Raw genomic sequence first — 72,089 nt, 5'->3', positions numbered from 1 at the left:
CCATAAAGTGCTTTGTCCAATATATAAACATAGTCTGGATGCTTTGGATCCACAAAGCCTGGAGGTTGTTCAACATATACCTCTTCATCCAGTTTCCCATTAAGAAAAGCACTTTTGACATCCATCTGAAATACCTTGAATTTCTTGTGTGCAGCATAGGCCAGAAAGATTCTAATTGCCTCCAATCTTGCAACTGGAGCAAATGTCTCATCATAATCAATACCTTCTTGCTGTGAGTATCCTTTTGCCACAAGCCTTGCTTTATTCCTTGTAATAACACCTTCACTGTCAGTTTTGTTTCTGAAAACCCATTTTGTACCAACTATAGATCTATCATGTGGTCTTGGTACTAGGGTCCAGACTTTATTTCTCTCAAACTCATTTAGCTCTTCTTGCATTGCTTGAATCCAGTCAGCATCTTGAAGAGCTTCCTCCACCTTTTTAGGTTCTGTTTGTGATAGAAAGCAATGATGTAAACACTCATTTGTTGTAGCTGTCCTTGTTTGCACACCTGCTTCTGGATTTCCAATTATCAAATCAGGTGTATGAGATTTTGTCCACTTCCTAGCATGTGGAAGTTGGCCATTTTCATCATTGGATCCTCCCCCTTGATCCATGCTCTCTTGATTCTGTTGATCATTCTCTGTAGCTCCCCCTAAATTTGTGCTATCAGAGTTTGAATCATTATTCTCTGATGAGTTTGAGTCAGCATTCTCTGATGAGTTTGAGTCTTGGGTAGAGTCTGAAACATTCTGATGCTCCCCCTCAACATTTGCTTCATCATCATGAACTTGTAAATTTTCACCAGAGTTTGCTGTATTTTGCTCACAGTCAGAGTTTGACTGTTCATCAGAGTTTGTCGAATCAGAGAATATTTCTTCATTTTCAAAATGCAGTTCTTCATGATCATCCATATCTGCTAAACCCATAATTCTCTTGTCATCAAATGACACATGTATGGATTCCATGATCACCTTGGTTCTTAGATTGTAGACTCTGAAGGCCTTTGTTGTCAGAGGATAACCTACAAAAATGCCTTCATCAGCTTTTAGATCAAACTTGGTATGCTGTTCAGGATGAGTCTTCAATACAAAGCATTTGCACCCAAATATGTGAAAGTACTTTAGATTTGGCTTCTTTTTCTTCACCATCTCATATGGGGTCTTGCCATGCTTATTAATCAGTGTTGCATTTTGAGTGAAACAAGCTGTTTGAACAGCTTCTGCCCAGAAATAAGTAGGTAATTTAGCCTCATCAAGCATAGTTCTGGCAGCTTCTATTAGAGTCCTGTTTTTCCTTTCAACTACACCATTTTGCTGTGGTGTACCAGGTGCAGAAAATTGTTGCACTACACCTCTTTCTTTGCAGAACTCTTCCATTGTTAAATTTCTGAACTCAGTTCCATTTTCACTTCTAATGATCTTTACTTTGTCTTCAGATCCATGGTCCAGTTGCTTCACATGATCCATCAGATGCAAAGCTGTTTCATCTTTGGAGTGAAGAAAATATACCCAAGTGTATCTAGTATACTCATCAATAATGACAAGAGCATATTTCTTCCTTGCAATGGATGGTACATTAACTGGTCTAAATAGGTCAACATGTAGAAGATGATATGGTTTCTTTATTGAGAATTCAGTCTTACTCTTGATGGATGTCTTTCTCTGCTTGGCCTTTTGACATGAATCACATAGACCATCTGAAGTGAGTAGAGATTCAGGGAGTCCTCTCACAAGCTTTTTCTTTATAAGCTCATTTATGGAGTTGAAATTGAGATGTGAGAGCTTCTTATGCCACTTCCAACTTTCTTCTGCAGAGATTCTTGTAGACAAGCAAATTGCTTTTCCTTCATAGTTTGTAGGCAAGTGGATTTCATAAATATTTCCATGTCTGTGAGCAATCACTGCCACCTTGCCTGTTGACTTGCTTACTATCTCACTGTGTTCTTCATAGAAATCAACATGATATCCTTTGTCACAGATCTGACTGACAGAGAGTAAATTGTGTTTTAGCCCTTGAACAAGAGCTACATTTGATATGATGACATTTCCAAGATTGATGTTGCCATATCCCAGAGTCCTTCCTATGTTGCCATCTCCATAAGAAACACTTGGGCCAGCTTTCTCCACAAACTCTGACAGCAGGGCCTTATTTCCAGTCATGTGTCCTGAACATCCACTGTCCAAGACTAGGATATTCTTCCTGTTGCCCTGCAATCACAAAGACCACTAATTGTTAGTTTTAAGGACCCAGACTTGCTTGGATCCTTTGGCCTTATTAAGTTTGTTAGCTTTTGCAGCGGAATTATTATTATTATCAGAGTTTGAGCTAACAGACTTTGGATCAGAGTTTGTACTTGAAACAGATTTTGTACTTGCAGAGTTTTTATTAACCTTTTTCAAAGAAGGCTTCAATTGATAATAATCATAATACAAACTATGATATTCTTTGCAAGTATAAATAGAATGCCATAAACTACCACAATGAAAACATGGATCTTGTGGTTTATATCTAATACTACTTTTTCTAACTCCAGAGTTTGTAGGTAAGGAGTTAATGTCCTTGTTCTTCCTGCAAAAATTAGCAAGATGATTAGTATTACCACAGTTATGGCATGTCTTCCTAGGTGCATTTGGAATAGGCATGTAGTTATTACTCTTGTCTATTCCAACCTTGCCATTTCTATTTTTCCTAGGCTCCTTGTTTTTGTCATCAGACTTTACCTCTTTAAGCTTATGTTTAAGTTGTTTCTGAGTCATCAGTCCTATGTTAACCTGTTTGGGCTTATCAGATTTTAAGTTGTTGTTAATCTCTGATTTTGGTCTAATCTGTTTAGACTTAGAGGATTCAGCAACAAATTCAACAGGTTTAACCCTAGGTTTTTGAGTTTTAACAAACTCTGCTTTTGATGACTCAGCTTCTGAGTTATCAGTGTAACCTAGTCCCTTCTTCCAGTTTCCACTACCTAAGATATCCTGAGTAGTTTTGCCTGAATTAGTCCATGTCTTTATGATATCCCTTTCCTTAGCAAGTTCTGATTGAAGAGATGCATACCTCTTTAATAGTTCATCTTTGACAATGACAGCATCATCTCTCTCTTTCTGAACTTCTAGCATCTGAACTAATTCTTATTCTAGATAATCATTCCTTTTCTTTACACTTAGAGTTTCAGATTTTAATCTTTCATTCTCTAAAGTCTGATCTCTAAAGCTGATATGCAAAGTTTTAAGAAACAATCTTAACTCAGTTATATCTTCAGTATCAAAGGCAAGAGTAGAATGAGGTACCTTAGCAGTAGATTCAGAATTGTTGTCAGTGTTTGCCATCAGAGCATAATTGACTTCTTCTTCTGAATCAGATGTATCTGTCCAGTTTCCTTTCTTGGTGATAAAGGCTTTTTCTTTTTCTTTCTTGGCTTTCTTGCATTCAGATGCAAAGTGACCCTTTTCACCACAGTTGAAACAGGTATACTTGTCAGCTTTTCCAGCTTTCCCTTCCTTGCTCTCATTCTTTCTAAAGTTCTTCTTATCATAAACTCTGTCAGAGTTTCTGTCTTTCCTTGAAAAACCTTTGCCTTTGTTGAACTTTTTGTAGGCCAACTTCTTGAAGCTTTTCACCATCAATGCTGCTAACTGCATCATCTCATCATCACTTTCTTCAGAGTCTGAGGGAACATCAGAGTTTAAGTCATCAGAGTTTGATGACTCAATGTCAGACTTTGTGACATGAGCTTTTCCCTTGCTTTTAGCAGCTTCCTCCTGAACTTTTAGAGCAACAGACTTTGATTTTCCTCCATGACGTTTGCTCCTCTGCTCCATCTCAAGTTCATTAGTCTTCAGTCTTCCATAAACATCATCAAGAGACATTTCTCCAAGATCAAGGTTGTCTCTTATTGTAGTGACTTTCAAATCCCATTTATCAGGAAGAGCCAGAAGGAATTTGAGGTTTGAGTCTTCAAGATCATATTCCTTGTTCACCAGAGATAAGTCATTCAACAGTTTGACAAATCTGTCATACAGATCTGTCAAGGACTCACCAGATTTTGAGTCAAAGTGCTCATACTCCTGTGTAAGGATTGTTTTTCTGTTTTTTTTTATGGCCTGAGTTCCCTGACATCTGGTTTCCAGAGCATCCCAGATTTGTTTAGCAGTTTTGCACCCAATCACCCTATTAGACATTGCATTATCAAGGGCACTGTGCAGAAGGCGTTTCACCTTAGAGTCTTTACCAATTGATAAGATGTCCTCAGGGGTATAATCTTTCTTTTCCTTTGGAATCATCTTCTGAGGTTCATCTGCAATCCCAACAGAGAGCTTGGTGGGCATGTGTGGTCCATCATAGATCCTGTCAAGGTATTCTGGATCAACAGAGTCTAGAAATATGATCATTCTCTCTTTCCAGACTGGATATTCAGATGCCTTAAGGATTGGAACTCTAAAAGATGAAGCTTGTGATTTTTCAGACATGATTGTGATTAAGATCTCACTGTAGTTATCTTAACAGAGCTGGCTCTGATACCACTTGTTAGGTCCTATAAACTCACTATATAATTTGATATAGTGAACACAATCAATAACACAGTATGACAATATAAGAGATTGAAAACAGTAAACTCTTATTCACAAGCTTGAATGGTTACAAAAACTCTCTCAGTGATTTATATATTATCACTAAGAGCTGCTAGGGTTCTTAACAATGTACTCGATAACTCAACTCATATAGAGTAACCCTAATCTGTGTTTATATAGACACAGTTACAAAATCAATCTCTGATTTGATATCCTATAAATCAGCTATGTATTCTATCAATCAAAGATTGCTACTGTTTTATGTTTAGTTTCCATAGTCAGCAAATCACTCCTCCGCTTCTATCCTTCCTTGAAGTATATCCGCTTCTGAGCTTTTTCCACGTGTAAACTCTGACGAGTCTTGACTATGTAAACTCTGATCAGACTTTATCAAACTCTGGTCAGACTTTATTAAACTCTGATCAGCTTCCAGCTTAAACTCTGATCACTCCTGTTCTAAAACAAACTTTAAGAACATTAGTAATCATCAATTATATCTAACAATATACATAAAAACAGAGTTCTCAAAACATAAATATTTATATACACAACACAAAATAACATATCATATATATCTCAACACAAACAACATATATATGCACAACACAAACGCCATTAACATATGAACAGAAGTAATTTTTAAATAATAACAGTCACAAATGAAGCCCTAATCAACAAATTAACAAGCCCTGATTGAAGCCCTAATCAACAAACAAGCCCTAATCAACAAACATGCACTAATTGAAACACCCATTTCGATTTACTAACAAATAAACATCGATTGAAGGTGTATGATTGATTTGGGGAAGAAAATCGACTTATACAGTTCAGTTATTTACCTGGTAGCTACGAGCTTCTGTTGTCCGAGCTTGAATATTCGAGCTTGATACTTTTTCTAGCTTGAATCTTCGAGCTTGAATCTCCCAGATAACCTAGCTGCTTGAATCTCCTCTTTCTCTCTCGCCTTCTCGATCGTCTCTCTCTCCCTGATGAGCTGCTTGTAATAATGTATCTATGTAATATTATTACAAGTCAAAGTGTTAGTACAATGTATGTGTGTTGACTAGGGTGGAAAATAGCCCGGCAAAAGAAAAAAAAGGAAACCCCGCTTATTTTTTGAACCCGGAAAATTTTGGGCCCAAAATTTGAACTCTATTGCAACAACTTTAAAAACCCGTTGCAACTGTTATAGATTTTTCGAAAAATTACACTCATTTGTAACATTTTTTTAAAAATATTGCAACAGCTATAGGTCTGTCAAAATTTGATAAGAAATAGCAACGATTTATGAGCAAAATTCAGACTTGGCGTTGCTATAGCCCTTTTATGGTGTAGTGATTTCAAGTCTAAGCACCATTACATCATTATGACTGTGAGATTATTTATGACACAAAAAACATGAATAGTTTCACATTGGGTCACTAACCAATTATGACTAGGATGAGAAAAATATGTAATACGTCCACTTTAGTTTTCTTTTGTTACGGATTGGGTTTATTTGTAGGATTGAGTTTAGGTACAAGAATCCGACCTCTATAAATATACTAAAAACGACTATAGTTTTTCATTCTTTTGCACTTTTATTCTCGTATCCATCACTTTGTCTCATCTACATTGTTATTTTACACCAACTATAAGAAAGATTGTAGAAGGGGGGGGGTGTGAATATAATCTTTTACAAAATAAAAAATTCAAGAACACAAACACTTTAAAACAGCAAAACAGAAAAACACAAAGTATTAAAAATACGGGTGGATTGAATGATCCACCCGTGAGATTTTATATTGAAGAATCTGTGGATTGATTACAATTCGCACAGCTGCAGGTTCATCACTTGAACAGTTTCTAACTCTCAGATTTTCTCTCAAGTTTTTCGAACACTTTGAACTGATGCTACTAACTTGGTTATATACTCCAAGTTTTACAAAGCTTTTAACTAGAATACAAATTGCACTCTAATCTAAAGCACATCTTTGTCTTATGCATGCTTTCTGAGATGTCTTCATCTTTGACCATTATCTTGATTTGATCCAGATTGCATTGCATGAGATAAGAATGTTTCTGCTTCGTCTTTATTTTCCTAATCAGGCTTCCATGTCTATTTTAGTGTAATTCGATCCATGTGATTTGTCAGGCTTAAGCTTTAGTCACTTTCAACTGCTCTTTGCTTCAGCAGTTGAAAGCACTGGTCACTTTCAACTGCTCTTTACTTCATCAGTTGAAAGCTCCTTCATCAGTTGAACGAATTATAGACTTCATCAGTTGAATGCTATTCCAGTCTTCATCAGTTGAATTCCTTAGCATCATCAGTTGAACACTTTGTCTTCAGTTGAATGCTTGGTCATCATCAGTTGAAACATGATCCAGTCTTCATCAGTTGAATAGTTACATCTCATCAGTTGAATATCTTTCACTTAGATAAAATTACATGGCATTGGATATTTACAATTGACCATTCTATTCTACCCATCCGTTGATAATTCTCAAAGACAAGAAGTATAACAATTACAACTGAAATTTTGATAATCTAAATAAAACATGTTACAAAGTGTTTATGTTATCATCAAAAATTATTGATTCCTAACAATCTCCCCCAATTTATGACTGGAGAAGATGCAGACATAAATTCTACACTTGATGATAACAAAACACAAATAAAATAAAATGCAGAATTTAAATACAAGAGTTAGAAAATTTACAGATGATTATGGTCCTCTAGACTGAGCAGATTACTTATTCCTAGAAGATCTTCTTCTTCTGGACTTAAGTTTTTCTTCAAGTATATCAATCTGTTTCTAAAAAATCCTGTGGAACCATTCTTCATCACTATCCTGTCTGTTGAGCTTGGATTGAAGAGTCTTCAGAGTATTGAGGCTAGCAACCTTGAGTCGATCTTTAGGTCTGAAAAATCTCCTAACACCTTCGCTATCCCTGAACTCCATAATTGGGGTTGGCTCATGATGAATTTTCTTTCCAATGTAGGGGATTTTCAGCCTTCTTTGCAGGCTAGCATCTGAATTCCACTCCTTCCTAATTTCAAGAATTCTCTTTAACACCAATTGTTTGGCAGGTGGTGTAAATCCTAATGTTCTCTTCATGGAAGCATAAATCTTTGTAAGAGAGCTGAATCCTTCAGAACTCAGAACCCTGTGAAGAGGCCAGGTGACATCACCTTTGCTTTTGTATGAGAATATCAATCTTTCAGGAAGCTTTGAAGTTGCCTCTATTCCTCTTACTTCTTGAAGATCATCCAAATCTAGCTCCAACTCAGAAATTTCTTTTATATTAGCTATGACAAGATAGTCATCTGGATTTTCAGGTTCCTTAGGGGGCTTTGGAGGATTTGCCAGTTTCTTTGCCACTGTCTTCACTTTCTTCTTAGGCTTTGGAGGTTCTTGAAAAAGAAAGGCAGGTACAGGAATGTTATCAAGGTCAATTGGATCCTCCTTAGGCATAATTGGCTCATAATGGAAGTTGACATCTGGATGCATCACTGTGATGTCTTTGATTGGAGAAGAAGGCTTTGAGATTGGTACAGACTTTTCTGGCTCTTCTTCTCTTTTCTTGGCAGCCTCAGGCATCTTAGATCTAGATTTGACTCTCTTCTTCTTTGGAGGATTCTCAGGAGCAGTCCTATTTTCATTTTAAAGTTCAGCTGCCAACTCCTCTTCCAGCTCAATTGCATATCTTTCATCAACCTCTATTTCTTGATTTTCAGAGAGTTGAGACTCATATTCTTTTCTTTCACATTCTTTGGCCACCTCTTCAGCTTTTGCAAATGAATAATGAGGATGGCCAGTTCCAATGAATAGCTTTTGGCCTTCTCTGTAGATGATGGCAAAATGAGCTTTTAAGGCCACATCTGTAGAATCTTTGTAGCTCTTGATTTCTTGGCCCAAAAGCTTGTATTCATTCTTGTCAGGCCTGGCTGGTGGAAAGTAAATTGAACTTGAGTCTTTGCCAGGCCTAGAGTAACCACAATTGTTTGGAAATAAGGTGGCCTTGAATTCATTCAGAGCTGATGGCTCACCCTTTTCTTTCTTTGAAGGCATAACAATTTCAGGTGTAATTACCCTGAGAATTGTAGTTGTGGTGGGAAAAGAAGTTGAAACTGTTGTGGCTGCATATGAAGATTGTGAAGTTGCAGAGGTTTTCTTATCCAACAGAGCCAATCTCTTCTCAATTGAGTCCAGAGCTGCAAGTATTTCAAGCCTCTTCTTTTCTTTCTCAGTATGGAAAGGAGGAGGAATTCTGCTTACCAACTCTGTAGGAGTAGGCAAGGGTTCTTTCTCCCCCTTTTTGTTAGCAGCAAGTGTCGTGGAAGGACTAGGAAGAGAAATGCCAGATGCCAGAAGAAGATGTTGGAGAAGTCCAGGTTGCACTCTTTGATGTTGGAGCATCTCATCCATCCTTGAATTTAAAATTTGAACATTGTCCTCTAGAGCCTCCACTTACTTTTCTAACTGAGCTTGCTTTTTCTCAGTGACAGTCATTGCAGATTTGACTTGAGCAGGAGTCTTCTCATCAATCTGTTTGGATAGATCAATTTTAACAGAAGTGATGAGAGAGTTGAGATGTTCAACCTCGTTCTGGAAGTGAAGAGACTGATACTTATGCAGTCTGAGATTGTCCATAGCCTGACTGGCAAGAGTAGCAGAGATGGATGGAGAAAAAGAAGAGCTCCCAGCTTGTGATTGAAGAATGAATGAGGCTTGCCTTTGCAACTCTAGACTGACCACTGTTGCATTGGCAGACTGAATGGAGAGCCAAGAAGGAAGAGAAACTGCAGGCTCTTCACCAAGAGAATTCCCAAGAGCTTCATTGAGGTCTTCATCACTCTCATCATCATAATGAAAATCATCACCAGCATTGGCAGGCAGAGCAGCAAGTACCTCCTTTGCTCTGAGCATAGATGATGTAGTGTGAATCAGATTGAGACTCCTCTCAGCTGCTTGATTGTCCAATCTTGCAAAGGCTTGGACAGAGGACATACCATGAGTAAAAGTCTCAGGGTCTAGTGACACACTATCCAATATGGATCTGTATTCAGCTTGATATTCTTGTTCACTAAACCCTTCATTGACACCTGTTTTTCTCTCAATTTCTCTCTGTTCTTGCATCAAGGGCTCCCCTTGGCTCACCACACTCCTCACCTCTCCCTCACTAGTTCCTACTAAGGAACCACTCAACTCCTCTCCTTTTTCTTGGCTGGAAGAAATAGCCAGACTCTCCTCATCCTCTCCTTTTGCCAACTCCCAAGGCTGCCTCTCCACTCCAGAACTCACTTCACTCAGTCCTAGTAGTGTTTGTGCTATCATGTGATCAACTACTGTAGAAGATGGCAAATCAGTTGAAGTATCAGTAGTTGTCAACTGATGAGGAACATCAGTTGAAACATGTATAGTTGAGGCTTTCAACTGATGAAGGCTGTTAAGCACATCAGTTGAAGGACAAACATTATTCAACTGATGAAGGAGATCAGTTGAAGATAAAGAAGAAAAAAGCAAGGAAGCTGTGACAGTTGAGTCTGTGGTGATTGATTTTGAATGTAAATCCACAGAGCATATTGTCACAGAAGAAGAAATTTGATGAGAAAGATCCAACAAATCATCAAGATGATGATGATCAATCTCAGAGAGGGGCTTCTCCATGAAATCTAAAGATGGAGAATTTACAAGTGTGGTGTGAATTAATTCCACATCCACTGAAGAGGTGGGGGATTGTGTTTGAACTGTAGAAATGGTGAGATCATGGATGTGTAAGATAGGTAGAGAAGAAGAAGGGGGCTGTGACTCCACATTTATTGGAGTCACATCAAACTGACTTTGAGAAATTGCAGGCAGAAAATCAAGAATTGTTGCCTGAGTGTGTGCAGAGTGCTTGGACTTGTCACCCTTGAGCTTCTTTCTCCCATAGGCCTTAATTGGTGACTGTGTGTCCCTCCCCCTCTTTTGTTGTGTCCCTGGTTGGGGACTATTTTCAATAGCAACATCCTTTTGGGAGGATGCTGCTAGGGATGAGTTAATTTCCATATTAATCTCTACAGTCTTTTGGGAGACTGTAGAGTGGCTAGGCTGGTCAGCACTTAACTCTCCAACCTTATTCTTAGGGCTTCTTTGATTTTCACCCTTTCCCTCCCCCTCACTTCCTCTAATCACACTCCCCTCAGGTTTGTGTTTCTTGGTTTTTACAACAGGTGCCTTTTGGGAGACACCTGAGGTTGGCTTTGAAGATTTGGACTTGGAAGGTTGTGCCACTTGGGTGGACTGTTGATGGGCCTCCTCAACAGCCCTGATGGCAGAAAGTAAAGAAGAAGAAGGTTGAGAAGGAGTAGAAGGAAACCCATGTACCTTCTTTTCTTTTCCAGCCTCCATGATTGGCAGGTAGACCACCTCTAAAGAGGGGTATAAGTTCATCCTTAAGAGGTCTTTAAATACCTCTTAAGCCAAGCTTCCTGGTTAGAAATGACTAGCTTGTCATCAACATGATTGGCTAGCATCATTAAGCCAAGCTTCCTGGTTAGAAATGACTAGCTTGTCATCAACATGATTGGCTAGCATCTTTAAAAATCTAACATAATAAATGTTCTTAGGCCTATCAGTCCTATCACCTAACTTCTCCCCAATCTCATAGATCATCAAAGTACCAAAGTTATAGTACTCATTGGTTAAAAACATGTAAAGCATCTGCAGAATTTGAGAGGTAATATCATTGAAATCACTATTTTGCCAGAAAAGGATTTAACAGAGGCATCACACAAGTAACTCCACTCTCTCCTAAGACCTCTCCTCTCTATTTTTACCTAATGCATCAGTAGGCAAAACATAATTCATGGCATATAGCATATTAACTAGTTGAATGTCAGAAGGCAGAGAAGTAACAGTATTATCAGGAATTTTAAAACATGCATTCATGACATCACAATTAATAACATGAATATTGTTTTTAAGAGAGAAGGAGCTATCATCCTCACTGTTAAACTCAGCCGTAGTCCATATCTCTTCCACAACTTCATGGTAGCAGTGGGAGTTGAAAGCATGGCGTGGGAGAGTTGGCTGGTTTTGATGAACTCCATCATCCTGTGAAACTCCTTGTCTTCCACAGCTTTGGTGTCCACAAAAGAAGCAAAATTATTCTTCTCATAGATGAACTTAGTAGGAGATGTGTATTTCTTCATTGGCGCCATTGCAGTTTACAGAAAAAGCTTGAAGAAAATGAAACTTGTCTTTGCACAGAGAGAGAGAAGGGGGTTTGTGAATACGAAAGAGTGTGATGAAAAGAAATGAAAATAAACTAAAACACTTATATACTTTCTCAGTAAATTGCAGTGATTGGCTGAGAAATTACCGTTGAGAAGAAATAACTTTTATTTAACTCTACAAATATTACACACACGATCGTGTGTATAAAGTGGAGGAGAGATAAAAGATATTTCAACAGCTCAGATCTGATAATAGTTTCAACGGATGAAATAGGCACCTCTTTAAACTTCTTATTCAACTGATGATGATCAGTTGAAAGTGTTTTCAACTGATGTCATCAGTTGAAAGAAAAACAAGGCAGAAGAGTATTGTTTCAAACATCAGTTGAAACAATTTCACTATTTCATCAGTTGAAATATTACATATCTTTTCCAGAGTTATAATTAATTTAATTCTGAGAAATTAAAATTAGTCAAACTCTGGCTGCCAAATTACAGACAAATTCTCTATAAATTAGGAGAAATTTAACATACCTAATTTACTTACCAATCTTGTGAATGTGGATTCATCAAGAGGCTTTGTGAAAATATCTGCAATCTGTTCTTCACTTGGAACAAAATGCATTTCAACTGTACCAGCCATCACATGTTCTCTTATGAAGTGATATTTGATGTCAATATGCTTGGTTCTTGAATGCTGCACTGGATTTTCAGTTATAGCAATAGCACTGGTGTTGTCACAGAATATTGGGAGTTTTGAGAGATTGAAACCATAATCAAGTAATTGATTTCTCATCCACAATATTTGTGCACAACAACTTCCAGCTGCAATGTATTCAGCCTCAGCTGTAGAGGTTGAAACAGAGTGTTGCTTTTTTCTAAACCAAGAAATCAGCCTCTCTCCAAGAAATTGACATGTGCCTGTTGTACTTTTTCTATCAATTTTGCATCCTGCAAAATCAGCATCTGAATATCCAATTAGATCAAAACAGAGTCTTTAGGGTACCAAATACCAAGATTTGGTGTTCCCTTAAGATATCTGAATATTCTTTTGATAGCAATAAGGTGTGATTCTTTAGGATCAGCTTGAAATCTAGCACAGAGGCATGTAGAAAACATAATATCTAGTCTACTAGCTGTCAAGTATATAAGAGAACCAACCATGCCTCTATAATTAGAGATTGAAAGGCATATGTTTAGCCTATTTGTGATTAAAGAGGTACCAGTTCAACTCTGATAAGAAAGCAAGGTAAATAGCAAGTACTGTTGAAGGAATCCGTACGAAGAACGTCAAGTGATTTATTGAAATTATATGTCTGAAGAATTTAAGGATGCTGCTGCACACCACTGGAAGAAGTTCATTAATATGTTCAAGCCTCAGTGTACAAATAATCTTTTGTAGCATGTCCAGAAGTCCAGAAGGTATAAAGTTTTAATACTTTATTTATTCAGAAGATTCCATACTACTGTTACTTATGAAGAAGAACTACGAAGACATATACTCGACGAACAAGCCTCGTTTCAAATGTTTATTTGATAAAGAATATTTAATTCAGCTAGATACAGATGAACCAAACAGTACATTTGTGTGTCAGCTACTCAGATTAAGTGTTCTGCATCAACTACAAGTGGTCGTTCGATCAAGACAAAGATCTACAAAGTTTAATCAAGCCTGAAGTCTCTGCTGATGAAGATATACAATTTTATAAGTATTTATTTAATTATCTCACTAATCAAAATAATTAAATTGGTTGTATAATTTATTTATTAAATTGATTCACCTTCGAATTAATTTAATTTATGAATTTATATAATTAATATAATTAAGTGGGTAATTATCTAATATTTATACAATTAATAAAACTGATTTTATGCATCAATTAACATTATTATATAATGTCATACCGTGCCCTGCTAAATGACATTCCCAGGAATGACTTGAAAAAGTCAATCTGATGCTGTTTGTATGTTTATTTCATTCGGTATGACTTTCTGATTAAAAGTCATACCGTTTGCTTGCATTAGACTTACACTGGTATGACATAAAATGTCATACCGTGTCTCTGATTCAGACTTTCTTGATTGTGTGTATGACTTGCTTATATATGACTTAAAATGTCATATAAGGCTCAACCGAATGGCTTTCTTTGGTTAAGTCATGCCAAATGAAGAGTAGTGACCAAGAAATTAAGTCATACCGCCCCTGGCAGTATGACATTCTATTTAAATGTCATTCCTTCTTTGTTTTATGGCATGGCTTTGTGTAATAATGTCATATCTTCCATTGTAATGTCATTCCTAAGCTAGAAAGTCATTCCTTTCTTTGTCATACCTAGATCCAAGTGATTTGCCTATAAATATGGCTTCACTTCTTCATTTGTATGTTGTTCAAGCATTGTAAAAGCTTTCAAGTTGTTTGTAACTTGCAATTGTTATATCCACAGTTTTCTGTGCTTTGATCACTCGGTTGTTTTAATCACTAAACTAGAATACATCCTGTCGAATTTATTCTACGAACTTTAGTGGACATTAAAACGAACCTTATTAATTATATAACGACTTAAAACACTGTTATATTAATTAATTAAAATCTGATTAACAAGTTTAATTCAAATCAGATTATTCCGCCACGATTTTTTAGTGACGACTGTATTAAACCCCCCCCCCCCCTTTCTACAATCGTTTCGAGACCTAACAATTGGCATCAGAGCGGTTGATACCATTTTTCCGTATCAGATCCTATACACACTCTATAACATCCAAATATTTTTTTATTCGAATTAATTTTATTCCAAAAATTAATTGTGATTTAAAATATTTTTCTTTCAAAAATCCAAATCTCATCCAAACACTATTCACTTCAAATCCTTAAACATGAGTACACAAAAGATCAGTAGAATCAAAATCCCACCGTTCAGCAAGGAACACTTTAGCCTATGGAAGAGGCACATGTTATTATTCCTCCGCACAGCCAACAGAAAATATATTGGAATATTAAACAAAGGTGTTTCTATTCCGATGAAAGTCATATTAGCACACGAAGAAGAAGGTGTGTTAATACCTCATCAGACCATTCCGAAAGAACTTCATGAGTACACAGATGAAGAGGGTGAACAGATGAACTTAGATGACGCTCTTCAACTGATTTTGGTAGAATATCTAGATCCAGTAATGTACAATGCTGTTGTTAATTGTACGAACGCCAAGCAAATCTGGGATACGTTAGAGATTATCAATGAAGGCTCAGATGAAGTCAGAGAAAACAAGAAAGGGATACTGATGGCTCAGTATGAACAGTTTGGTTCCAATCCCGGAAAAGGGATTTCAGAAGTGTTCATCAGACTTAATAATCTGATTAATAATCTAAATTTAAATGGGAAATACTACTACGACAAGAAAGAGGTCAACATGAAATTTCTCTTAACACTTCCTGAACATCTGGAACACAGAATCACTGCCATCAGGGAAAGCAGAGATCTGAATGAGATATCTGTGGAGAGACTCTACGGAGTATTGAAAACTTATGAACTCGAACAAGTTCAAAGTAAACAGAGATATGGCTGGGGTAAAACACTGAACCATTCGAGAGCTCTAGTTGTTGAGTCACCTGTACCGGAAGAGAAGAAGGATGTTGTTGTTCCTTCTAAAACCACTCAGGAATTTGTTGTACCAGAGATGGGTCAGACTGCTTCTTCCAGTGGTGACGAAGAGTTCTATACAATGGAAGAGCTAGAACAATTAGAAGATCAATCTCTATCTCTGTTTGCCAAGAAGTTTGGAAACATGAGATTCAGAAAGAACCCCTCCTACAAGTACAAACCTACTGTCAACAGGTTTCAAAAGGGAGGTTATTCATCTTCTACGAGCAAAGGAGGATACAAGACTGGGATGGTGGATAGAAGCAAGTTCAAATGCTTTAACTGTGGTGAACCAGGACACTTTACAACTGAATGCAAACAGCCCAAGGTTCAAGGATAGAGAAAAGATTCCTACGACGAGCTGAAGCAGAAGTATGATGCACTAGTGAGAAAGCATCAGGGTACTTCTGGAAATCAAAGTTTTAAAAGCAAGTCTTATCTGGAAGAAGGGAAAAGCTGGGATGATACAGATAGTGATGAAGAGGAGCAGCTAGGGAATGTTGCTCTTATGGCTAATGCTGGATCATTTTCACCTCCTCGTGCTGGAAGCTTTCAGGTAGATCCTACATGCCCTAAACTTTTTATGCAATTAGGACTTGAAAGAGATGATGCTATTAAAAAGTTAAAAGCTGCCAATCTTAAAATTGATAAGTTAGTCTTAGATATTCATGCTTATAAGATGAATGAGATGAACGTATTAAAACCTAAAATTGAACAACTGACAATGGATTTAGGATTACAAGTTGCTAAAGTCAGAGTTCTAGAGAAAGGTGAGATTGCTTTAAGACTTCAGCTAGACGAAGAGAAAGTTAAGTGTAAAGCCTTTAAGGATGCATCCACTATAGTCAAAGAACTTAATGATAAACAAGAGATCAAGAGAACTGTTGGAATAGGTTTTGAATATAACAAATCTATAGGTAAGGCTAGTAACATTACTCCCTTTAAAAAGAGTGCTGAGGAGAGAGGAATTCCTTTTGTTTTGAAAGATTCCCCACAACCCCTGTTCAAATCCTTAGAAGCTGAACCACTGTTAGAAACTCCTGTTGTCATTAAATATGAACTTAAGCAGGAAGACCTTAAAATGAAAGAGAGTGATGAAAAGAGAGATGAGATCCTGACATCACTGAAACCAATCAAAGTGAAAGGCAATGTTAGGTTGCCTAAAGCTGGTTTAGGTGTCAACTCTGAGAGAACTAAATTCAACAAGCCTAATAATTTTGTGAATAGTAAGAACAAGAACAATAGATGTCATTCTACTGAGAACTTTAAATCTGATAACAAGGTTAGAGTAGAATTTATTGATGTTCCTACTACTGTGACTGATATTCCTGTTGTTCCTGTTTTTGATGCATGTCATAAATGTTGTGGTGTTGATAATTGCATGACTTGTGCTTTCAATATGATGTCTGCTTATTTTAGAAATTTGCATGCTAAAAATGAAAACACATCACCAAGGCAACACACAAACAATAAGCATGCTAGATCAAAGATTGCTAGTCCTCCTCGTGTTAGGAAGGAGACTTATGTTCTAAAGCCTAAAACCAAGGTTTATAAGGCTGTTGTTAAGGAAGTAAGTTCAGTCAAATCAGAACCAAGTATCAGTCCAAGAGGCTCTGTTGTATTACCTGATAGAAATCAATTCTTTAAGTTTGCTGGACCCAATCAAGAGTGGGTCCCAAAGAAGGTTTAATCAAGTTGTCTTTTGCAGGGTGCCAGTGGAATTGTACGAGTTACTTGGGTGCTTGACAGTGGAGCGTCAATGCACATGACTGGCAATAGATCCCTGCTGGAAGACATAAGAGAAGGAGCTGGCCCAACAGTCAGTTTTGCTGATAATAGCAAAGGTCGTACTGTGGGATATGGTAAGTACAAAATTGGAAGGATCATCATAGAAGATATTGCAATAGTTGAAGGACTTCAACATAATCTCCTGAGCGTCAGTCAATTTTGTGACAAGGGATATTATGTTCATTTTGAAAAGGAGATATGTATCATTAAACATATCAAGGATAAGCGTCCTTCACTATGTGGCATAAGGAAAGGCAATATATTCGTAGCTGATTTGTCTTCAGGACCAGGAAACGAAGTTCACTGTTTCTACGCCAAAGCGTCTGCTGAAGATAGTTGGTTATGGCATAAGAAGCTCTCACACCTCAACTTCAAAACCATGAACTCTCTAGTCAAGAGAGACCTAGTGAGAGGTTTGCCTTCCCTGGAATTCTCAACTGATGATCTCTGTGAAGCTTGTCAGAAAGGAAAAATGAAGAGAGCATCTCACAAAGGCAAGACCATCAATACCATTACAAGTCCACTTCGCTTACTGCATATGGATTTGTTTGGTCCCGTGAATGTTGCATCAATTGATGGAGGAAGATATGCCTTGGTTATTGTGGATGACTTCTCGAAATTTACTTGGGTTTACTTCTAGCTTCTAAGGATGAAACCCCGATGACAGTGATTGATCATATTAAGTCTGTTGAATTGGATAAGGGTGTGCCAGTGAAAGCAGTAAGGTCAGAAAATGGCACAGAATTCAAGAATCAAACTCTAATCAACTTTTACTCTGAAAAGGGAATTAGAAGGCAGTATTCAGCACCAAGGACTCCACAGCAGAATGGAGTCGTCGAAAGAAAGAATCGTACACTGATTGAAGCTGCAAGGACTATGATTGCTGAATCAAAGCTTCCACTGTACTTTTGGGCTGAAGCTGTGTCTACTGCCTGCTATACCCAGAATAGAACTTTGATCAACAAGGATCATATGAAAACTCCATTTCATCTGTATAAAAACAAGAAACCTTATGTCAAACATCTTCATGTCTTTGGAGCCAAGTGTTATGTTCTCAAGGATGGTGAAGAGAACTTGAACAAGTTTGAGTCAAAGGCATCTGAAGCAATTTTTGTTGGTTATACAAATAATGCTTATAGAGTTTTTGTAATTGATACTCTGTCAGTGAAAGTTAGTGTCAATGTAACATTTGATGACAATAAACTACCAAGTTTACAATCTGCTGATCCATGTGAATCTCTGAAGTTTGACAACTATCCAGATTCTGATTCAGATGATGATGTGCCACCTGAGGTTGCAACAGGTGATGACAACAATGATAATGATCCAGGCAATGGTGGAGGAAATGGCAATAATGCTGGAGATTCCACTGATGCTAGTGGTGGATCATCAAGTCATCCTGGCAACAGCTCAGGGGGAGCTGGTGGATCAACTAGTCATACACATCAGCCTAATGATAATACTGCTGAATCATCAAGGACACAATTTCCAAGGGAAAGGATTTGGAGCAGAGATCATCCCTTTGATCTGATTATTGGTGATCCTGATGTTGGTGTAAGGACTAGAAGTGCTACATCTAACGAATGTTTATTTTCTGGATTTTTATCTCAACTAGAACCAAAGAAAATAGATGAAGCACTTGCTGATCCTGATTGGGTTCTTGCCATGCAAGAAGAACTCAATCAATTTGAGAGACAAGAAGTCTGGGCCCTGGTTCCAAGACCAAAAGGAAAATCTACAATTGGAGCTAGATGGGTCTTCCGTAACAAGTTAGATGGTGATGGCATTCTTGTGAGAAACAAAGCTAGACTGGTTGCAAAAGGTTATACTCAGGAAGAAGGAATTGATTATGATGAAACCTATGCTCCAGTTGCTCGTCTTGAAGCCATCAGAATATTCCTTGCATTTGCTGCACACTCCAACTTCAAAGTTTATCAGATGGATGTGAAAAGTGCATTTCTGAATGGAAAGCTGGAAGAAGAAGTATATCTGGAACAGCCCCCTGGCTTTGAAAATCCAGAATTTGCTGATTTTGTGTACTTCCTATTCAAAGTTGTCTATGGGCTCAAGCAGTCACCAAGGACATGGTATGACACCCTCTCTGAATTTTTAATTGAAAATAAATTTACTAGAGGTGTCATAGACAAAACTCTCTTTTACAAATTGCATGATAATGATATGATATTTGTTCAAATATATGTTGATGATATTATATTTGGTTCTACTAACGATAACTTGTGCAAGAGATTTGCTAAGTTAATGCAGAGTAATTATGAAGTGAGTATGATGGGTGAGCTATCCTACTTTCTTGGTCTTCAAGTAAGCCAAAAGGAAGATGGAATCTTTATTTGCCAATCAAAGTATGTCAGAGATCTTCTAAGAAAGTACAATCTAGAAGACTGTTCACCGGCAAAGACACCCATGGCCACTGCCACTAAGCTTGACCAGGATAGATCTGGTAAGAAAGTTGATATCTCAAGCTATCGAGGTATGATTGGCTCATTACTCTATCTCACTGCTAGTAGACCAGATATTATGTTTGCAACATGTTTGGTTTCCTGGTACAGCAAGAAGCAACACTCAGTGTCCACTTCTACTGCTGAAGCTGAGTACATAGCTGCTGGCAGTTGCTGTGCTCAGATTCTCTGGATCAGAAACCAATTGAATGATTATGGTATCTCTATCGACAAAATTCCAATATTTTGTGATAACACCAGTGCCATAGCCATTTCAAACAATCCAGTGCAACACTCCAGGACCAAGCACATAGATATCAGGTATCATTTTATTCGAGAACATGTCATGAATGGTACTGTGGTGTTACATTTCGTACCCACAGCTGATCAAATTGCTGACATCTTCATTAAACCACTTGATGAATCCACTTTCTCTAAGTTGGTTTGTAAGCTAGGGATGTTAAATATGCCATGATTCTCTTTGTACATATTTTATATGTATTATATATATATATATATATATATATATATATATATATATATATATATATATTTTTGAATTTTCTGTGTAATTATATCTATTTTATTAGATTTTATATAATTGTTTGTAAATTATCTGATGATTTTCTGTATAATTATGCATGTTCATATATTTCTCTATAATCTTCTAAGTGCTGCTTACTCCCCTGTAATATTCTCTGTGCATTTAGATAATTATATGTATTTATTTTGTATTTTTCAAAATTAATTAAGCATAAATATTTGTTTTTAAGTTAATTCATTTTAATGAATTAAAGTTAAATTCATAAGTATTTATATTTAATTAAAGTTGAATTTTACAAAATATATGTGTTAATATATTATATATTATGTGTATTAGATTTTTGATTAAATGTGCAAAAGGTTTTATTATTTTTAATTAATCAAAAATCATAATATGTATTTGTTTTTGATATAAAATCTGTTTTTATGTCTCGGTATGACATTATTATAGAATGTCATACCATTCTGGCTTGCTTTACACACTTCTTTGTATCGGTATGAGTTTCTTTGACAATGTCATACCGCTCCAAGCTTCCTCTATACACTTCCTATGCGGCATGACTTTCTTTGTGAAAGTCATACCGATTTATTCAATTCCTCCATTTAGTTTCTCGGTATGACTTTCTAAGAATGTCATACCGCTTGCTCGAGAATGACTTTCTCAAGAGCTCGGTATGACATTCCATAGGAAAGTCATACCGACCAACCCATATCCATATGATTTTTCTAATCTAAGTCATACCTATTCATCATCTCCTTCACAATACACACACTCGCACTCACATATACAGCCATCGTTCTTGCTCTCGTTTTTCAAGTTTTTGCAACAAAACTTGCTGGTTTCGTTTATCAAGTGTTAAACACTTGCTGGTTACTTATTTTCATCCCAAAATAAGTCGAATTGCTGCAGGTTTTTCACTGAGTTTTCGAACCCGTTTTCACCAAGTTGTTCTAAGTCGAACGAGTTGCGCATATCTTGAACGATTTTGAACGATTAGTGACCGAGTTTGTGACTACTTGACCCTGGACAATCAGTACAGATCGAGTTGTGGTGTTTTTAGTTCGATTGATTTCAAACCCTAGTTCTTGAATTCGGCAGTTAGGGTTTTTCAAGCTACATTGGGGATTTTTGGACTTTTTGGAGCTTAAGGCATTGTTTGGGACTTAATTTAAGCCATTTTGATATTAATTAAGTTTTAATTCGAATTTACCCAATTAATTTGAATTATTAATTAATTAATTAATTGATATTTAATTATTAATTGAAATTTGTGAGAAATTTGAGAATTAATATTTTATTTGAAAAATTCTCACTTAATTCAATTTTTAATTTTAAAAATGGCCGGTCGCTTTGTAATTGAGGAGACTAATTTGAATGGATTCTTCGACCCGGAAGCAAGTCTGGCTCGATTTAGACCGTGGGTCCGTTTTCTGAATAGCCAGTCACTCGTCAGCACTGCTATTACAGCTCATGCAGAACTCCAGATACAGCCAATTCAGGACTCCTACTCGACAGCCCTGAACACTACTTTATTGGATAATTATCGAGTTTCTGGAGATATACATGGAGGACGTACCATTCATATCAACTCTGACGATGTGAATAGGATACTGGGATTCCCGAGGGAGAATTTTGCTGAACTTCCTACTGAAGATGAGATTACCCAATTCTTTCAGACGATATTATATCAGGGGGAAATAAACTTGCCTAGGATGTTGAAAAGCAATCTGAAGCCCGAGTGGGACCTTTTCTTCGACACTTTGGCTAGAGTGTTTGCTCCTACCACTCGCAAGAACTTCAATGTTATCACTTCCTTGCTTCACAAGATTGGATTCTGCATCGCTTTTAATCGTCCGATCAACTTTGGTAAGCTCATACTTCAATCCATTCTTACCAAGTTGGGACCACTAAGGAACAGATCTGTTGAGCAGAATGCCAAAGTCTCATGCTTTTATCCTCGTTTTATCATGTTATTTCTCAATGATAAGATGACTGACGCTGAGAAGGAACATTACTCCAACTCTCCTGTGGCACCAGTTCCTCGTGCCTGTTCAAAGTTGATGACTCAGTTGGACAATAAGAACAAATTTGCAACTGTTCCACTAATCACCACTCCTCACATGCTACAGATGTTCAACACTCCACTGTAGCCGTATCAACTTCCTGTGGCTCCTCCACCTCAACAACAACAGCAACAGCAACCACAAGAACCTCAACCCCTGCAGATTCAACAACCTGCACAACAACATCAACAACAACATCTACACCATTATCAACAGCAGCATTCACCTCAACAATCTCAAGAAGCACAGTCTTCACACCATTCATCCAACCAATCATCATATCACTCCCCTACCCATCAACAACAACAACCTATCCATTCATTTGAAGATCAAACATTGGACTATGATCTCTTAGAGAATCAACCTTCTTCATCTGAACCACTACCACAACAAACACAATCCCAAATCATACCACAAACACAATCTACCTCACAACCCCTTCACTCTGACTCTCCTATCAACCAGGAGCTGTAGTCCTTCCGTCAGGACCTACAGGTAGCTCAGGTAGTTTCTAACTTATCATCTAATTATAATGTTGATACGTCAAATTATGTTTGTGATCTTGTTTGTGACCTTGATTTTGTTTTCCAGCCTACCAGCAATGAACCTGAAAACACACAGGTTCATAACCTAGCTGATGATTCACTTCAACCAACTCTCGTTTCTCCAAACACATCAACCAACACTTCAATGCAACCTGTTCGTAAAGTTGCAAGGAAACGGAGTACGAGTAGTTTAATGAGTCAACCCACAGCTCTGTCTCCCTCCAAGAAGCAAAGGGTGGAAGCCTTGGAGACACCTGTAGCCTCATCTTTGCCTTCCCAACAAGGCTCAGATTTTGAAATGGCAGATAAACAGTCTCTGGACCCATTCTCTCTACAGGATGAGGCCATTGAAATTGACCGTCCGGCCGCGGTAACTTGTACAGAGTCAAGCATTGCGCTAGCACTCACGCTAGTGCAAGCCCAAACAGATACACAGGTTACTATGTTTACTGAGTGCACAGATTTTCAAAATCAATGTATAATATATGAAAACTTTGCTGATCACACTTTCTTTTCTGATCAGGCGGAACTTGGCAGCGTGCAAGTTAATCTGCCCTCACAGGCGTCCAGAGGACAATTTGTTCCTCCACTACCTTTGAACCCATCTCAGGGGACATTGGTAGTATATACAGGTACAGCAGGCAGAGTGAATGAACAGAGTGATGTAAGGCAAACACCGAGCGATACACATGCACGTGAGGCTAGTGAAACAGCTTTGAGTGTACGTGAGGTGAGTGCACACACTGACCCTGCTCTGTTTGAGGAACAAATGGCTAAGCTAAGAGCTGAGCTTGCCAGAATGATTGCTGAGAATGAAAAGCTCAAGGGTGCACAGTTGGTGACCCTACAACAGAAATCTGAGGAAAGGCCATCCAGTTCTTACAGGGATGAGCTTAAAGAGGAAATCCATGAGTTAGCTGTTGAGATGAGATCCAATCATGAACTTTACATGTCTAAGTTTGAAACCATCGACAGCAAACTAGATCAACTCCTCAGGAACTCCAACAAGTCTGATGATCAACCCTTCGGAGAGGATCCCTCAAGTAAGGGGGAGAATAGAGAAGACAAAGGTGACAGGGATGATAGAGGAAATAGCTCAAATCAAAGCAACAAGGGGAATACCACTTCTGGATCTGCCCCTTACAAAGAATCTGATAAATCAAAAGGCAAAGAACAGTTACATCAGTCCGACAATGTCTTCAACTCTGATAGTTATGGTGACTATCCAAATGATATGGATGATGATGACATCTTCGATGCTACCTATCGTCAGGCAGAAGAAGAAGGTAAATTTGATGAGGGTTATTTGTTTCAGGATGAAGAACCTGTTGACCTAGAGCATGAGGAGAATGTCCGGAAGTTCAAAGCTGAAAATGAAGCTAGGAAGCGTAAGCTTCGTGATTTTCAAAAACTTCTAGAGGACAAGTTGATCACAGAAGAGCAAATCAAGATCGAGAAACGGAAAATCTATGATGCTGCGTGCAAGCAGAAGAATCTTGATATTAAAAGGAAAGTCGGAAAAAGTTGGGACATTGCAAAGAGGATATTCAATGGACCTCAAAGGGAACCTTTCAACGACAAGAAGTTCTTATCTCTGATATATGATCTTCGAGAGGTAAACCCTGACGAGGATGTCTTTATGCATGCCTTTGCTTTGGAATTGAATTATTTGACTGTGGGAGTCAACAATTTGTTAGAAGAATGGGAGCTAATTGTCTATACACAGAGGAATGGTTCTTTCAGACTATATGTCGAATCTCTGAAATCATTCTCTGTATCTGAGCTCTGGCTGCTTCAGAATAAGGTAAAGCGCAGCTCCACCCTGAATGAACTCCTTCGTGACAAACTGCTGGAATGTGTTGTATTCAACAGTCCTCAGGTTGTCAGGAATCCGTACTGTGTAAAGTTCGTTCATAAGGAGATCTTCAGCACTGTTTATCTCAACGAAAAAGCCTTACCAAAGTATCCAGCTAAGCAACTTGCTCTTGCCTCCACTCTTTTAAGAACCAAGGGCTTCGCTTCTAAAGCTAAGTCTGATGCTGATGATGTGATTCTTGCTTACTGCACTCGAAAGAATGTTGCTCAGTACTTTCGAAGGATGAAAAATGTTACAAAATCTCAGCCATCAGACTTCCGCGAAGACCCTGTCGAATTAGAAGTACTACACCGACTGGCTCTGGCAAGGGAACGAAAGAAGCGTGGTGAATCCACTACATCTGAAGTGCCAACCAGGGAAGAACCGTCAACTCCTATCCTTCACACTTCTGATATCAAAGAAGGAGAAGTTGATCTTTAGATTCTTTAGGGACTTGTAATATATGTTCAGTAAGAACATCCTTTTGTAATCTAATGTAATCTTTTGAATTCTGGTGAATGTTTAATGAAATACCAGAAACATTTTGCTATTTACAATTCATGTTTAATCCTTTGTCTTATCAGTTAGTTGAGTTATCCTCTCGATTATTTGCATGTTATGTTAACAAACAAATAGGGGGAGATTGAAAGGCATATGTTTAACCTATTTGTAATTAAAGAGGTACCAACTCAACTCTGATAAGAAAGCAAGGTAAATAGCAAGTACTGTTGAAGGAATCCGTACGAAGAACGTCAAGTGATTTATTGAAATTATATTTCTGAAGAATTTCAGGATGCTGCGGCACACCACTGGAAGAAGTTTATTAATATGTTCAAGCCTCAGTGTACAAATATTCTTTTGTAGCACGTCCAGAAGTCCAGAAGGTATAAAGTTTTAATACTTTATTTATTCAGAAGATTCCATACTACTGTTACTTATGAAGAAGAACTACGAAGACATATACTCGACGAACAAGCCTCGTTTCAAATGTTTATTTGATAAAGAATATTTAATTCAGCTAGATACAGATGAACCAGACAGTACATTTGTGTGTCAGCTACTCAGATTAAGTGTTCTACATCAACTACAAGTGGCCGTTCGATCAAGACAAAGATCTACAAAGTTTAATCAAGCCTGAAGTCTCTGCTGATGAAGATATACAATTTTATAAGTATTTATTTAATTATCTCACTAATCAAAATAATTAAATTGGTTGTATAATTTATTTATTAAATTGATTCACCTTCAAATTAATTTAATTTATGAATTTATATAATTAATATAATTAAGTGGGTAATTATCTAATATTTATACAATTAATAAAACTGATTTTATGCATCAAATAGCTCGGTATGACATTATATAATAATGTCATACCGTGCCCTGCTAAATGACATTCCCAGGAATGACTTGAAAAAGTCATTCTGATGTTGTTTGTATGTTTATTTCATTCGGTATGACTTTCTGATTAAAAGTCATACCGTTTGCCTGCATCAGACTTACACTGGTATGACATAAAATGTCATACCGTGTCTCTAATTCAGACTTTCTTGATTGTGTGTATGACTTGCTTATATATGACTTAAAATGTCATATAAGGCTCAACCGAATGGCTTTCTTTGGTTAAGTCATGCCAAATGAAGAGCAGTGACCAAGAAATTAAGTCATACCGCCCCTGGCAGTATGACATTCTATTTAAATGTCATTCCTTCTTTGTTTTATGGTATGGCTTTGTGTAATAATGTCATATCTTCCATTGTAATGTCATTCCTAAGCTAGAAAGTCATTCCTTTCTTTGTCATACCTAGATCCAAGTGATTTGCCTATAAATATGGCTTCACTTCTTCATTTGTATGTTTATCAAGCATTGTAAAAGCTTTCAAGTTGTTTGTAACTTGCAATTGTTATATCCACAGTTTTCTGTGCTTTGATCACTCGGTTGTTTTAATCACTAAACTAGAATACATCTTGTCGAATTTATTCAACGAACTTTAGTGGACATTAAAACGAACCTTATTAATTATAGGGATAAATATCAAGTTGGTGACTCGTTTCGTCCAAATGTATCAATTGAGTGACTGATTCCTAAATTGACTCAAATGAGCCACTCATTAGAAAAATTTGTATCGAAAATATCACTCTATCGTTAGTCGAAATTTTGAAAGTATTATATATTGAGTTTCGCACATTTTTTATGAATGGTATTACATCTAAATGAAGGATTCCGAGTTCTAGTATTTTAGATAATATTTTTAGATTTTTAAAAATTTATCTCCTATTTATTTTTATTTAAATCAAATAAAACAATCAAAAAATTAAAAATAAATAGTTGATAAAATTTTAAACATCTAAAAATATTAGCAAAAATAGTAGGATTCGGAATCTTTCATTTGGATGTAATACCATTCATAAAAAATGTGCGGAACTCAATATATAATATTTTCAAAATTTCGACTAACGATAGAGTGATATTTTTGATACAAATTTTTCTAATGAGTGTCTCATTTGAGTCAATTTGGGAATCAGTCACTCAATTGATACATTTGGACGAAACGAGTCACCAATTTGATATTTATCCCATTAATTATATAACGACTTAAAACATTGTTATATTAATTAATTAAAATCTGATTAACAAGTTTAATTCAAATCAGATTATTCCGCCGCGATTTTTTAGTGACGATTGTATTCAACCCCCCCTTCTACAATCGTTTTAGGACCTAACAGAGATATCCACAGATTTCTCATTAGGACTTAACTCCAATTTAGTGGCAGTTGGCATAGGAGTCTTAGCTTCTTTGCAATCCATTAAATCAAACTTTTTAAGTAGATCATAGATGTACTTAGTTTGATTTATGAATATACCTTCCTTTACTTTTTTAACTTGTAAACCAAGAAAGTAGGTGAGCTCTCCCCTCATGCTCATTTCATACTGACTTTTCATTAGATTAGCAAACTTTTTGCAAAGTTTCTCATCTGAAGAACCAAAAATTATATCATCTACATAAATTTGAACTAAAATAAAAGCACCATTTACATTTCTGTAAAATAATGTTTTATCCACAGTTCCTCTAGAAAAATGATTATCTAATAAGAATTGAGATGGAGTGTCATACCATGCCCTTGGTGCTTGCTTTAAACCATAAAGTGCTTTCAATAAAAAGTAAACATACTCTGAAAAATCTGGATCTTCAAAACCAGGAGGCTGACTCACATACACCTCCCCTTCCAGTTCACCATTTAGAAAAGCACTTTTGACATCCATTTGATAGACTTTAAAGTTTGCATGAGCAGCATAGGCCAAGAAGATTCTTATGGCTTCCAATCTTGCAACTGGTGCAAATGTCTCATCAAAATCAATTCCCTCAGATTGAGAGTATCCTTTATCCACAAGCCTTGATTTGTTCCTGGTGACAACTCCATTCTCATCCATTTTGTTTCTGAATACCCACCTTGTGCCTACAATTGTTCTATTCTTAGGCTTGGGTACCAGCTTCCATACTTTGTTTCTCTCAAATTGATTTAATTCTTCTTGCATAGCAAGAACCCAATCAGCATCTTTGAGAGCATCTTTTATTACTTCAGGTTCATCCTGTGAGAGAAATGCAATGTATAAACACTCATCTTGAATAGCTCTTCTTGTTTGTACAGATGACTTTGCATCTCCAATAATTAATTCAAAAGGATGATCCCTTGTCCACTTTCTCTGAGGTGGAAGTGATTGTCTTGATGATGTAGCTTCATTGTTATAGTTCAGATTTCCATGTTGGAAAGCTCCCCCTAAATTTGATATCTCATTATTTCTAGATTGATTGAAATTTTGAGACATTCTTTCAACTGATGATCCTTGAGGAGTTTCAACTGATGCCTCCAAAGTAGTTTCAACTAATGCTTCAGTTGAGTTTTCAATGGCAGTTGTCTCCTGTGCCAAGTTCTCATCAGTTGGAATATTAATTCCAGGATTAATTCCAGCATTCTGAACAGAATCATCACAATCATCATCACTGTCATATAGATCACCTTCACCTTCATTCTCAAATCTGAGATTGTCATGAAATCCTTCATCTGTCAAACCTTGAATCTTTTTATCATCAAAAACTACATGAATTGATTCCATAACAATGTTGGTTCTCAGATTGTATACTCTAAATGATTTTCCATTAGAGTATCCAACAAAAATAGCTTCATCTGCTTTAGCTTCAAATTTTCCAAGATTTTCACCTTGATTCCTTAGAACATAGCACTTGCATCCAAATACATGAAGAAAGCTAATTGTTGGCTTCTTTCCCTTGAAGAGTTGAAAAGGAGTTAGATTGTGAGGTTTGGTAATTAGAGAAATGTTTTGAGTAAAGCAAGCAGTGTTCACAGCTTCAGCCCAAAAACAGGTTGGAAGTTGAGCTTCATTAATCATAATTCTTGCAGCCTCAATGAGAGTTCTGTTTTTCCTTTCTACCACTCCATTTTGTTGTGGAGTTCTTGGTGCAGAGAACTCATGAATAATTCCCTTACCTTCACAAAATTCTTTCATCACAGAATTCTTGAATTTTGTCCCATTATCACTTCTTATTCTTTCAACTTTGACATCTGGATTGTTGTTTAATGTCTTGATATGATTGATAATGATTTTCCCAGCTTCATCCTTAGAATGCCGGAAGAAAGTCCAAGTAAATTTTGAAAAATCATCAACAATCACTAGACAATATTTTTTCTTTGAAATGGACATTATGTTGACTGGTCCAAACAAATCCATATGCAAAAGCTGAAGTGGTTTCACAACTGATGAAAGAGACTTGCTTTTGAAAGAGCTTCTCTTTTGCTTTCCTTGCTGACATGCTCCACACAGACCATCTTTGGAAAATTCTAGCTTTGGAATTCCTCTTACCAAATCCTTCTTGACTAACTCATTTAATGTCTTGAAATTTAAATGAGACAATCTTTTGTGCCATAGCCAACTGTCATCTGAGCTTGCTTTGCTGAGAAAACGAGTGATTGATTCAGACTTGACAGAATTGAAGTCAGCTACATACACATTCCCTTTTCTTTGTCCAATTAGTACCACATTGTTGTCATCTCCTTTGGTGACAACACAGGCTGCAGGAGTGAAATTGACCTTGTATCCTTTGTCACAAAGTTGACTGATGCTAAGCAAATTATGCTTAAGACCAGACACCATTGCAACTCCTCCTCTTCATCAGAATCATCTCCAGCTGCCCAATCATCCTTTGTAATGAATGCTCTTTCTTTTTGCTTGAGAAGTTCATAATATTTCTTTTTGTAATCCATATGTTCACTGGATCTCTTCTCAGCCTTTGGCTTTCTACATTCATTTGCAAAGTGACCTGCATTTCCACAGTTGAAGCACTTGAATTTGGATCTATCCACCATGCTTTTGTCAGGCTTGGAATTGCCTTTAAATGATTTTGCAGGATTGAAATTCTTCTTGAATTTCAGTTTGGAGAATCTTCTTGACAGGATGGCCAAGTGCTCATCAATCCCATCACTTTCTTCACCAAAATCAGCTACATCTTTTCCTTTTCCTTTTCTTGATTCTGAGCTCTCTTCTTTTATTAACTTCTCAGTTTCTTCAACTTGAGATTTTCCCTTGTCCTTGACTGTATCATCAAGAGATGCAACTAAAGCCACAGATGAATACCCTTTCTTTTGGCTTATCTCTATCTCTTCATCTTGTTCCATTTCAAACTCATAAGTCTTAAAAGTTCCATACAGTCTCTCAAGAGTGTAGTCTTTGAATTCTTGAGTGTTTCTGAGAGAGACTGTTATGGGTTTCCATTCTTTAGGAAGAGCTCTCAAGAATTTCAAATTTGAATCCTTAACCTGATATATTCTTCCAAAAAGTTTCAGACCATTTAACAGTTTTTGAAATCTGTTAAATGTGTCACTTAAGCTTTCACCAGCCTTGAAATGGAATGACTCATATTGTTGAATCAGCAACTGCATTTTGTTTTCTCTTACTTGCTCATTCCCTTCACAGATGGTCCTGATGGTGTCCCAAACTTCTTTGGCAGTTGTGCAGCTGATAACACTATCAATCATTTCTTGATCCAAACCATTAAACAGAAGATTCATGGTTTTCTTATCCTTGTGCACTTCTTCAGTATCTTCTTGAGAGTATTCATGGATAGGTTTTGGGATCATCTTGCCTACCATGTCTTCACCATCAGCTCCAATACTGGTACAGACCTTCATGGGGACATGAGGTCCTTTTTCAATGCAGTTCACATAACTCTTATCAATAGACAACAAATGCAGGTGCATTCTAACTTTCCAGTGAAAGTAGTTATCTTTGTCAAGAACAGGAATCTTCACTCCAGCATCCTTCTTTCCCATCTTTCTCTAGCAGTGTTGATCTTTTTCCCTGTTTGTTGGGAACCTCGCTCTGATACCAATTGTTATTTTACACCAACTATAAGAAAGATTGTAGAAGGGGGGGTTGAATACAATCTTTTACAAAATAAAAGATTCAAGAACACAAACACTTTAAGACAGCAAAACAGAAACACACCAAGTATTAAAAATACGGGTGGATTGAATGATCCACCCGTGAGATTTTATATTGAAGAATCTGTGGATTGATTACAATTCGCACAGCTGCAGGTTCATCACTTGAACAGTTTCTAACTCTCAGATTTTCTCTCAAGTTTTTCGAACACTTTCAACTGATGCTACTAACTTGGTTATATACTCCAAGATTTACAAAGCTTTTAGCTAGAATACAAATTGCACACTAATCTAAACAATGCTGCGCATCTTTGTCTTATGCATGCTTTTTGAGATGTCTTCATCTTTGACCATTATCTTGATTTGATCCAGATTGCATTCCATGAGATAAGAATGTTTCTGCTTCTTCTTTATTTTCCTAATCAGGCTTCCATGTCTATTTTAGTGTAATTCGATCCATGTGATTTGTCAGGCTTAAGCTTTAGTCACTTTCAACTGCTCTTTGCTTCATCAGTTGAAAGCACTGGTCACTTTCAACTGCTCTTTACTTCATCAGTTGAAAGCTCCTTCATAAGTTGAACGAATTACAGACTTCATCAGTTGAATGTTATTCCAGTCTTCATCAGTTGAATTCCTTAGCATCATCAGTTGAAAACTTTGTCTTCAGTTGAATGCTTGGTCATCATCAGTTGAAACATGATCCAGTCTTCAACAGTTAAATAGTTACATCTCATCAGTTGAATATCCTTCACTTGGATAAAATTACATGGCATTGGATATTTACAATTGGCCATCCTATTCTACTCATCCGTTGATAATTCTCAAAGACAAGAAGTATAACAATTACAACTGAAATTTTGATAAAGATTCTAAATAAAACATGTTACAAAGTGTTTATGTTATCGTCAAAAATTATTGATTCCTAACATACATCATGGAAATCAAGAGCGTTTTGAAACCTCTCCTTCTATTCTTGATTGTGTTGACATTTCTTAACTTTCCATTTGTCTCTTCAACTACATCATCTCATTTGGACCAAGAACTTGATGTTGTGATTCAAGTAATTTTTATCTAAACAGCTATTAACCGCTTCTTTGACATGACAAAGACTCTTCAATTTGGGCCGAGTTGTCCTGACTGATAGGGCCCTTTCGCATTTTCGTTATGTCGTTGACATGAACCCAAATCTAATCTACTTACACGTAACTCTCAAACACCACCTCTTACTTACTAAGTTTTACCAGTTTAATTTTGTCTCTACTATCAACAATTATCAGCTTAAAAACTATTTGTTAGTGTTTTTATAGAAGCGGTGGAGAAAATGATATGCAGAATTATCCTACAACGTATATTTTAAACACATAAACTTGTCTTTTTATAGGCCCAATACAATTAATAAATTATTCCTAAAAAAAGTGATATATAATTTCTCTAATATCATGATTAACTTATTCAAAACTAATCTCTTAAACTGACTAAACTTATCCTAACAATTTCAAATAATTTTAAAACAATTAAAGTGATTTTTAACTATTTTCAATTCTCCATCTTAATTCAGATTTTATTTTTATCAACGATGTACTTCCCATCATCATTGAGCACTTATCTTCACTATTCTTTTAGGCGCACTTCTCGCTGATGTCATGTCTTGATGTACTTCTCACCAACTTAAATCATCGGAGCACGTCTTTCGAAAATCAAAATAATTCATTTTTGTCAAAATTTGTGTCTTATTAACACTTTCTTTTGTCTTGTTTCTACAAAATTTTACACATGTCTGAACTTCCGACATTTGAAGCATTGAGGTTTTCCCTTGTGCCAACAATCCTCTTTTGCATGCTCAGTTTTCTTGCAATGAACACACTGAGGAAATCTTGTTTCTAAGTTTTTGGCTAAAAGAGCTACTTCAACAGCATATTCATTTTCCTTATTTCTCAATGCTCTTCGTTGCTCTTCGACTTGAAAAAATTGATTAGTTCTAATAAGACTAATTTACTATTATCTTTTGAGTCTTCGAGAGATGAAAGTTTTGCCTCGAATCAGGCAAACTCACGAACAACTTTTCTACAATTTTATTATTGGGTAGATCTTCTACCCTTAGCCGTATTTTGTTCACCACAACCATCATTTCATCATAATAATCTTATATGATGTTATTCTCCTTCATAGGTACCGCCTCAAAATCCCTTTTCAGATTTAAAATTTGTATATTTTTTGTTCTATCATAACCTTCGTACAATCCTTTTAGCATATCCCAAACCTCTTTTCATGTCTCACGTATATGGAAAAAATAAACATAGAACATTAGTATCACCAAACCAATATATGAAGAAATTAATAAACGAAATGATGAGTGGACCAACAAAGACATAAAAGAATGGAACAGGTACACGTATTGGCATCAATGAAAGGTTCATAGCACACAAGATAGTTCATCGAAAATTTCCTCACTTTATAAGCAAAAGTACTCCTATAGTGGCCTTTTTACAAAGGTGGGACCAAAGTGAAATTTTTTGTCTAATTTTTTGTCATAGGGAAGTGCAAGTGGAATTATGGAAAATATAGTAACTAAAGTGCATTTAGCCTCAAGTATGGGAATATGATTTGCAAATAACTCATATACTAATAACTAGTTTGACTAGCCACTGTGAGTGAACCGCTGTGGGCCGTGGCTAAGCCCGCACGAATTTGGTTTTGGGCTCCTACCAGAAAGTCTCATACTAATAAAGTTTTTTGGCTGGTTATATTCAAGACAAATCTTCTTTATGTTTCTGATGTGGAATTTGGGTAGACACCCACTCAACACTTAAAGCATTCGGCTTCAGCTCAAAGAGTTGAAAACATTAAATATTTCTGAAAGCCTCGGGGATCTCAGCTTTGCCACTTGTATTTGAAAACATTAAATATCTTTCGGGCTCAGCAAAGAAAGCATCTGATATATTGAAGTGATCAGGTCCAACTTCTTGCCACTTGTTGACAGGTTCCGGAGCCATTTTAACAAGATCCTGTAATTCAAGTGTTTCATTAGCTATTCTTTGCAGGAAAGTACTTAAAAAAAGGTAGGGCGCTTCTTCTACTTTAACATGTGGGTATAAGACGAAAACCTATTGAATAATTTTTCTTATAATAAGAAAATGAGTGTCAGTGTTAATCCAAGGAATAATGGTCAGCCGTAAATCATGTAGCTTGTTTGTATATAAAATCTTTATGATTCATTTGATCATAGGTATCCTTGTGTTACTATGAGTTTTTATAAGATGACACCATGATCTTCAGACAGCTCAATAATACAACACATCCTTTACAGGGAGTCTTGAGAGAATTTCTGACTCTAGTTCCTCAGGGATATTGAGAATTTTTGATGAGATTTCTTCAGGGGATTCATAGGAGTGTATCGTCTCGTGCTTTCATTCAAGGACCAGACTAGACTTGATTAACACGGGAATCTATTGATGCTCTCAGTTGGGTGTATTTCATTAGGTGTATCAGTATAGTTGTTTCTTCTACACAATCATTTTAAGAAAAATAAACTCTGCAGACACGAAAAATTATCAACTTATCTTAACAAACTGAAACGTATCACATGAACTGAAACCGAGATTATAATATTACATATGTTTGTTTGCTAACGAAAAATACATGAAGATCAAGTGTTCAAAGTCTTCTGAAGGAATTTCATCACAACATAGATAAGTTCATCAAGTCCGTCTTGAGTGCCTAAGAAGCGGCGCTTAGCAGAAGCCTCGGATCATTCAGCTACTGTACAAGCATTTTCTGAGTGTTCTTCAAAGACTGTTGAATCCCCTATTGCAGGACATTGCTTAGTTATTTTAATCCATATCTAGCCAAAGCAATGTCTCCCCAAATGGAATAATGACCAACGGTGGTTTACACCCTTCATCATAATACGAAAAAGGAGTTTGATGATTACATGATTCAACAAAATCATATTCTTTTCGCTTATCAACACTAAATGAAACCAAATTAGAGAACTTTGGGAATATTGGCTCACCATTGTTCCTTACACCCAAGACTTCCACATGAACATTTTCACTCAACTTACGTTTCATCTCGATCTTGATTTCCCAATAAAACCCATCTACATGATTATCGTTTTTTTTCATTTCATCTCGATCTTGATTTCCCAATAAAACCCATCTACATGATTATCGTTTTTTTTCAGTACCCACATGTGCAACCGTTGATTGTGCTCAACAAAGCAAGCAATAGATTGACCAAATGGATGAATACGATGAATACATTCGAACCAGTGAGGAACCTTGATTACTCGCAGTTCATATGTCTTGGTATCGAAGCACATTACTATAGCCTTGTGATGAAACATGCTTGCTCCAACCCAATATGCAGAACCATCAACAAAAACAGCACCGTCACTATATATGCTAGAAATAAAACAATTATCTCGACGTATTTCCTTCCAAGAATTTGTGTTTAGACTATAAACAGCGATCAGGACACAGTCTGCCTGAGGTCTACTGGTTCGCCTAGGTTTAACAATATTTACCACGACATAATCATCAACTTCGGGTAAAAGTCCAAAAGCTAAAGCCCTCCAATAAGTCACCCGCGAAGTAAATTTAAAGGCAGGGGAGCGGGGAAGAGTTTTATACTTTTGAACCAGAGGATTCCACAAATATATTTCAGGATCATAATGAAGTGCCAGATTAGGCCTCCAAGAGGGACGCATTGGGCCAATGTGATAGTAAATTATACGACTGATTAGGATTATAACGACGACCAGTGTCGTTAAACATGGAAGACAAGCAAATCAAACCATTGGCTAAAGCATACATTGCATGATTAGGCAATTCAACAGGGTACTTAAGTGTTGCATATTCTTGACATTGTACATCATCGAAATGTAGTGTTAATAAATGGTCGCGCATGTTTAGAAAAGAGAGAAATTTGGGATGGTGATCAGAATCATGCTCTGCAATTGCCTTGTGATGATCAGAGTGGAGTTTAAGAAACAGAGGAGTTTTTACGAGATGATACCATGATTTCTGGACGGAGCTGCAACGCAAGACATACTTAACAGGGAGTGTTTTGAGTATTTGAGACCAGAGCTGTTCGGGGAAGTGGTAGGAAGGCATGATTCTGAGCTTTGAGGAGCTCATTTTGTTAGATCTATTTGTGGTTTGAGGACCTTGAGTTTGAGATTTCTGCTTTATCTGAGTGTAATGTAATAATGGAGGTTATGGCACCGTATGGTCTTATTACCAAAGAGTGTGCTAAATGTAGTGTATATGAATACTTGGTTTTGTTTCTGCCAACTTTTGTTGCAGTGTTTTGGAGTGATATGACCAGTCACCAAAGTAGTAGTGCTAGTTGTTATTTTTGCAATTTGGAACAGCTTTGTCGCCATTTCTTGTATAACCTTTAAATGAACAATTGAACTCCGTGAGTACATACTATGCATAATGTCAGCACTATAAACAACCAATTTAATTCAAATTCATATATTATTAGTTGGTCATTAAATTTTGATGGAATAGGGAGATAAAGTTTCCTGGCATACTGTTACTCTTCCCAAATGTGAAGGTTGCTATATTATGAAAAATCATTGCAATAAAGTCTATGGCAATGATTTTCAAAAAAATGACCGTTAACATTGCCCCCGTTGCTATAAGGCCCTTTATGCAATGAATTTACACACATTGCAACAAGTTCAAATCATTGCCAGAGCCTCATATTGCAACAACTTTTTCTCTATGGCAATGATATTTAAGTCATTGCTGTTGTTTGCTCTTTTATTGCAACAAAAATTTGCAACACATTTTTTGAGATTTAACATTGCCATATAGGACCTGTGGCAACAAATTTTTGACCCAAATGCAATATAATTTAGATTATTTACGATAGCAAAAGAAATCTCTAACGCAACATTGTAGGCATATATTGCAACGGCTTGTTAAAAATTTGACATGACCATTTCGAAAATACATTAATCCACCTTCAAAGGTTCATTACAAGAACATCCTAAAACAATACTACGATTATTACCAACTACACGTCTAGAACAATCAAGAAAACAGACAAAATATCAATACACCAATTTTTCAACATCCAATTTGCTAAAAGGTATTACTAATCAAGCACACATCATAGGGATATAGCAAGTAAACACATGTGCTTTATAACATCCTTTTCAAACTGATCGAGCTCGTTTTCCATCCATCAGAGCCTGCTGAATTCTTTTGAATATAGACTTTTGTGTTTCCTCTTAAAATTTTGCTTGTGGACTGGATTTTTCTTTCTTCACCTCCTCAAATCTTTTCTCAATCTGCATTTCTTGTAAACATTACAGTTTAGTTCCATTAGCATAACTTAGAGTATAGCTTAAGTAGTAGATATAATCTTACAATAAACAATAATATAAAGATAATAAATAAAGGAGTTTCTTACATTTAGCATTGGTCTGAAAGATCAAGATGCTTGGACAGAATATTAATAGGCTTTATATGGCCTTCATGTAGCCTAATGTTCAACCTGGCTTTGCTTTGATCAAAATGAAACTACAACATTACAAGTTAAATGCTTAAAATGCTAAAGAATAGAGGTCATCTAATTATACACAGTGTTACCATCAAGAGCCAGACCCCCCTACAGATCTTTAAAATTGTACTCTCTATTAATTCAGTTGATACGAAAAATCCAAAGATATATCTAAAACCCAAACTAAAAACCAAGCTTACCATTTCTTAATCATGTTGGTCTTCCAATTTCCCATCTTTCAAAATTGACAAGGTAAGATTTTTAAACAATCTTTTTCTGCAAATTCTCTCCTGCTTAACCATATACCATGAGATATTTGCCCTTGTAACTCTCCCTGTCCACCAAAATAGTGTGAAACTCTCAACATAATGTAACTAATTTTCAAAGACAGAAATCTGAAACGTGAAAGACAGAAATCTGAAATTTGAAATCAGCAGATTGCCGAACTTCACAGAATACACTGTTTTGATCTAGAAATTTGTGAGCATCAAATTACATGCCATTGGAAAGATATCGGAGTCTAGTTTTTTATGCAAAAAATGGTTTGTGAAAATAAAATTTCTACAAAAAGTTACAGCAGTTTTAGTGAAGAAGGGTCATGCTGCCTAGATTTGTAAAAACAGTTAATCAACAACTTTCTTCAACAGCCATTAAAACCTTAACAAATCAAATATCGACCGAAGTTGTACTAGTCAACACAATAAGTTCAGTTAAATGAAGAGATGGCTTGAGTTTATAATTACTTACAATTTTCTGACACACTTCTTTAGTATGGTCATTAGGGATGTAAAAACTTCCATCTTCCTTTTTTTTGTTCGTGCTGTACCTGCATTTTGTAGGACAAGGGTCAAAACAAAACCAGAAGCTCTGGTCGGAAGTATTACAAATAATTTGTCTTAGATAAGAAAGAAAGTTAGTTTTGAGACTAGAGATTTTATTTAGGCATTTTCATAGCTGGGTATTCTGCTTAAGAAAATGAGCAGCAGAAGTACTGATGCTGTAAATGTCAAAAACTGGATGCAACCTTGATTGTAAAAGCATGTTGTTCTTCTCTTAAACTGATCAAACTTCTCCACCTGGACATCAAGTGAAAGAGAATCAGATGTTACTGTGCTGACCTCAAATACTTGGGATTCAAGAGCGAAGGAGTTGAGAGTGGCCTCGTGTAGAGGGTTCAAGTTCTGGTTCAGTGGCTGGATGTTCACATCCTCATTTATTATCAGGTACCATGACATCTTAAGTTCTAAAACTTGTACTTATGCAGCCTGATCAAGTCATTGAAATTATATTATTAGCTACAAGAAACACAGTATTCAAGTAAAAGAATAATAAAATCATATATATCATACATTAGGACATGTCAAAAATCACTTAATATATGAGATCAACCTACCAAGCGGACATTACTAAAAAAACCCTGAAACTCAACTTATCCATTTATTAGAAACCTGGGAAAAAGTCCCTCATTTTGCGCACCTGATATACAACACCAAATAAACCAGTACCAACCACATGCTCCGCCATATAAGACATGGTATGCGACAAGTGGATGATAATTAAACCAGTCTTTCAAATAGTTTGTCTGTAGTTACAAGGGCAAGAGCTTCCTCAAAAGCAGAAGAATGTTAAAAGCAGAATATATGTTGATATTGTACATCACTTAAAGTCCTTGGTTTATTGCAAGTTGTACAATGCTAACCCATTCCCATCATTACAACGAAAAAATACGAGTGATTAAAAAATATACTGACATCAAAGCAAAGGAACTAGAAGCAACAGCCTAAAGCAATAATATTCAGTATAATTCATACGAATATCACCTGTTTCTGTTCTCCATTTGGATCACCCATCAAAGTCAGAATTGTCTAACCTGTATCTGTTCCATAATTCGATTATGTTCCATCAAAGTCACAATTGTCTTACCTGTATCTGTTCCATAATTTATGCAAATCTCTTTTGTATCTAACAGTTAAAATTATTTAGATGATCAGAAATTTCAAAAAACCTTAAGTCTTATTAAAATACAAACATGGCAAACATTATATTCGAAAACAAAATGCGATAACATATTGCCTTCCAGATCTGGACTCATAACCAGGAACATGCCTGGGGCCATATGGATCAAAATGAGCACCTGTGGGAGCACCCCTGTATTAATAATAAATTGATATAATTAGAAGATCACTTTTTACACACCAATCTTATTATCTATAAATGTTGACGAGATTATAAATTTCTAAAGTAGTTAAATTGAGTTTATATGAATATACTAATGGAGCAATCTTTAGCTTTTATATTTGAAATTCACTGCTTCACTTTTCAAATTAGACCCTTCTAACAAACTACATTTCATGGACACTTAAACCAATGTAATTAAACATCTATTTACCAGTACAAAAACACATGATGAACAGAGTATCAACATCAACATCAGAACCAAAACCCCTAAATTGACAAATGAATAGAACCCATAAACTTAACTATAAACCCTGAGTTAAACAAATCTAATACCTAATTAAGAACAAAAACCCTTAATTTAACAAGTTTAAGACCAAATTCACAACAAACAATCAATTAAAGATATGTACAAACTCAATTAAATATGTATACAAAGTCAATTGGACACAAATTTAAACCATCACATACTTAAAGCTATTAAGGAAAGAGATTTACCCTCTACGGGGTGCTTTCTTCACTCTCTCTCATCTTCTTCTTATCGCCATTTCTCTTTATCTCGCCATCTATCTCTCTCTTGTTTTCGTCGCTCAGAGTGTTTGTGAGGTGAAGTCGAGAGAATGTTTACAAGTGTGAGTCTTTTTTTATTTCTATTTTCTTTGCTTATAAATCTTATAAGAATATTTCATTCATCCCCCTCTCATATTTTAATTTGCCCGCCAATTTTTTCGACCCAAAAATATCATCTACTGTAACGCTTTTTGGTAACGTTGCAAAAGACCGTTCTTTTTATACCACTTTCAAAAATTTTAACGAAATTTTGATTCTATTGTAACGATTTTTTTGTCATTGCAATATACTGATTTTTTCTTTATAATTGCAACGATTTTGAGGAATTTTTTTTATGAGTCGTTGCTAAATCCAATCTATGGTATAGTAGGGGATTAAAGATCTTCGACAATGGAATCAAGCATTTATCCTGAAGCATCTTATCTCTGTTGTCAATCCTCATTCTACATCTCTATGGTCTCTTTGGGTGAAGAAGACTATAATTAAGACTTCCTTTTGGACAATGAAATTCCCCTGGAATGCCTCCTGGATTATCAAGAAAATCTTCGTGCTTCGCGAGATTGCCTTGCAACACATTTCTTATACTATTGGGAATGGGTCCGGGACCTCCCTGTGGTTTGATTCTTGGTATAATAACATGCCTTTTGCACATCTGCTGATCATCCTCTTATCAGCCATTCTGGCCTTGGTGAAGATGCTACTGTTGCAGATATTCTTTCGTCTAGTGGTTGGAATCTGCCTGTGGCGAATTATTATGATTTCCATCTGTGGAAGCATCAGTTTGATATGCACTATCCTTATAATTTGTCTAAGCAGGACATGATTTGGTGGGATAATGTTTGTGGTAGCAAGATCAAGGTAACAAACATCTGGGATTCCTTAAGACATCATTCAAATCCTGTTCCGTGGGCGAATTGTGTTTGACACAAACTTCAATTGCCTCGTTACTCTTTCCTTCACTGGCTCACGATCGTGTTAGCATGGCTGATAAATTGGTTGATATTGATGTATGCTCTTCTACTGCTTGTAATTTTTGTATCAATGGGGAGGAAACAAATCCACACTTATTTCTCGAATGCCCATTCACTCAGCGAGTTATGCAGATTGTTTTTCATCAAAGATGTAATGTACCTCCGTCTACATGGTTTAGCTGGTATCAATGGTTGACAGACTTAAACACTCGAAATATTCACAATTGCATTTCTATTCTTGCATACCAAATCATCATCTACTCTGTTTGGCGGGAAAGAAATAATACATTTTTCAGGGAGGAATATTCTACACCTGTTAAACTTGCTGCAGATTGCCTTCATCTTATCAAATGTAGACTCTTGTCATCTAATTGGTTTGCTACTGAAAGTCTTTCCAATGTGACTATTTCCACCTGGATTCTGGATGGCCGACTTGCTTCATCTCCTGTAGTATTACTTTGAATAGCCTTGATGTTGTTTCTTTAATTGACTAATCTTAATTGACTAATCTTTTGTCTGAGTGATGTGGTCTGTGCATCACTCATTTATTTATATTTCCTGTATTTTCCCCTTTATTTTAATGCAAAAAAAGTTCCTGCAAAAAAAAAAAAATATATAGGGAGCAAATCGGATTCGTGTATTTGAATTCCTGGAAAATTTTGGCATATATTTGCATCCAGAATTATAGCCACGTGCCAAAGTAAAGCACGGATATATTCCCCTTTGTCGACCTCAGTAAACAATTTAGATGACAGGCAAGAAAACATCCTTGTGCTTATATTGTAAAGCAAACTTCAATCTAATTTAAAATTTAGACAAATACAAGCATATCCATAGATACCACAACTTTTAAAAAAATCTACAAGTTCAGGGTCTAGGATAACACGACGGCTATTTACAAACGACAGAGGAAACTACAGTAATACGGCAATCATCACATTTAAAGTCCTTAAATATCTCCAAGTCATGTGCATTATATGGCTACTCTGAACTCGAAGGAATTCAATGCCAGATTAGTAGAGGGTTGAGAAAACAACCCTATTGATTATATGCACTCACTAAAACTTGTTGAAGAAGAGCACTAAGATGACATGCATGACATTGCTCGTCTGAAATCTAAGGACTTCAGTGCCGAATCAGGAAGGTGCTTCCCGTTGGGCAACCATAGTCCACCCTGATTGGGAATCAGTGCATGTGGTTGAGAACTCTTTTCTGCTTCACTGCATGTATCTTCTTTCTTTTTCTTCACGAATTGAAAGAAATCTGCAACTTGACGAGCATACCTTCACAAAAGGCAGAACCAAAATAATATATCATAAGATTAAGTCCGAAAAACTAGAAACATTACATCTTTGGTGGGGGACCAAACAAGTATGAAACGAAATTCTTCTACTTATGTGACAAAGTATTGAGCAGAGATCAACTATAAAAATTACCAAACTATTGAGCAGAGATCAATTATAAACATTGGGGCCGTTTGGCTAAACTTATTTTTCAGAAATAAGGGCTTATTTCTGGTGAAAAGTATATAAAACTCTACTTTTTTCTGAAATAAGCCCTTAATTTTTTGTCCAATAACGAATATGAAACACCTCTTCAACCTTTATATCCAAAAAAAATACATTTTTCTTAAATAAAATGATTTTCACAATGGGGATGTTGCCAAACAGGCACATTATTAAACCGTATAAATATCAGTCAATTTTCCAATCATTTCCAGCTTAAGCCACCTAATAGTCTGAGGTGAAAACTAAAAGTGCATGACCACCTTAAAACTTGCATCTCTTCACGGAGTCGCGTACAAAAGAGCACTTCTTCATGGCCACCTTAAAACTTGCATCTCTTCACGTAACAGTTATCTAGAACTACAGGACCACTCATACAGTTCGAATATATTATTATGTTTGGAAACATGATTCCTTGGAATTTAAGTTCCTAGGTTAATAATGGTATTAGCAGAAAAACTTGGATAAAGCAGAACATGTCAAGGAGAAACTTAAAAATAAGTTGTGATCATATTACCGCTGTTAAAGCTACAAGTTACATAAAGGATGATCATATTACCGCTGTTGGAGCTACAAGTAACATAAAGGGGAGCTAACTATCTAAAGTGAGATAAATTAGGCAACGCATATATTTGCTAAATTAAAAGGGGGGAGGAAACATACTGTCTTTTTGCTTCAATATCTTTGTTGAAATCAATGTTAGGCTCGCAGTCGAGAACCAAAGCAGGCACCTGCTTCAGATGAAGATTGTGAATTAAAAAAAAGCAAGTAGCAACAACAAATTTCAGTAAAGGAAAAGGGCTGTGGGGTATAGAAGGTACCACGACAGACAAGGAAGTACCTGTTGAATGCTTGAATGCATATGTTCACCTCCTAAATAAAATACACGATCTCTAATGTCTGCGGGCAAAGTGTGATCAACATGGAATGGTAGCTTATTTACAGAGAAAACACCATGATTTCCACTTTCGGATGGAAAAAGCCAGCTTTCATGTTTTTCATGTAAACCACGCAGATAATCGATGCTTACACCCCCTTCCTCAGCCCTCTTCCGTAGCAGCATTCTCTTATGGCATGTATCAGGGCTTGCTCTCAGATAAATAAAGGCATCTGGTACAAGTCCAGGCAAAGATGACACAACAGGATCAAACCAAGAGTCATATATGCTAATTTCCATTTCATTCATCCACTTTGCTTCATGAACAGCTCGCACAAACACCTTAAGAAAACATAATTAGCAATGGGAATTCTAGTTTCAGGTGCTTCTATACGGAAAGGAAACTAAAGATTTAACCACTTTACACTACAGGTCAATAACATTATATTTTGCATCATATACATAGCACCTACCAACTAGTAGACACGGCTAGTATTCAAAAATTCCATATTAGAGACGATAAGTTTTTAGAGGTTACAGTGCAATACCATTCTGTCACTAAAAACACTTCTCTCCATCAACCTGAGGGGTTTAATTCCACCAGAGGACTCCTTCTCCTGCATTAGTCTTGTGACAAAGACGTAATTTTGGAAGGTATATGCATACCTTTCGGGCTCAGCATAAAAAGCATCTAATATATTGAAGTGATCAGGTCCAACATCTTGCCACTTGTTGACAGGTTCCGGAACAATTTCAACAAGATCCTGTAGTTCAAGTGTTTCATTAGCTATTCTTTGCAGGAAAGTAGATTTCCCAACACTGATATTTCCTTCAACACAAAACGTAAGGCGCTTCTTCTGGCTTGGCTTGACATCCAAACTGGAAGTATCATCTCTCAATTCCTCATCCACACTCTCTTTTATGTAAGTAGTTATACTCTCAGCATGATTCTTGTGAATTATTCCAACTGAACCTTGTAAGAACTCCACCATCTTCTCACTGGATTTTCCGAAGAACTGCAAAAGGGTACAGATATTCACTGTTACAGAGTGTGACATCTTCAAATATGGAAGAAATTAATCATCATTCAAAATTATATCATAAACAGGGTTAGCTAACTGAACTGTCCTGTACAGAATGCAGTTTCCAACAAGCACAGCAGTTAAAAAGAACAATATAAAAGACAGATGCCAAATACAAGAGCTGCTAAAACAAATAAATATGTATTTATATTCCTGTGGTGGTCTAATGCCGTGTAATATATATAAAAAACCATCAAGAAACAATTTCGTGAACTGGCTGAATGTTGGAGTTCCATTTCAACCTTACCAAGGCCAAGTAACTGGAATTTAAAACAAGAATAGTGCTTGACCATTTGTGCCTTCTTTGGCACTCCACTATAAAATTATACTCACAGAAAAAACTTAATTCCTGTATATACTCAAATAAGAGACAATTGGGATATGAAAACACAGTGGTACAATATATAAATCCCAACCTATCAGGAAAAACATGTAAACAATAGTATATGCATAATTAAGCCTAACAGACTTAAAAAAGACAGATCTGAGCATCTTCAACAGAAGCACATATTGAGCTGGCTATTAGTTTGTCAATACACAATTGAAGAATTTGTAACTTTGCTTACACTTTAAATAATATGCACCATGTCACCATTTATTATGCAGAATGTACTGGGCAAGCAGGTCAATGACCATATAAACAAATATCTGCTGCAGTGCTGCTGCAGCACTGCACATATAAGAATACTCTGGCGGTATGTTGTCCTGAAGTGTTACACTTTTAGTTTATTATTTGAGATTCCTTGGTGTTTATTTGTCATTTTTATAATAAACAATTTATTACGGGTTATGCACATTGTATCCACTCTATATCAACAGCTCGGAAATTTTAAAACTAACAGTGAAAGATGTATAACCAAAAAAAGGTGTATACTGTTCTAAGTTAGTTAAGGGTCTTTGCAGGGTCTGACAATTATTACATATTTAGATCGCATTTCAATTTCAAAATAATCGGAAGGAGAAATCTAGTGCACACACATCAAAAGAGCAAAACTTAGATAATCCGCACAATATTTCAAAAAAAAAAAAAAACGCACACAGAAGTGCAGAATTCATCGAATCAAATTCACTAGCTAATAAGCTTTTTAATTAACTTCAAATTCAATTAAAAGTCCTTAATATTCAACAAACAAACATTCACACAAACCTTATCTTTATAAATCCGTTTAAGCTGCGCAACACCTCCGATCCCCTTCTCCACAAGCTTCTTCAAATTCCTTGGTCCCACTCCTGGAATGGCCAACAAATCTGGACTCCCTGCAATCAGTCCAGCCATTCCACCCTCATTTCCCCTCGGCCTCCTATTCAACCTCCTCTTCTCTTCCAATTCCTTCTTAACCTCCCCCTCTACCTCCCCACTCCTCGCGGCACCCTTAAAAACCTCATCTTTACCACCCTCCCCCTCCCCACTCTTCGCCGCACCCTTAAAAACCTTATCTTTATTAATTTCCCCCTCCCCACTCTTCACCGCAGCCTCAAGAACTCCATCTTGACCACTAAAAACCTCATCTTTCTCACCAAAATTCTCATCTTTACCACTAAAAGCCTTCAAAACCTCATCTCTCCCACTAAAAGCCTTATCTTTACTCTCACTACAAAACCCCGCAAATCGCAAACCAACCCTTCTCTCTTTCAACACACTCCAAGCCCTAAAAGGCCCCAAACTCTCCACAGAACACCTACAAATCCCACAATTAGTCCTCCCCACTTTCGCTTTTCGACAAATTGCCCCAGCACTAGTAATCCCAGAGCCCCCAGCCAGTGGCCTGAGGTGCAAAGAAGTGGCCATAACCAAACTAGTGGAGTAATTAGAGAGAGTGTTGATAAACCCTAGAGCAAGATTTTTGGGGATAATGTTAAACCCTAATGAATTAGATGGTGAAGTGAAAATAGGGTTTGTGTGCAGCAGTTTATGCATAGTTGTGGCCAAGCATTTCAGTTTTTACAGTTGGGTTTGTTTGTTTGTTTGTTGTAAGGTAATTTGTGAAATCATGTGACTCGCAGAGAGAGTTGTGTGTGTGTGTGTGTGTGTGTGTGTGTGTGTGTTGATAGAGGGGGAGAAAGGGTTTTGACAAAAGGGGTTTTAGGGTTAAGGTTAAGGAGATGATTAGCAACGAATTAGTCGTGTTCTGTCCTGAGGAATCTTTTTTTTTTTTTTTTTTGTAAGGCTGTCCTGAGGAATCTTGTGTTCTATTCATTTTTATTTTTTTTTCAGGGTGTTCTATTTTTCAACTGAAAGGATCCATACTGATCGGGTTCAAGGAATTTGAAAAATCTGAAAAAAAAAATATTTTTTTGAGGAAAAAAAAGAAAAAATATATATTTATGAGATTAGAACAGTTTGGATAATAGAAAATTCATTAATTTGTTTAGAAAATTGTATAAAGAATATATAAAAATTCAATTTACTATTAAAAAAAAAAAGTTTTGATTATAACCATAGTCAATTATTGATCATACTATGGCACTTGTATTTGAACTTCTTTAGCAAGATTTCATATTGAGAATGTTTAGGTGAACTTAAAATAAGTTACTTATAATTTAAAGTTGGCTTATGTGATTTTAAGTTAAAAGTGAAAATTTGACTTTAAGTTACAGGCATTTGGGTATTTAAATTTAAAATTAATCACAATACAAAAAGAAAGAAGAAACAAAGTCTTTCCGTAAAGTAGCTATTACAGGCTTCTGGGTTTTGGGCTGTTTTGGACTTTAAGTCCACTCCAATGTTAGTTTGCCAAATAAATGTATAGCAGCTTAAAGCTCTGATAAGCTGGTTTTTGTTATTGTCAAACATGCTCAATATCTATTTTCATATTAAACTAACATATTAATAATTTAAAATTTGATAATTATTATTTTTAAAATAATTAATCTTAGTGAAGACCCTAGATCATCTCCAAACTCACCAAAATACTTGAAACAATATGTAATAGAGACTACGCATTCTGCTTATCTACAAATTTAACTACTCTAATGATATTATTTGTGTTTGTCCCCCCACCAAAGAATCCGTGCATAATAATACATTTTATTTATAATAATTTAAAATAATATAAACATCAATCATCTTTGAAATATAGTCAACTATTACAATCAGTCTCATCAAAACACAATTTATTATTAACCAAACAATGATTAGTCGATTCCGATTTAGTTTATGCTTCGGTTTGTTGATTATAAATAACGAACCAAGATACTCCTTCTATTTTCATTTGTTCGACGTTATAGGTGTATGCACATATATAAGAAGTCCTATAAGGATGAGTATTAACCCCGACCCGCTCGATCCCGATTTGATCCCCACACTGATGGGGTGGGGATTCGGGGGTTTTCGGGTACGGGTCGGGGGACGGGGATGATTTTGAAAAAAAATCAGGGATCGGGTCGGGTACGATTTTTCACATTCCCCCGGCCCAATCCCCGACCGATTTCCCCCGATTATCGGCCCGATCCCTGACCCGATTCTCTTTGATTGTCAGCCTGATCCCCAACCCGATTATATATATATATATATATATATATATATATATATACATACATAGAAAAGTTCTATGGAGACTGATTTTTGTTGAGGTTTTAGAGACTTAATCACAGTCATCCATTTCTTACACATCCAAGGGCTGCAGATATTTTTCATGCACATTCGTTTTCTCTCCCTATCCTATCCTGCACTTCTAAGTCGGTGAATAACAAGCAGAACTTCTAAATCCTGCATAACATTAAATAATAATTCTATAATATTGGTGTTCAATCATCGAAATCCTAACAAATAAAAATAATAATTGCATACAAACCAAAGATGTAGTTGGACATTGCTATGATTGGCACTGAACTCATTGTCATTGTCCTACAACGAATTGAATTTGTTGCAAAACAAAATAACACTTAGATATATCACAAATATGCGGGACAAATTATTAATATTACATTACTAGAAATGCAGGACAAGAATAGTGTAAATTATAAAGATAGTTTTGAATTAAAACTAAAACAAGAAATGCAGGACAAGAATATTAATAATACATTACTAGAAATGCAGCACAAGAATAATGTAAATTATTAATATTACATTACTAGAAATGCAAGACAAGAAATGCAGGACAAAAAATATTTAATCATGTCCATTAATTGCTAGATTATTTGAACGGTAGATCTTTTAGTCTCCAAGGACTCCAAAGTTTTTGGTCTCCATTGAGCCCAATTCTCTTTCTTTCTTTCTTTCTCTCTCTCTCTCTCTCTCTCTCTCTCTCTCTCTCTCTCTCCCTCTCTCTCTCTCTCTCTCTCTCTCTCTCTCTCTCTCTATATATATATATATATATATATATATATATATATATATATATATATCTGTGTGGCATTGCTCTAAGAAGAACACTCTTAAAAGAAGAACAAAGAAGAACACTTTAGAATCCAATATAGAAACTCATCTAAAACTTGAATTAAACTCTAATTTTAAGAGTGTTCTTCTTTGTTCTTCTTTTAAGGGTGTTCTGTTTTGAGCAATGCCCTATATATATATAGGGTAGCACTCCACAGCATACCCTCTTATATGGAGTTACGTAGCACACCATTATAAATATATACATAATATATATTCTATTATATTTTTTATGAAATATAATTGCAAACTTTGATTATTAAACCGAAAACGAAGTTATACAATTTTTTTATTCCAAAGATCATCTAAAATTATGCAATATCTCAACATGATTCTATAACAGAATAATAATCATCCAGAATTATTCCGTTGTAGAATCAGTTTCGAAAATATAATTTTTTTAATCAAATTTTAAGTGTTAAATTACTTAAAATAGATTTATTTTATAGTATTTTATATTATAATCACGTTTTATATGTATTCTATAACAGAATTTATAATAAAATTGATGATTTATAGTGGCGCGCTGTGTAACTCCATATAAGGAGTCCCTCTCTTGAATGTTGGCCTATATATATATATATATATATATATATATATATATATATATATATAGAGAGAGAGAGAGAGAGAGAGAGAGAGAGAGAGAGAGTTGGGTTCCTTAGAAACCCACTCTCTTTAGAGTCCTTGGAGTCCCATCTTAACACCGTTGGATCATATCACCATCCTACGGTCTGCAAGACACAAGCAGTTATCTATCTTAATTTTTAAAAACTCTTTAATATCCCAAAACATAAGCTGCAAAACATGTGGCGCCCTCCAAACCCGGGTCAGAAGTTTGGGGTCCACAACATAACATAAACCTGTAATTAATATAATATATGCAGTGACCCTTAGCTGTCCATGGATCGCAACAGGTTAAAGTATAAAACAAGCCACAGCATAACTTTAATTATTACAAACCCAATCCCAAAATATAAACTTAATTCTTACAAGCTTACACATCATTTGTGTCTTGTTATTCAAACTAGTACATATATATAAAAGCCAGTTGCCGCTGATAGCTTTCTTCCTCTCCTAGCCTGGAATCCTGGCCTTACCACTAACCTGAGGGTCATCGTTACCAACTTTCTCTGCCTTCACTGGAAAAAACATAAAATACCGCAAGAGTGAGCTAACCAGCTCAGCAAGTATAACAATATCAATTTAAAATATTAATCATAAGCTGAAGGAAACCAGTGTCTCAAGGAATCAATCTCAATACCAAAATTTGTTTTTAGAACATTGATTAGAATTGGATATTAAATTTATTTTTAAAAATCAAAGGTTAGGCTGCTGATCAGTCAGACACTAACCCCGAGCAGGTCCCACCATGCTCGTTTACTGGATCCAAGGCACACATTGGCCTAAAGTGACCACTCATCTGGTCTGACCATTCATTTGGTCCAAGTTTAGAAAACTATCCAATTCTATCACAATCAAGATGATCAACAATATTATTCAATAACATAGAAACATCAACATCATAAATAAAGTTTGAAGCAGAAGCAGACTACTATTCAAAGTGTCTCAGATGGATCTCAAAGGAGGAATGAGAAATAGCTTCATGGTTTAGACAAGAATTAAACATTGTCTCATAAGATAGCAAAGCATATCAAAGTGTAGCGTTTATATGAAGAAGGGTTCTAGGTTCACAAAAAGAATCCAAGTATAAATGAATGCTGTTAAAATCAAGAAACTGGAGTTTATGGAAAGAATCAATCAACTGTAAGGTATATGTCATAACAGATGTTATTTGGGGTCGATCAACTTGTTACGGTCTGAAAGAAAAGTGATTGATAACTGGTTGAGGTATCGAGGGTATATTTTTGAAATGAAATTAGGTTCTTATGGTAATCATTTAGAAGTTTTAAAGATGGAAGGTTTACAATTGAAATAAGTTTCGTAGCAGGTATCAAAGAATCGGTCAAAGGTTCAAGAATCAATAAGGTAAGTAGTCCATAATATAGTTCAAGAAATCTGGTTGAAGGTTCAAGAATCAATAAGGTAAGTAGTCCATAATATAGTTCAAGAAATCTGGTTGAAGGTTCAAGAATCAATAGGATAAATAATCCATGCTATAACTCAATAGGTCACAGGACTTTATCAGAAAGTTCACTAAATAATCACAACAGATACAAAATATAATTGAAGGAAAGTCTGAGGGAAACTTGCCTTATATAGCTGATTTCAAGTTTCAACTACGCTTGCTCGCTATACTACTCTATCACCACTTGCTTTCCCTTCCTACGTCTCGCTTCTCTGCTAATCACAACAATCATCTATCAATATATGACTTCATACTATTCTTATTATCACACCTTCGCAACGAGTTCCTAACTACCCTTCGTTTCATTTAAATCCGACTTACGGATCAAAAGATATATCAAAACAATCCTATAATGTTCATGTAGACACGTAACACATCAATCAGATATCACATAACACGTATCACATAAGATATTCGATGAAATTTATTTTTCAAAGAAGGTTTGAAGTCAAAAGGATTTTTCTGGCATTTGATATGGATTTTAGAACATTTTTCGGAATTAAAACGGGTCAAAGAATCATTTTATAGATAAATAATCAATTTTGGATACTCGAAATCAAGTCCGAAATCATTTGAAATCAATTAACGAGCTTCAAACATATTTTAGAATAATATTTCAAAGCTCGAAACTATTTTTCGAAATTTTAAAATCATTTAAAATAATTAAATCTAATTAATAAATCAATTAAAATTAATTAATAATTAATTAAAACAATTAATCAATTAATATTTAAATTAATTGACTAAGTATAATAATTAATTACTAATTAAAATTAATTAATTAATTAAATCAGAATTATTTTTAAATAAAGAAAAAACTATTTTTGAAATTAAATAAACAATTTTCGAAATAAAATAATTGAAATAAAACTGTTTTTAAAAGTTTTTGAAACTTCAAGGTTCAAACTGCAAGTTTTCAAAACTTGAGGGTTTGGATCGCAAGTTTTAAAACTACAGGGTTTGAAACGTCAGAAATGAAACTAGGGTGTGGAGACTTCACCATCTTCAAATGATGGGTGACCAAACTGCAGAAATGCCGCCGGTCACCCTTGAATCGCCGGAGACGGCGTTCCGAGCCTCGGTCGACCACCAACAAATGCAGATATATACTATCAGACATCTACAACTCACTCATGCACTCAATATTACCAGAATCAACCGGAATTGGCCGGAATAATCTCGAGAAAACTCGCCGCCGGCGAGTCATTCCCCAGACTCCGGTGACCTCTACAGGGGTCATACGGTTAAACCGATGGCACGTACAGACTCCTCTCTTCATGCTCAATCCAACCATATCAATCAATTTAACACTAGATTCACGGATAAGAAACGCCTAATTCCCAATTGAAAACATTCATACGAATTTTAAACCCTAGTTTTTGAATTCGATAATTAGACTTAAAATTAACTATGTTATTGAACTCCAAATCAAGCATATGATATACCAAAATGATCAGGAGGACATTATCTACAACATACAAACAAGAAATCACATGAACAACTTCAAAATCAAAAAGTCCTAATTTAATCTTAATGACTTCGAATTAAAAACCTTAAATCCCTCCTCACCTGTAAATCTCCTGATGTTTTTGATGCTAGAATCAGATTCTACTCCTCAAAACCTTCGATTTGGATACTTGAACGCTGAAATCTGAGTCCGATAACGCTTCCAAATCTTCGTTTGAATCTCAAGAACACGAAGAACACTCTCTCACTAAACCCGTGTTTTACTGAGATTATGATTTCCCCGATGAATTAAAGTGCGGTTAAGGTTATTTATAGTTATGAAAAATTAATACCCCTTTGGATCATATATGACACGAAAATACAATGTTTAATAGCTTTATATAATAAAACAGGTCCAATCGGTACCGGTTTTCGAGATAACTATCAAAACGGGGCTTTTTAATCAGTCATTAATATGCGGGTCCCACTGCAATTATTACAAGATAAGGATGAGTTAAAAATATCTGGTTTCACGTTTATCGAGACAAACAGATACTTATCGAATACCGAAAAACTCCGCCGGACCGGCTCCGGAACAAACCGTACTCCGGGTCGAAAAAGTCAAAACATGAAAAGTGTCCGGAATACTCAAATTAGGCTAAAGGTGAATTTTGTTGAAATTTTCGGGAAGAAAAATCTCGGTACCGTTACAGGTTGACGGTTTTCGAAAAATTAAAATAATTAATAATTAAATATAATATACGTAATTAAATCCATAAATCAAATATAAAATCATACGACAACACATAAATCGATATGAAAATATCTAAATAAACTATATTTCGTACTGAACATATAAAAATTGATATTCCTCAAATTTAATCAAAAATGCATAACTAAATTAATAAAACAGGAACCAATTAATTCACAGACATTTATATAATATTCATATAATATTCATTAATCATTCAAATAATTACACGGATAATCCCAGATGTTACATCCTCCCCCCCTTAAAAGGATTCTGTCCTCAGAATCGCTTAGGTGAACAAATGAGGGTACTTTTCACGCATATCACTTTCTAATTCCCAGGTTGACTCTTCAACCTTTGGGTTTCTCCACAATACTCTTACTAAATTAACTACCTTGTTTCTTAACACCTTCTCTCTTCTATCTAGGATTTCCACTGGCCTTTCTACATACGATAAATCTGCCTCGAGTTCTACCGGCTCATACTCTATCACATGTTTCGAATCTGGATTATACTTCTTAAGCATCGATACATGAAAGACGTTATGAATGTGCTCCATTTGTGGGGGTAACGCCAATTCATATGCTACTTTGCCTACACGCCTCAAGATTTCAAATGGCCCCACGTATCGGGGACTTAGCTTGCCTTTCTTTCCGAATCTGGACAGTCCTTTCCATGGTGACACCTTCAGTAACACTGCTTCTCCGTCTTCAAATTCTACGTTCTTCCGGAATTGATCTGCATAATTTCGTTGACGACTCTGTGCTGCAATTAGTCGTTTCTGAATAATTTCAACGACTTCCTTTGTTTGTTGTACTAATTCCGGTCCAAGTATCTTGCGTTCTCCGACTTCATCCCAATATACTGGCGATCGACATTTGCGTCCGTAAAGAGCTTCATAAGGAGGCATCCCAATACTTGCGTGATAACTGTTATTGTATGCAAATTCCACTAAAGGTAGATGTTCGTCCCAATTGCCTTTGAAATCGATTGCACAAACACGTAACATGTCCTCGATCGTCTGAATAGTTCTCTCACTTTGGCCGTCTGTTTGTGGATGATATGCCGTACTCATATTCAATTTAGTGCCCAAACATTCTTGAAAGCTTTTCCAAAATCTCGAATTAAATCGTGGGTCTCTATCTGATACAATGGATACGGGGACCCCATGACGAACTACAATCTCTTTCAAGTACATATGAATTAATTTATCCAAAGAGAATCTCTCATTGATCGGAAGAAAATGAGCTGACTTGGTTAATCTGTCCACTATCACCCAAATGGCATCATGGTTTGCTTTAGTCCTTGGTAATCCTACAATGAAATCCATAGCAATATGTTCCCACTTCCATTCTGGAATCTCTAAAGGTTGCAATAATCCACTTGGTCTTTGGTGTTCTGCTTTCACTCTTTGACACGTATAGCATTTACTCACCCATTCTGCAATCTCTCTTTTCATGTCTGGCCACCAATAGTTCTTCTTTAAATCTCTATACATCTTAGTGCTGCCTGGATGAATTGAATATTTAGAATTGTGTGCTTCCTGCAATATGTCATTCTTTAACCCTGTTACCGGTGGAATCCATATCCTGGAAGAAAATCTAAAAATCCCTTGATCATCTTTCTGTGTACATAACTCTTCTCCTACTAACTTGTTTACATCCTGATCCATTACCGCTTCCTGGCACTTCTTAATCTTTTCTACTAGCTCTGGTTGAAAGGTCATGGTATACACTGCTACCTCTGATGGTTCATGAATTCTTACCTCGATTTCCAACTTCTGAAACTCTTTATATAATTCCTCTGGCACAGTCAATACGTTTAACCTCTCCTTTCTACTTAAAGCATCTGCTACAACATTTGCTTTTCCTGGATGATACTTAATCGTACAATCATAATCCTTAATCAACTCTAGCCATCTCCTTTGTCTCATGTTAAGCTCCTTCTGGGTAAAGATGTACTTCAAACTTTTATGATCTGTATAAATCTCACATTTTTCTCCGTACAGATAGTGTCTCCATATTTTCAATGCAAATACAATAGCTGCTAGCTCCAAGTCATGAGTAGGGTACTTTTGTTCATGAGGTTTAAGTTGTCTAGACGCATACGCAATAACTTTATCATGCTGCATCAATACACATCCTAATCCTTTATAAGAGGCATCACTATAAATCACAAAATTTCCTTGATCATCTGGAAGGGACAATACTGGTGCTGACACTAATCTCTTCTCCAACTCCTGAAAACTTTCCTCACACTTCTCATTCCATATGAACTTTTCATTCTTTCTAGTTAACTTAGTCAATGGGGTTGCAATTCTTGAGAAATCCTGTACAAACCTTCTATAGTAACCTGCTAACCCCAAGAAGCTCCTGATCTCTGTGGGGGTCTTTGGTCTTTCCCAATTCATTATAGCTTCAATCTTTGCTGGATCTACCTTGATTCCCTCCCGACTCACTATATGTCCTAGAAATTGAACTTCTTGTAACCAAAATTCACATTTAGAAAACTTTGCATACAACTTCTCCTTTCTTAGTATCTCTAAGGCTGTTCTTAAATGTTCCGCATGCTCCTCAGCTGTCTTAGAATATATCAAAATATCATCTATAAAAACAATCACAAACTTGTCCAAATACTTCTTAAAGACTCTATTCATTAAATCCATAAAAGCTGCTGGTGCATTCGTTAATCCAAAAGCCATCACTAAAAATTCATAATGACCGTACCTTGTTCTAAAAGCTGTCTTAGGTATATCCTCAGATTTGATTTTGAGCTGATGGTATCCTGACCTAAGGTCAATCTTAGAAAAATATTCTGCTCCTTTCAACTGGTCAAACAAGTCGTCAATACGGGGTAAAGGATATCTATTCTTGATAGTAAGCTTATTAAGCTCTCTGTAATCTATGCATAACCTCATACTTCCATCTTTCTTCTTTACAAACAACACTGGTGCTCCCCATGGGGATACACTCGGTCTGATCACTCCTTTTTCCAATAACTCTTGTAATTGTTTTGCCAATTCTTTCATCTCTACGGGTGCCATCCTATACGGGGCTTTGGATATCGGCTCCGTTCCAGGTGCTAAGTCAATTGCAAATTCTATCTCTCTATCTGGAGGAAGTCCTGGTAACTCATCCGGAAACACGTCTGGAAATTCATTCACTACAGGAATATTTTCAAGTTTTACGGGTTCCTGACTTTTATCAATTACATAAGCAATATAGGCTTCGCATCCTTGACGTAACATTCTCTTTGCTTGAATCATAGTTAAGAACTTCTTTACTTGCTTTTGTCCTCTAAACGTTATTATCTTATCGTCTGGTGCCTTTAATATTACCTTCTTATTTTTACAATCTATCTGCGCACTATGTTTAGACAACCAATCCATCCCTAAGATTACATCAAATTCCCCCAACTTGAATGGTATCAAGTCGGCGCAAAACTTACTTCCTAAAATCTCAACTTCACAATCAGGACAAACTTGATTAACGGGAATACGATCCTGATTAGCTAGCTCTACATTCATAACCTCATTCAACAATTCAACCGGACAATTCAACTTATCAACAAAAGCTTGAGAAATAAATGATCTAGTGGCTCCTGAATCAATTAACACCTTGGCATTTAAAGAGTTTACGTTAAGCGTACCTGCCACGACATCGGCATCCTGAATAGCATCCTTCACTGACATATCAAATACTCTCGCCCTAGGAGGCTCATTCACTTCTGGAACAGTTCCCATGATTCTAAGTGCATTACTAACTGGAGCTGATGTTTTGCAATCTCTAGCCATATGTCCCTGCTTTCCTCATTTGAAACATGCATATCCTATAGCTGGAGCTTTACTTGTTGAGCTCTTATTCGCCTGATCTCTTATTGCTGATTGGTTCTGGCATTCCCTAGAATAATGTCCTTTCTGGTTGCACTTAAAGCACACTATGTTCGGCTTGTTACACACTCCTCCATGTCTCTTGCCACATATCTGGCATTCTGGTATAGAAGACCTCTGCTGATTGGCCTGATTTCCCATAATAAAACGACCACCTTGTCCACTACCGCCTATAGTCTGCTTCTTAAAATTGGAACTCCTTCCTGCTTGAAATTTCCCTTTCTTCTGGAACCTCCCTTGATGGGATGGCCTTTCTCTATTGTCTGGCTTTCTCTTCTTATCCTCTTTAGACTTCTGAAACAACTCATTTTCAGCCTCCGCAATCATTGCCTTCTCAACCACTGCTGCATAAGTCTCCAATTGCAAAATAGCTAACTTGCTCCTAATCCAAGGCTTCAGACCTTGTTGGAACCTTTTTGCTTTCTGCCTATCAGTCTCTACATAGGTTGGCACAAACCTAGCCAATTCCGCAAACTTATTCTCATATTCAACCACAGACATATTTCCTTGTTTCAGCTCTAAAAAGTTCAACTCCATTTGATCTTGAAGAAACCTAGGAAAATACTTTTCTAAAAACAATTCCTTAAACCTCTCCCAAGTAATCTCAACTGTACCTTCCATATTCTTCACAGATTCCCACCAATACGTTGCTTCATTCTTTAAGTAATGACTGGCAAACTTTGTTTTCTGGTCCTCACTTGCTGGAACTAATTCAAAACACTTTTCCATTTCTTTTAACCATGTTTGGGCTGCAACAGGATCTGCTGAGCCCTTAAATTCTGGAGGATTAACTGCCTGAAAAGTTTTAAAAGTTACCCTAGGATTCTCTTGATGTTGCTGTTGTCGGGTAAGATGAGCAGTTTGTTGTGCCAAAATTTGAATTAGTTGGGCCACAGCAGGATCTACTGGGCCTATGTTGACATTCCGGTTATCATTGTTATCATTGATGCTGTTGGTGCCTTCAGGATCACTGTTGGCACGAGTATGTCTTGTTGGAGGCATTCTGTAAAGAAGAAACAATTCACTTAGTCGTTTCAAATCAAATTTTCTTTTTTATAAAAGGTTTTTAAGAAAACAGAGTTATACATTTTTGAAAACATTTTTTTTTTTAGATTGTTTAACTAAATAAATTGCATGCTTCTTTACAGAATGTAAAGTATTAAAAGAAAGGTTGCAATATTATCACAAGAGTTTATGATCGGTACTGAAAGTAAAATAAAGTAAAGTAAAACAAGTGCGATAAAGTAAAGGACAAGACTGAAAAGTAAAAGATGCTGATATATATAAGTCAGTGCTGGAGATACAAGCGTCAAGCGCTTCGTCAAAAGTAAAGTACAACAACAGCAACAGCAAGGCTATCATCTAGTCAGCTCGGCTAGTCTATATATACATGTCAAAATCTGCTGACAACCACAACAACATACATATCATCTAGTCAGCTCCGCTAGTCTATATATACATAACAAAATCTGCTGACCTGATACATACTACTCACTACACACTGCATCATACACACTACTCACTATAATACTGATCATCTCCAACATCTGATATACTCCAGACCTATGGGAAGTCTGGTCCTCCAATAACCTCTAGCTGCTCCAAGACCCAACGAGCCCAATCTATAATATCCCCAGGGGTACCAAGTGGTGCGGTGATCCCATATAATCTCTCTACTGCCTCTGTCCTGAAAGCACGTATCTCCTCTCTCAACTGTCTCTCTCTCCTGTTAGGATCTAAATTCTGCATTGCCTGTGTCAACTCTCCAATCTGGCCCAACAACTCCTCTCTCTCCATCAAGAGTGCCTGATAGTAGTGATAGGGTACCGAAAGAGGGGAACACGGATAAGAGGGTCCGACACCTGAAAATCCAGAAGACTCATGATCTGGTGGAGGTCCACGGATAGGAGGTCGTATAAGGGGAGCAGGTGGGGACATCACAGGAGCGGGCGGGGGTATAGCCCTAAGTGGTATAGGTGCAATAGGGGTCTGTCCACTACGAGGGTATCCAGGTGGACGTGAAGGTCCAGCTACAGGTGGGGGTGTAAGTGCCCTGGGTGGAGATATAGATACAACTCCAGGACGAGGTGGAAGTCCTTCAACCGTCGACTCTGAATGCTCAGAATGAACCGGGGTACTGGGACCTGACATGCCTGATAGTCTGAGAATCAACAGAACAAACACGCATAAGAATCTGTATCCACTACCAGAATCAACCCTACATCTATTACGAATTCCTCAACCTCTCAACGTTCTATCTACCTATCACTCATTTCTAGTCCTAATCTTCTACCCAACCTAACAATCTAGGCTTGTTTCATTGACTTAAAACCTGTCGCTCTGATACCAACCTGTGGCGCCCTCCAAACCCGGGTCAGAAGTTTGGGGTCCACAACATAACATAAACCTGTAATTAATATAATATATGCAGTGACCCTTAGCTGTCCATGGATCGCAACAGGTTAAAGTATAAAACAAGCCACAGCATAACTTTAATTATTACAAACCCAATCCCAAAATATAAACTTAATTCTTACAAGCTTACACATCATTTGTGTCTTGTTATTCAAACTAGTACATATATATAAAAGCCAGTTGCCGCTGATAGCTTTCTTCCTCTCCTAGCCTGGAATCCTGGCCTTACCACTAACCTGAGGGTCATCGTTACCAACTTTCTCTGCCTTCACTGGAAAGAACATAAAATACCGCAAGAGTGAGCTAACCAGCTCAGCAAGTATAACAATATCAATTTAAAATATTAATCATAAGCTGAAGGAAACCAGTGTCTCAAGGAATCAATCTCAATACCAAAATTTGTTTTTAGAACATTGATTAGAATTGGATATTAAATTTATTTTTAAAAATCAAAGGTTAGGCTGCTGATCAGTCAGACACTAACCCCGAGCAGGTCCCACCATGCTCGTTTACTGGATCCAAGGCACACATTGGCCTAAAGTGACCACTCATCTGGTCTGACCATTCATTTGGTCCAAGTTTAGAAAACTATCCAATTCTATCACAATCAAGATGATCAACAATATTATTCAATAACATAGAAACATCAACATCATAAATAAAGTTTGAAGCAGAAGCAGACTACTATTCAAAGTGTCTCAGATGGATCTCAAAGGAGGAATGAGAAATAGCTTCATGGTTTAGACAAGAATTAAACATTGTCTCATAAGATAGCAAAGCATATCAAAGTGTAGCGTTTATATGAAGAAGGGTTCTAGGTTCACAAAAAGAATCCAAGTATAAATGAATGCTGTTAAAATCAAGAAACTGGAGTTTATGGAAAGAATCAATCAACTGTAAGGTATATGTCATAACAGATGTTATTTGGGGTCGATCAACTGGTTACGGTCTGAAAGAAGAGTGATTGATAACTGGTTGAGGTATCGAGGGTATATTTTTGAAATGAAATTAGGTTCTTATGGTAATCATTTAGAAGTTTTAAAGATGGAAGGTTTACAATTGAAATAAGTTTCGTAGCAGGTATCAAAGAATCGGTCAAAGGTTCAAGAATCAATAAGGTAAGTAGTCCATAATATAGTTCAAGAAATCTGGTTGAAGGTTCAAGAATCAATAAGGTAAGTAGTCCATAATATAGTTCAAGAAATCTGGTTGAAGGTTCAAGAATCAATAGGATAAATAATCCATGCTATAACTCAATAGGTCACAGGACTTTATCAGAAAGTTCACTAAATAATCACAACAGATACAAAATATAATTGAAGGAAAGTCTGAGGGAAACTTGCCTTATATAGCTGATTTCAAGTTTCAACTACGCTTGCTCGCTATACTACTCTATCACCACTTGCTTTCCCTTCCTACGTCTCGCTTCTCTGCTAATCACAACAATCATCTATCAATATATGACTTCATACTATTCTTATTATCACACCTTCGCAACGAGTTCCTAACTACCCTTCGTTTCATTTAAATCCGACTTACGGATCAAAAGATATATCAAAACAATCCTGTAATGTTCATGTAGACACGTAACACATCAATCAGATATCACATAACACGTATCACATAAGATATTCGATGAAATTTATTTTTCAAAGAAGGTTTGAAGTCAAAAGGATTTTTCTGGCATTTGATATGGATTTTAGAACATTTTTCGGAATTAAAACGGGTCAAAGAATCATTTTATAGATAAATAATCAATTTTGGATACTCGAAATCAAGTCCGAAATCATTTGAAATCAATTAACGAGCTTCAAACATATTTTAGAATAATATTTCAAAGCTCGAAACTATTTTTCGAAATTTTAAAATCATTTAAAATAATTAAATCTAATTAATAAATCAATTAAAATTAATTAATAATTAATTAAAACAATTAATCAATTAATATTTAAATTAATTGACTAAGTATAATAATTAATTACTAATTAAAATTAATTAATTAATTAAATCAGAATTATTTTTAAATAAAGAAAAAACTATTTTTGAAATTAAATAAACAATTTTCGAAATAAAATAATTGAAATAAAATTGTTTTTAAAAGTTTTTGAAACTTCAAGGTTCAAACTGCAAGTTTTCAAAACTTGAGGGTTTGGATCGCAAGTTTTAAAACTACAGGGTTTGAAACGTCAGAAATGAAACTAGGGTGTGGAGACTTCACCATCTTCAAATGATGGGTGACCAAACTGCAGAAATGCCGCCGGCCACCCTTGAATCGCCGGAGACGGCGTTCCGAGCCTCGGTCGACCACCAACAAATGCAGATATATACTATCAGACATCTACAACTCACTCATGCACTCAATATTACCAGAATCAACCGGAATTGGCCGGAATAATCTCGAGAAAACTCGCCGCCGGCGAGTCATTCCCCAGACTCCGGTGACCTCTACAGGGGTCATACGGTTAAACCGATGGCACGTACAGACTCCTCTCTTCATGCTCAATCCAACCATATCAATCAATTTAACACTAGATTCACGGATAAGAAACGCCTAATTCCCAATTGAAAACATTCATACGAATTTTAAACCCTAGTTTTTGAATTCGATAATTAGACTTAAAATTAACTATGTTATTGAACTCCAAATCAAGCATATGATATACCAAAATGATCAGGAGGACATTATCTACAACATACAAACAAGAAATCACATGAACAACTTCAAAATCAAAAAGTCCTAATTTAATCTTAATGACTTCGAATTAAAAACCTTAAATCCCTCCTCACCTGTAAATCTCCTGATGTTTTTGATGCTAGAATCAGATTCTACTCCTCAAAACCTTCGATTTGGATACTTGAACGCTGAAATCTGAGTCCGATAACGCTTCCAAATCTTCGTTTGAATCTCAAGAACACGAAGAACACTCTCTCACTAAACCCGTGTTTTACTGAGATTATGATTTCCCCGATGAATTAAAGTGCGGTTAAGGTTATTTATAGTTATGAAAAATTAATACCCCTTTGGATCATATATGACACGAAAATACAATGTTTAATAGCTTTATATAATAAAACAGGTCCAATCGGTACCGGTTTTCGAGATAACTATCAAAACGGGGCTTTTTAATCAGTCATTAATATGCGGGTCCCACTGCAATTATTACAAGATAAGGATGAGTTAAAAATATCTGGTTTCACGTTTATCGAGACAAACAGATACTTATCGAATACCGAAAAACTCCGCCGGACCGGCTCCGGAACAAACCGTACTCCGGGTCGAAAAAGTCAAAACATGAAAAGTGTCCGGAATACTCAAATTAGGCTAAAGGTGAATTTTGTTGAAATTTTCGGGAAGAAAAATCTCGGTACCGTTACAGGTTGACGGTTTTCGAAAAATTAAAATAATTAATAATTAAATATAATATACGTAATTAAATCCATAAATCAAATATAAAATCATACGACAACACATAAATCGATATGAAAATATCTAAATAAACTATATTTCGTACTGAACATATAAAAATTGATATTCCTCAAATTTAATCAAAAATGCATAACTAAATTAATAAAACAGGAACCAATTAATTCACAGACATTTATATAATATTCATATAATATTCATTAATCATTCAAATAATTACACGGATAATCCCAGATGTTACAAAACATCCGTGGATACCCAACTGCTAGTAACAAGGGATTGAGTTGGCTCGGAAGTTTTGATTTTCAAATTAACTGGGCCTGATATTCTGCAGATTCTTGGTTCCTGAAGTTTTGATTTTAAATTAACTAGGCCTGATATTCTGCATATTCTTGGTTCCTGCAAATCCTTGCTCGACTGTACACTATAAAAGCGTTCTTCGGTCTTAGTTCCAGACGCAGGACATCGACGGTATAATGGCGATGGTTTATGAACACACTGTGCAGAACAACAAATCCATTACTGCACATTCAATGGCAGCATTTTAACACATAGCATATAATCAAAACTTGGGGAACATTGTCAAACAAAATGTTTCGCTGGACATCGGCATGTGCAGGACATCGACGGTATAATGGCGACGGTATATGAACACACAATGCAGAATAACAACTCCATTACTACACATTTATTGGCAGCATTTTAACACAAAGCATATAATCAAAATTGGTAGAACATTGTCAAACGAAATGTTTCGCAAATTTAGATAACTTAATTGACCATGAGACACATCCAATGAAAGTATGATGATTTATAATCCACAAGTGATTACCATAACTGCATCTTCTTCATTATTAGATGTGGCGCCCTCCAAACCCGGGTCATAAGTTCGGGGTCCACAACATAACATAAACCTGTAATTAATATAATATAAGCAGTGACCCTTAACTATCCATGGATCGCAACAGGTTAAAGTATAAAACAAGCCACAACATAACTTTAATTATTACAAACCCAAATCCCAAAATATAGACTTAATTCTTACAAGCTTACACATCACTTGTGTCTCGTTACTCAAACTAGTACATATATAACAAGCCAAGTGCTGCTGATAGCTCCCTCCGTCTCTCAGCTTGGAATCCTGACCTTACCACTAGTCTGAGGATCATCGTTACCAACTTTCTCTGCCTTCACTGGAAAGAACATAAAGTATCGCAAGAGTGAGCTAACAAGCTCAGCAAGTATAACAATAACAATTTAAATATGAATGAAAAACTGGTGATAACCAGGGTTTAATAGGACCAAGCCAAGGTATCAACTTCATTCTAAGATATCAATTAGAATTGGATATTTAATTTTATTTTAAAAAAAATAAAAGGTTAGGCTGCTGATCAGTCAGACACTAACCCCGAGCAGGCCCCGCCATGCTCGATTACTGGATCCAAGGTACACATTGGCCTAATGCGACCACTCATCTGGTCTGACCATTCATTTGATCTATTTAAGAAAACTATCCAATTCTATTATAATTCAAGATGATCAACAATATAACTCAATAAAGCAGAATCATTAATATCATGATTTAACTTTGAAGCAGAAGTAGAATGCAATTCAGGAGTATCTTCAAGATATTTCAAAATGAGAATGAGGAGTAACTTCACGAGTTATCAAGGAATTGGATATAGCATGATTGGATTGTAGAGTATGTCAAAGGTCATTGTTTGCATGAAACAAGGTTCTAGTTTTACAGAACGATTCAAGTATGAATGAATATCTTCAAGACCAAAGTAATTTAGGTTACTGGGAGGAAATAACTAATTGTAGGGTATATGGCATAGCAGAGATTATTGGGTTTTAAGTCAACTGGTTGATGTATAGAGGGTATGTCATTGAAATGAAATGAGGTTCAAATGGTAATCATTTAGAAGTTTCAAGAATTGAAGGTTTACAATGGAAACGAGTTTCATAGTAAGTATCAAAGAATCTGGTCAAAGGTTCAAGAATCAATAAGGTAAATAATCCATATTATAATTCAAAGAATCTGGGTGAAGGTTCAAGAATCAATAGGATAAACAATCCATGCTATACTTCAATAGGTCACAGGGTTTAATCAGAAGCTTACTGAATAATCACAACAGATATTATATATAATTCAAGGAAAGTCTCAGGGAACTTGCCTTATATAGCTGATCTCAAGTTTCGATTGCACTTGGTCGATATACTACTCTATCACCACTTGCTTTCCCTTTCTACGTCTCACTTCTTCTGCTAATCACAACAATTATCTATCAATATGTGTTCTCATACTATTCTCATCATCACACATTCGAAACGAGCTTCTATCTACCCTTCGTTTTACCCAAATCCGATTTACGGATTAAAAGATATATCAAAAACAATCTTATAATGTTCATGTAGACACGTAACACATCAATCAGATATCACATAACACATATCACATAAGATATTCAATGAAATTTATCTTTCAAAGAAGGTTTGAAGTCAAAAGAAGTTTTCTGGCTTTTGATATGGATTTTGAAACATTTTTCGGAATTAAAACGGGCCAAAGAATCATTTTATAAATAAATAATCAATTTTGGATACTCGAAATCAAGTCTGAAATCATTTGAAATCAATTAACGAGCTTCAAACATATTTTAGAATAATATTTCAAAGCTCGAAACTATTTTTCGGAATTTTAAAATCATTTAAATAATTAAATCTAATTAATAAATCAATTAAAATCAATTAATAATTAATTAAACAATTAATCAATTAATATTTAAATTAATTGACCAATTATAATAATTAATTACTAATTAAAATTAATTAATAAATTATATCAGATTTATTTTTGAATTAATAAATAATTAAAACTAATTTTTTGAAATTAAAATATATTTTTGAGAAATAAACGAAAAGGTTTTATTTGTAAAGTTTTGAAACTTTTACATACGGGGTGTAAACTGTAAAATATCGAAGTTTCAGGGGCTGAAACATAAAATTTGAAACCACAGTACCTCAGCTTCATCATCTTCAAAAGTTGAGGTACCTAACTGCAATTTTTGCCGGCGGCCGAGTTAATCTCGCCGGAGACGGCGTTTCAGGCCACCTGCGGCCACCATAATCTCCAGAATGCAAGAACACAACATCAGAAACTCACCCTGCTATCAGAATCGCGAACGGAGGCGGCATCTGACCGGAAAATCGAAAAGAAACTCGCCGTCGCCGGCGAGTTCTTTCGATTCCCGTCGAGCTTGATTCTCGACTCCAACACAGTTGATATATATATGAAATGACTCCTCTAATCAAGAAAAACGAGTTGGAAACCTCGAAAACTACCCAGAATCACTGTATTGAAAAGTCCCAATTTCCAATTGAAAAGATTCAAACCCATATAAACCCTAATCTATAAATCGAATAATTAAACTCAAGTTTGGACACGTTATTGGACTCCAAATCACGCATATGATATACCAAAATGATCAGGAGAAGATAATCTACAACATACAATCAAGAAATCACATAAACAACTTCAAAATCAAAAAGCCCTAATTTCATCTTAATTATTTCGAATTTAAAAATCAAGATTACTTCCCACCTGATGTTTCTGCACTGATTTTGATGACGGATTATGATTCTACACCTCACAACCTTCGATTCGAGTACTTGAACGTCAAAATCCGAGTCCGATAACGCCTTCAAATCTTCGTTTGAATCTCAAGAACACGAAAAACACTCTCTCGATAAACCCGTATTTAACTGATATTATGATTTCCCGAATGAAATAAAATACGGTTAAGACTATTTATAGTTACGAAAAATTAATACCCCTCTGGATCATATATGACACGAAAATACGATGTTTAATAGCTTTATATTAATAAAGCGGGTCCAATCGGTACCGGTTTTCGTGATAATTATTAAAACGTGGCTTTTCAATCGATCAATAGTATGCGGGTCCCGTTTGCACGTATTACGATAAAAGAAATAATATAATAATCAAAATATCTGGTTTTCACGTATATCGAGACAACCTGATAATTATCGGTAATTAAAATGCCCGAAAAGCTCCGCCGGACCAACTCCGGGGAAAACCGTACTCCGGATTGAAAAAGTCAAAACATGAAAAGTGTCCGGAATATCCAAATTAGGCTAAAGGTGAGTTTTGTCGAAATTTTCGGGAAGAAAAATCGCGGTACCGTTACGGGTTGACGGTTTTCAAAAAATTAAAATAATTAATAATTAAATATAATATACGTAATTAAATCCATAAACCAAATATAAAATCATACGACAATACATAAATCGATATGAAAATATCTGAATAAACTATATTTTGTACTGAGCATATAAAAATTGGTATTCCTCAAATTTAATCAAAATTACGTAACCAAATTAATAGAACAGGAAACAATTAATTCACAGAAATTCGTATAATATTCACTAATCATCAAAATAATTACACGCATAATCCCAGATGTTACATTAGACATGTTGTTTGTGTCCGATGGAGAATGTCGTTGCAAAACAAATTAACTGGGATTGAGTTGGCTCGGAAGTTTTGATTTTCAAATTAATTGGGCTTGATATTCTGCGGATTCTTGGTTCCTGCAAATCCTTACTCTACTGTACACTATAAAAGCGTTCTTCGGTCTTAGTTCCACACGCAGGACATCGGCGTGTACAGGACATCGACGGTATGATGAGCGACGGTATATGAACACACAATGCAGAATAACAACTCCATAACTGCACATTCATTGGCAGCATATTAACACATAGCATATAATCAAAACTGGTGGAACATTGTCAAACAAAATGTTTCGCAAATTAAGATATGGTAATTGACAATGAGACGCATATCCAATTAAATATGATGATTTATAATCCACAATTGATTACCATACCTGCATCTTCTTCATTGTTAAACATATTGTTCGTGTCCGATGGAGAATACCGTTGCAGAACAAAGAGAGAACGAAATAACGCACCACTGAAAAAGTTGCAAAAGAAATGGCAGGATAATATCTCTCCCACAAACTCAACAACAAAATAACTGACGCTATAACAAAATAACTAGCTCCAATGTTATGCAGCAGTATCAGTATAATTATTAAATAATAGTATTGTATAATGTTTAACGTACTATAATAGTATAGTATTTTCCAACAAAAATATTACATTATAAATCTTTTTGTTGGAAAATACTATACTCTTATAGTACGTTAAACATTATACAATGATATTATTTAATAATTATACTGATACTGCTGCAGAACATTGGAAATACTGCTGCAGAACATTGGAGGGATAATAACAAGTAATTTAATTAGAATGTAATACTAAATTTTAATGCAGATAATTAATGCATTCATTAATTACTTACAATCAGGTAAAAAGGATTTTAAATAACTAATATTAAATGTAGTATTTGATCATGAACATTGATTTAATAATAATCTAATAATTTTATATGAGTTCTAAGTTCTAATTTAATATGTGTTCTAGTCTGAACCTCTCTCTCTCTCTCTCTCTCTCTCTCTCTCTCTCTCTCTCTCTCTCTCTCTCTCTCTCTCTCTCTATCTTTCACACACACACAGAGGGTTATGTTCTCGTACAAACTGCTTAGCGTACAAACCTACAAACTAACCCAAGCCCAGCCTAGTTCCTAACACCAGCCCAATTCCCTAACGCTAGCCCAAATTAATAACAGCTAATTTAAAATTGAAAAAGGAAACTATACACACATATACATAAGAACGGTTTACTATCTTTGCACCACTTCTCGCACTGTTCATCTCTCTCGCAAACTAGGTTAATCACTAAAAAATTGATCTAAACTGCTTTTCTTCTTCGATTTCTTGCGTTTTCTTTAATTCTTACAACTTTATTACCTTCGTTTTGGAAAAAAATTGCCGAAAATCGGAAAAATAGCACTCGAGCTAGCATCATACTCAAACTGAAGGAGAAAACCTTCAAATTCTTCAAATAGGTAACGTACTACCCTCCAAATCTCGTACTGTAGTTATAATACTGCTATCTTTTCAATGCATTAGTTGTAAAATATTATCAAAAACTAACAAATTATGTTTATGTCTTCTCAAAATAGCAACTGTTGTCTAAATATCAATGTGAAAGCAAAAAACTATGGCTAGAACTAGAGGAGATATGTTTTTTAGGGTTTTGTAATTTTTCATTTTCAAATTGCAAAAAATATATGTAAAATTTTATGATAAATATATGTACAATTAGTTATTACTGTTTCTAATGGATTAGTGATTAGTGCTCATGATTTCAAGTCAGTTTGTGGTTATTTAGTGCTAATTCTGATTAGTCTTACTGATTTTGTGTTGATTTTGTAATTTTGTGATGATTTTTTGATTTTGTGATCATTTTCTGATTTTGCGTTTGTGATTTTGTGGTGTTTGTGATTTTGCATTGATTTAGTCATTAGCGTTTATATGATTTGTATCAATGTTTCCTGAAATTTAGTCATTAGTGATTTGTTGTCATTAGCGGTATGTTAGATAGTCCTTTCTAGACATTAGCATTAGTTATTTGTTAGTATGTTAGATTGTCATTAGCATTAGTGATTTGTGTTGATTTATAAGAAGTAACAAAAGTTTGAAATTTATGAGAAGTTTGGTTATTGTAGTGGGGAGTAGTTGTTTTTAAGGTGTTGAGGATTTTCTCGAGTGTGTGTAGTCCTGGATAGATGGATTCAGGGAGTGTGAGTGTGAGTGAGTACTTGATGTTGCTTCTGATTCAAGGAGGACAATTGGGCATTCTCTGTTTTATTATTTTTTGGTTACTCTGTAGACTCTTCCTAGACAATATAAGTAAAACAGAGTCACTGAATTCTCCGTTTCAAGTAGATACTAGGAATCTAGTCGTAATACATTCATATAGTGGGACAATAATAAACAAAATAGATATGATAATTGTTAATGAGGCTCATAGGCTTGAAACTGTCACATTATTGGGGATCATATTAGTTTTTGCTAAATATACATGAAATTAAAAATACATAAGGTTTTTGATAAAAATACTAGTGGTTCTTTAGGATTATTGATGTACATATTAGTCATTATTACTTGATATATTAATGATTATATGATAAATTCTATATAATATTTGGTGATTACTCATTTTCTTCGTAATTGATGACTTGCAATCATGTAACTCCAATACTGATTAATATATAGTATTTGCCATATGTAATATTTGTCTTATGTACATGACGAGATATAAATCCACTCACCTTATGTAGATATAATTAAAAAATATTATATAAAAACTTGATGATCTCCAATATGTCAAGTTAAAGAATATATAAGAGAATTCACTGCTTTTATTTCCGGTTTTGCGCTTCTCTGTTTTTTTGTGCTATGCAAACTAGGACTTGAAAGATACCTATTATGTAGACTAGGGAGTGGCCGTCATAGTAACAATTCTTGGTGCTTCTGTCTTTTTTCCTTGTTTTTGGTTTCCCTGTGTTTTTGTGTCTTTGTATTAGTTGTCTTTGTATTAGCCTTAATTCTGGTGATTTATTGGTGGGAATTGGACATGTTATATGACATTTAATTCCACTCTTACTGCCTCAGTACTGATTCTAGGTTGAGTTATGCTACAAATTATTATGCTTTAATCATGTAGATACAATCCACTCACCTTATGTAGATAGTGATTAATATGTAGTTTTTTCTTATATAGATAATGAGATTTTTTGAATCATGATCTCTTTTTTCTATATTTTACTTAATGCCTCTAGAAGAAACTAATTTTCCAGGCCATAGAGTACAATTGCGAAGAAGTTCAAGGCTTCAATGGTGCAACCGCTTCAGCAACACTGCAGACGACCCGATCAACCTTGAACCTACTCAAGAATCTGAAATAAATAGCAATATGGAACATGATGAGCAGAATACTACTCATACCAGATCTGAGGGAATTAAACAAAAGAGATATAAACGTGTAGGACGCAAAAAAAAAAAATCACTGCCGGAAAAATATCAACCCCTGATTCTGATGTATATAGCTCCACTGTCTATTTTCTAGCAATTATAGTACAATTGCTCCTTCCTACTTTACACATGATTTTGATTATTATTCCGAATGATAATATTATATTCTTTTGCACAGGAAAGTGATGAATAGACCTATTCAATTCAAGAATTATACATGGCTGAATATGAAGCTGCACATGCTCAGAATCAAAATGAAGAAACTGAATATGCACAGCAGAATCAAGAACAACAAAATTTTGGAAACCAACAACAACCTCCAACTGAGGAAGATGAAAATCTCGAAGAAAAAGATCAACTTGAAACTCAAAACAAAGAACATGCTGAAGAAAATCAACAATCTCAAAGTCAAGAAGAAGCTCAAAATAAAGACCAAGCTGAAAATGTAAAAATTAAGAAATCGAAAAGAAAAAAGACCGAAGAGTTACATGATTTTTTTTATTTACTATCTACATTACTATATTAAGATTTCATACTACAGTTAAGAATTTAAGTAATATGTAATACATTACTGGCTAATCAATAATATATTACATATGATATACTAAATATATACTACACTATCTTTATAAAAACTTAAATCCCTAAAAATTAGCAAAATACCATGTTCACTTGACTTTGATCCAACAGGAGGATGCTCAACCTTATAGCAAAACGGCCAAATTTTTATTTGCCAACAAAGAAAGATGCACATGAAATTATGAGGTATATTACATATTCATCTCCACATTACTAAACATAAATGTATTTAATCTCAATTTTTGCTTGTGTTAAATTCCAACATCTCGCTTGTATTAACTGTTCACAGGGTCAAGATGCAAAACATTTGCACAGTCCAAAAGAAGACTTGAAATTAA

The 72,089-nt window shown here is 35.7% G+C and overlaps 3 protein-coding genes across 11 annotated transcripts; all 3 read right to left on the bottom strand.

The window, feature by feature from the left end:
* Nucleotides 1–37,046: 37,046 nt before the first annotated feature.
* LOC108225137 (uncharacterized) lies at nt 37,047–40,464 on the bottom strand. 9 transcript variants are annotated; one of them, XR_001807551.2, is made up of 6 exons: nt 40,307–40,464; nt 38,658–39,781; nt 38,381–38,459; nt 37,834–37,967; nt 37,544–37,653; nt 37,047–37,429 (listed from the first exon to the last, which is right to left on the bottom strand). XR_001807551.2 is itself a non-coding variant. In XM_064092037.1 (6 exons), exons 2-4 carry the CDS (start codon nt 38,866–38,868, stop codon nt 37,928–37,930), a joined length of 330 nt encoding a protein of 109 aa, XP_063948107.1. In that variant the 5' UTR covers nt 38,869–39,781; nt 40,307–40,464; the 3' UTR covers nt 37,047–37,421; nt 37,544–37,653; nt 37,834–37,927. The 9 variants fall into 9 exon arrangements, 2 of the variants coding, with proteins under 2 accessions (XP_063948107.1, XP_063948105.1); XR_010291320.1 differs by having other exon boundaries at nt 37,047–37,421; nt 37,544–37,967; nt 38,658–38,898; nt 39,454–39,781; XR_010291321.1 differs by having other exon boundaries at nt 37,047–37,421; nt 37,544–37,967; nt 38,658–39,595; nt 39,707–39,781.
* A 1,634-nt stretch (nt 40,465–42,098) lies between these two features.
* On the bottom strand, nt 42,099–46,949 carry LOC108204714 (uncharacterized). Its single transcript, XM_017374280.2, has 5 exons — nt 45,961–46,949; nt 44,280–44,747; nt 43,696–44,073; nt 43,518–43,585; nt 42,099–42,632 (listed from the first exon to the last, which is right to left on the bottom strand). Exons 1-5 carry the CDS (start codon nt 46,729–46,731, stop codon nt 42,431–42,433), a joined length of 1,887 nt encoding a protein of 628 aa, XP_017229769.1. The 5' UTR covers nt 46,732–46,949; the 3' UTR covers nt 42,099–42,430.
* A 5,451-nt stretch (nt 46,950–52,400) lies between these two features.
* On the bottom strand, nt 52,401–60,028 carry LOC135152809 (uncharacterized). The gene is made up of 6 exons (XM_064093930.1): nt 60,018–60,028; nt 59,010–59,527; nt 57,997–58,343; nt 57,706–57,948; nt 55,051–56,544; nt 52,401–52,613 (listed from the first exon to the last, which is right to left on the bottom strand). The coding sequence occupies exons 1-6, from the start codon at nt 60,026–60,028 to the stop codon at nt 52,401–52,403; spliced, it is 2,826 nt and encodes a 941-aa protein (XP_063950000.1).
* Nucleotides 60,029–72,089: the final 12,061 nt, after the last annotated feature.

This window comes from Daucus carota, chromosome 1 (genome assembly GCF_001625215.2).
Source record: "Daucus carota subsp. sativus chromosome 1, DH1 v3.0, whole genome shotgun sequence".
Lineage (NCBI taxonomy): Eukaryota > Viridiplantae > Streptophyta > Magnoliopsida > Apiales > Apiaceae > Daucus > Daucus carota.
The sequence above is the reverse complement of the archived record's forward strand: the minus strand, read 5'-3'. Positions and strand labels throughout refer to the sequence as shown.

Bases quoted from the DNA above. Each gene is read 5' to 3' on its own strand.
- LOC135152809 (XM_064093930.1), bottom strand. The intron at 58,344-59,009 runs GTACCCCTGGGG...GACATACTCGTG, and splicing joins TGGGATCACCGCACCACTTG to CCAACAGTGATCCTGAAGGC. The intron at 56,545-57,705 runs GTTGAGAAGGCA...CCTGGAACGGAG, and splicing joins TGGAGACTTATGCAGCAGTG to CCGATATCCAAAGCCCCGTA.
- LOC108204714 (XM_017374280.2), bottom strand. From the start codon at position 46,731: ATGCATAAACTGCTGCACACAAACCCTATTTTCACTTCACCATCTAAT. The intron at 43,586-43,695 runs GTACTTCCTTGT...CATCTGAAGCAG, and splicing joins TGCATTCAAGCATTCAACAG to GTGCCTGCTTTGGTTCTCGA. The intron at 42,633-43,517 runs GTATGTTTCCTC...CCTTTTGTGAAG, and splicing joins GATATTGAAGCAAAAAGACA to GTATGCTCGTCAAGTTGCAG.
- LOC108225137 (XM_064092035.1), bottom strand. From the start codon at position 38,868: ATGTCATGGTACCTGATAATAAATGAGGATGTGAACATCCAGCCACTG. The intron at 38,460-38,657 runs GTTGCATCCAGT...TACAAAATGCAG, and splicing joins AACATGCTTTTACAATCAAG to GTACAGCACGAACAAAAAAA. The intron at 37,968-38,380 runs GTAAGTAATTAT...TTTGGTGGACAG, and splicing joins AAGAAGTGTGTCAGAAAATT to GGAGAGTTACAAGGGCAAAT.